Source organism: Papaver somniferum, chromosome 8, assembly GCF_003573695.1.
Source record: "Papaver somniferum cultivar HN1 chromosome 8, ASM357369v1, whole genome shotgun sequence".
Lineage (NCBI taxonomy): Eukaryota > Viridiplantae > Streptophyta > Magnoliopsida > Ranunculales > Papaveraceae > Papaver > Papaver somniferum.
In genome coordinates, this window is record NC_039365.1 from 128,764,566 (window position 1) to 128,836,654 (window position 72,089).

Here is a 72,089-nt window from a genome sequence, read left to right on the forward strand (position 1 = left end):
TTTAGTGCACAAACCTTGATCGACTGGGATCCAACTAGAATCGATTTATCTTTGATATATATGATTGATTAGTCGTGTGAGAACGACATTCTCTATATTTCTCTTTGAGATTTATATTGATTGAGTGCGATTCTATACTTACTTATTTTGGTAGTTATAGTTAGATTTATCTAACCATACAAAGGGATTTATTAGATTAAACATAAGAGACTTTGTCAACGACTCATCTATATCTTGTAGAAAGATTGATTAGAGTGGTTACCAAACAGATTCTTCCTTTGCTGTTTGGAATACGATCAAAAGACTTGTTATTCACGTGCGTGACTCTAAAAGTCGAAGGCGCAGGGATACCGAGGGAACTAAGTAGCTAGGGGTAGTCTTCTTGGTATCAACTATATGAAGTTGGTATTAAATTTTGTATAGCGTCTTAATTCTGAGAGTATTCAAAACTGGACCAGGTCCCGGGGGTTTTCTCCATTTTCAGTTTCCTCGTTAACAAAATCTTGTTGTTCCATTTACTTTACTTTTTCTAATTATAATTGTCTTATTATAATTGAAGTAAACTGTACTTTATGTTAACTCCGCAATACTTGATAGTGATCCTATAAAGTTTGGTTATTACCGAACCTATTATCAAGTACACACTTTGTTGTTGTATTGTCTCGATCTTGTATCTGTAATCAATCTCATAAGTTACTTGTTGTTGTATTGTGTCGATCTCGTATCCATAGACAATCACATGAAGTGCGAACCGAATTTACGTAATGTCTCGACTCTATCCATAGACGATCACATTCAGTATAGGACTTATAGGTTGATAAATAAAATATTGTGGTGTATTTGCATACCCTCGTCTTTTCAAGAAGGCACAAACTCGTTTTGACATTACCATTCACAAAGAGATCTCTTATAAAATAGTATCTTATGTCAGTGTGCTTTGTTCTAGAGTGCTCAACGGGATTCTCAGTTATTCGAATTGCACTTGAGTTATCACAAAATACTTTCATAGTTTCAGTGTCTATTCCATAATCTGTAAGCATTTGTTTCATCCATGATACTGAGTACAACACGAACCTGCAGCAATGTATTAGGCTTCATATGTTGAAAAGGATTGTGACTTTTGCTTCTTGCTACGGCAAGGCACAAGATTTAGACCCATGTGAAAAAATCCTTCTGATGCACTTTTTATGTCTTCTACATATGCTGCCCAATATGCATCAGAATATGCAGTAAGTTCAGCGTTAGTATCAAAAGTATAAGATAAACCATAGACAATAGTGTTTCTAACATATTATATTAGATGATACTTTTTACGGATGAAAGATGAGACTCTTTTGGATTTGTTTGAGATCTTGCACAACAACCAACACAAGACAAAATGTCAGGTCTTGTTGTTGTTAGATACAACAGACTCCCAATAATGGATCTACAGAGTTTTTGATCTACTTTGACACCATTCTTGTCACTTTGTAATTTCACAGTTGTATCCATGGGAGTGAACTTAGGAGTTGGTTTTTCAAGGCCAAACTTATGAACTAGTTCCTTGCCATATTTGTCTTGGAAAATACAAATTCCATCCTTATATTGTTGAATTTTCATCGCAAGAAAGTATTTTAATTTACCAACATTGCTCATTTCAAATTCCTTCCCCTGAGTGGTTTGGAATTCTTCAGAAAGTTTCCTGAATGTTTATCCATAGATAATATCATCTACATAGATCTGAGCTATTAAAACATCATTTCCATTATATTTGATAAAAAACATTTTGTCAGCTCTTCCTCTATCAAAATCTTTTCTAAGAAGAGAAGTAGTTATCTTTCCATACCATGCTCGTGGAGCTTGTTTTCATCCATATAATGCTTTATTTATCACAAAAACATAATCGGTATTTCTGGACTTTTAATTCCTTTAGGTTGAGCAACATAGACCTCTTCTGGACTTTCAATTCCTTAAGACACCCATTTAAGAATGTGGATTTAACATCCATTTGATATAACTTAATCTTGAGAAAACAAGTATGAGATAATAACAAACATATGGACTCAAGACTTGCAACAGGAGCAAAGTTTCGTCAAAGTCTATTCCTTGAATATATGAGTAACCTTGAGCGGCAAGTCTTGTTTTATATCGAACCACCGTTCTAAATTCATCTGACTTGTTCTTAAATATCCTTTTGGTACCTACAATATTCACATTGGAAGGACAAGGATTAAGATTCTAAACTATTTATCACTTGAATTGGTTTAGCACATCATACATAGCACTGTCCCAAGCAGGATCATTCAAAGTTGCATATATTTTGAAGATGACCTCGTGTCTTAGCAGTAGAGTCTATTCCCCCAATAATATTTTTGGTATCATGACCCTTTCGAACCCATAAGTTTTTAACAGGGGTACGTTCAATTTCCCCTTGTTAGGGATTTTCTCCTCGTCGCTAGAGTCATCATGGTCAGAAACCATTGGAACAACTTCCTCTGACATTGGTGCTTCTTTGACTTTCTCAGTCACCTCCATGGGAGGCAACTCAGCTGGAGAGTTATCGTGATGAAAGTTTTTCAAATCATAAATAACAGTGCTTGTTGATTCCATCATGACATTGGTTGATATTGTATACACGGAAACCACGACTATCAGAGGCATAGCCAAGGAAAATTCCTTCATCACTTTGTAAAATCAATTTCCTTTTTGTTCTCGATCCTTAAAAATATAACACTTACTTCCAAACACACGGAGATAACTCAAGTTAAGCTCTTAACATACCATAACTCGTAAGAAGTATTTATGGTTCATGACCGTAGATAAACACGGTTGATAAAATAGCATGCCGTAAAGACAACTTCTCCCAAAACTTTAAAAGTAAGTTTTTGTTATGGAGTATTGTCCGAGCCATTTCTTGGATATTCCTGTTCTTTCTTTATGTAACTCCATTAGCTTGTGGATTTATCAGTAGAGAATATTGTTGAAATACCCAGTGAGTCACAAAACTTAAATACCTTAGTATCTTTAAATTTTATTCCATAATTGATCCTAATTTTCTTTAGTTTGCGACCTTGTTCATTCTGGATTATATTTGCAATAATCTTAAATTCACTCAGGGTATCATTCTTACGAGTAAGGAATGTCACCCAAGTGAATCTGGTATAATCATCAACCATTACCAAGGCATATTTATTTCCTCAAACAGTAGATGTTGGATTGGACCAAAAAAATCCATATGAATTATATCAAGTGGACCTTTGGTGGCAATGTTTTGTGACAACTTGTGTGGAATTCGAGCTTGTTTACCATTTTGAAAAGCACCACAGACACCATCTACTTTGGTACTGATTTTGGGTACACCTATAACGAATTCTTTGTTAATGATTTTTCCAAGGAGGCGATAATTGATGTGACCAAAACGCACATTCCAAAGTTGCGTAGACTCCACCTTAGTCAAGTTACAACAAAGATTAAACTGAATATCAAGAAGATGACAATTATTCTTTCCGCGAGTGACATGAAAAATTATTTTTCTAGAGAGATAACTTGAATGGTACCAAATACCAATGTTCAAGTATCAATCAATTTCAATCAACAACCAAAGGTTGGATTTTCAATTGATTGATTCTAACGCACAACCTGTGATATTTCAATTATAAAGATAAACAATATAATGCGGAAATAAAAATAACACATACACCAGAATTTTGTTAATGAGGAAACCGCAAATGCAAAAAAAAACCTGGACCTAGTCCAGATTGAATACACACTGTATTAAGCCGCTACAGACACTAGCCTACTACAAACTAACTTCGGTCTGGACTGTAGTTGAACCCCAATCAATCTCAGACTGATCCAAGGTACAGTTGCGCTCCTTACGTCTCTGATCCCAGCAGGATACTACGCACTTGATTCCCTTAGCTGATCTCACCCACAACTAAGAGTTGCTACGACCCAAAGTCGAAGACTTTAATAAACAAATTTGTATCACATTGAAAAATCTACGGTAATAGATAAATCTATCTCCCACAGAAATACCTATGAGTTTTGTTTCGTCTTTTGATAAATCAAGGTGAACAGGAACCAATTGATAACCCGGACTTATATTCCCGAAGAACATCCTAGTATTATCAGTCACCTCACAATAATCTTAATCGATGCGGCGAAAGAAGATATTGTGGAATCAGAAACGATGAGACGAAGATGTTTGTGACTATTTTTATATCTTGCCTATCGGAGATATCAATCTCAAACCAATCTTTGCGATTGTACTCGTACGATAGAAACAACAAGATCAGATCACACAACTACGAGAAAATAGTATCGGTCTGGCTTTACAATCCCAATGAAGTCTTTAAGTCGTTAACCTGGTTTTAGAGAAGAAACCAAAGGTTAAAGGAGAATTGAATCTAGCTTACACAACTAGTATCACACGTAAGGTGTGGGGATTAGGTTTCCCAGTTGCTAGAGTTCTCCCTTATATAGTCTTTCAAATCAGGGTTTGCAATCAATGTTAGCTTGGTAACAAAGCATTCAATATTCACCGTTAGATGAAAAACCTGATTAGATTCAAGCTAATATCTTTCAACCGTTAGATCGAAAACCTAGCTTGTTACACACAAATGAAATGCACGTTTCTAGGTTTGTGTAACCGTACCCAAACATGTACATTTTTTGGTTCAACAATAGTTAACCAAATGGTTAGCCATATGAGCACTTTCATATCAACCATATTCTTCTTCACCATAACTAGTTCAAATGACTCAAATGAACTAGTTAGAGAGTTGTTCAATTTCAAGGAAATCTTATGTAACTACACAAGACACAATCGAAGCAAAAACGATTTGATTCACTCGAATCGGTTCATGAACTTTATAGCCACGGTTTGCAAGTAGCATTCCCTAGTTTATATAAAAATGAGTTCACAAACAATCGTCTTTAGATATAACCTAACTCAAGTTAGAGGACTTAAGTTACCGGAAGGAGTTCTCAAACTCCAGCAGATTTTCTTGGGTCGAGAACCTCCGCCAGTTCGCGGACTTAGTTCACGGCTCTTGTTCCGGTTCTCTTGATCAACAAAGTTTGCAAACTTTGTTTCAAGTAATAAGGACTTATACATATATGTGTTTCCACAACAATGCTTATATCCATCATTGGTTATATAATTTAAACTCTTATTTCAATCATTGAAACATTCTTAGAGGACGTTATATAGTTGTGATTCACAAACCATTTTTCGTCAAAGCGTTTTTCAAAGTGATTAAAACATAACATGACTTTCATCACTAGGTAAAGATGAACTTGGCCAAAGCGAAAGCTTACCAACACATATTTCGAGAAATAGATAGGCGAGTTAAACTCGGCTCGAAATAGCAAATGTGTATAATCAAAGTCTATATAGTAAAACGACTTTCTTCTCAAGATAGGAGATAGAGTAGATAGACTTTTGAGTGATATATAAGTTCAAGTCTCCACATACCTTTTTGTCGATGAAGTTCCACCAGTTCCTTGAGTAGTTCTTCGTCTTGTATGATGATCCTCCATGGAGTTCTTGAGCTCAACTACACTTTCTATCCTAGTCCGAGACTTAGCTATAGTAGACTAGAAATCAAGACTTATAGTTTTGATCACTAACATTGACAAACATGCTTGATATAGAAACGCATGCGACTTCGACCGAGCAATTCTCTAACAATTTGTCATGTGTCGGCTACACCCACTATCGAGACACCACTGAAAGGGTGAGGTTGATTTCAAAGCAAAGGCTCCCCTGGTGATATTACTTTTCCTTGGACTAGGATATCTTGTCGTAACTTTTGTAAGTCTTTCAATATTGAACAGAAGTGTTTCATCCTTTTTGTGCAGGACACTGGCAGCTTTTAACTTTTGTCTAAAGAGCTTGCAAGTATGTTGATCATGATTACAAGAACCACAAAATATACAGGAACCAACATAAGTGGTGGATGCATCATTAGGTCCTTTCGATGAAATCTGAGCCAGACCAGGTTTCACAAAGAAGAAACTCGCTTGTCTCCTGATTGACGACTCTTTAAACAAGAATCAAGAGAAGAATTACTTAGATTCTTTAAGGAGTTGGATATTTCTTTTTCAGATTTCAAATCCTCAATAAATTTTGTTAAAGTAGCCTTAAATTCATCTAACATAACAACAATATCCTTGTTAATACGAATTTGATCATCTTGTTCCTTTTGAAGAACCAATCTCTTTTAGATCCTTCTCGAAGATCAGAATACTTGATATACAGTTCACAATGAAGTCCATTGATGTTCCTTATCATACGTTTTTTTTCATGACAAATATTATTATCAATGACTTTATTTAAATTAATATTCAAATCAACATCGAGGGCTTCTAGAACACACTCTGAATTTGTTAATTGACTGCTCCTATCAAAGCAAGAGATCGTCATATCGGTTGTGATATAATTAGTACATGAGACTTCTCTGACACCAATTGAAAACACAAGGGTACCAAATACACCATAAAATTTACATTAGTTTGATAGGAGTATGAACCTGTGTGGTACTTTTAACAATCAAAGATGCGGAAAAGTAAAAAGCACAAACACATAAGAATTTTGTTAACGAAGAAACCGCAACTGCATAGAAACTCAGGACCTCGTCCATATTTGAACACCAAACTATATTAATTAGCTACAGGCACTAGCCTACTATCATACTTCGGACTGGAATGTAGTTGAAACTGAATCCACCCTCCAAGCAATTCAGTTACAGTCGCGCTCCTTACGTCTCTTGAACCTCGCAAGGCTCTATGCAATTGATTCCCTTAGCTGACGTCCTTTACAGCCTAAGAGTTGCTTCAACCTTAGTGAAGACTTTTGATACCAATCTTCCTCTAACAAGATAAGCCTATTTGATATCCCTTTAGATAAAATATCAAGGATTGAAATCTGTTTGCAGAAAAAAAAGCTAGCAAACCTGTTAATAATTTGATTGTTTGGATTGATTTTTTTTGAAATGAAGATGGGGAAGTATTTCCTCTATATCTCTTTGATTTTATTAATATAAAAGTTATTACATTCTCTTTCTTCACTTAGTCAATATATGACCCAAGAAAAGAGATACATGTAGACCTTTTTTGTCCATACATATTCTACACTAAAACAGATGCATTCATAAATGCATGATAAATATGTCTTGTACACAAGACTTGTTCACAAGGCCAAAGTAACATTCATTCAAAAATGCATGTGGAACATTAAATTAACTCTTAACAATCTCCTCCTTAATGTGATGTTCTCCAACTCCTAGTAGCTCACAGAAATTTTGAAATTTACCTTTGGAAAGTGCCTTGGTGAATATGTCCGCCAATTGATCTTCCGTATTGCAATATTTGAGTTCTATCTCACCATATTCAACCGCTTATCGAATGAAATGGTACTTGAGTTTAATGTGTCTTGCTCTACAATGCTCAACCGAATTTTTGGACATAGCAATTGTCGATTTTTTGTCACAAAAAATTGTGGTGCTTTCTTCTTGCTTCTCTTGAATGTCTTCCATAATTCTTATTAGCCATACAACATGAGATGTAGCTACTGATGCCGAGATGTACTCCGCTTCCTCCGTGGATTGAGCTACGGTTTCTTGCTTCTTCGATGCCCATGTGAACATACCCGAACCAAGAGAAAAAGCATAACCCGATATACTCTTCATGTCATCAATGCATCCTCCCAAGTCGCTATCACAATAACCAACTAATTTGACATCCAAATTTCTTGAATACATGATTCCAAAATTCATTGTTCCTTGAATATACCTTAACAACCTCTTTGCCGCGCCAAGATGTAAATGACTAGGTGAACTCATGAACCTAGAAATCATACTTGAAGCAAACATGATGTCGGGTCTTGTATGTGTAAGGTACAACAAGTTTCCAATAAGACCTCTATAGTAAGTCTCATCAACTTTTCTTCCTCCATCATCCTTCTTGAGTTTCTCATTCACTACAAGTGGTGTAGATGTGGGGTTACAACCAAGCATACCAAATTGCTTCAACACCTTTTCGGCATACTTGCTTTGAGAAATGAACACTCTATCTTAACTTTGATGAACTTCAATACCAAGTAAGTACTTGATCAAACCCATGTCACTTATCTCATATTTCATCATCATTTCTCTCTTGAATTGCTCAATCATATGAGCATTGTTACCCGTAAAGATAAGATCATAACATACAAGGCAACGATGAGAATAGATGTACCTTTTGTCTTCACATATAGTGTAGGATCACTCTCGCTTTTGTTGAAGTTTTGCCTTTTGAAGTATCTATCTATCTCACTATACCAAGCTCTTGGTGCTTGCTTTAGACCATACAAAGCTTTCTTCAACTTGTATACTTTGTCTTCTTCTCCTTCCACCATAAAACCTTGTGGTTATTCTACATAGACCTCTTCATGGAGTTCTCCATTCAAAAATGCCGATTTGACATCAAGTTGATAAAGTAACCAACCTCTTTAGGAAGCCATAGCAATCACGGCTCTAATGGTGTCAAGAAGAGCAACCAGTGAAAACGCTTCATTGTAGTCGATACCGGGTTGTTGTGAGTAGCCTTTTCCACCAACCTTGCTTTGTATCTTTGAACCGTTCCATCTGCATTGTGCTTCACCTTGTAAATCCACTTCGCACCAATAACTTCTTTGTCACTTGGCCTTGCTACCTTCTCCCATGTACTTCTTCTTCCATAGATTTTATCCAAACCGGTTCTTTTGATGCTTCTTCAAAATTTTCTGGTTCAACCACACAATAGTTGCATCTTTCATACACTTCACTCAACCTTCGCAACTTCTTTGGTGCCGAAGGTAGTGATGTTGATGCACTAGTACTTGGAGACATGCTTGAAGATGCTCCTTGTTTTGTATTTGGTGGTGTTTGAGGTAGTTCTTCCTCATCTTCTACACCTTCTTCAACTTCATTTGTTGCTGAATTTTCTTGCTCTTCATCAACAATAATGGTTCTCTTATCAATTTTACCTTCTTCCCAATTCCATGAAGCTCATTCATCAAATAACACATCACGGCTTGTAATCATTGTGTTGTTCTTCAAGCTATACAACCTATAACCTTTTGATTGGAGGCTATAGCCAAGAAATATACACTTCTCACTTGATTCATCAAGCTTTGTTATCTTCACCTTTGAAATTTGACTACCAAAAATTTTGAGATGTCTTACCGATGGCTTTCTCCCACTCCATGCTTCAAAAGGAGTTTTATCCCATATGGCATTTGTTGGAAACTTATTCATCAAGTAGACGGCGGTGTTGGCGGCTTCGGCCCAGGCATACCCTTGTCATGAAGCATGGACTTCGCCATCTCCATCACAGTTTGGTTCTTTCTCCGGAAACACCATTTTGTTGAGGAGTATAACCCACGGTTAGTTTCCTTTCCAAGACTTCATCTTCACAAAATTTATCAAACTCTTTGTTGTTGTACTCTTTTCCTCTATCACTTATCAAAAATTTGATGTAATGACCACTTTGCTTTTAAACAAGGCTCTTGAACTTCTTGAAGATGCTAAAAACTTCGGACTTTTGTCTCATGAAGTACACCCAATTCATACGACTAAGATCATCAATGAATAAGATAAAGTATCTATTACCTCCATGAGTTGGTATCTTTATTGGTCCACACACATCGGTATGCACCAAACCAAGAAGTTCTTTTGCTCTCCATGCTACACCTTTCGGGAATGGTTGGCGATGTTGCTTCCCAAGTGCACAACCTTCACATACTCCATATTTGTGGTTGATATGTTGTGGAAGTCCTTGCACCATGTTCTTGTTGGAAAGAACCTTGAGACTATTGAAATTAAAATGCCCAAGTCTTTTATGCCATAACCATGTTTCATCAATGGTTTCCATCCTCAATGCAACATTCTTCTCCTTTTCAAAAATAATTGGAAAGCTTCTATTTTTCTCCATCTTGACACTCTTCATGACTTGTCTCTTGTTGTTGTGCTTCTTGTCATAAATGGTGCAATATCCATCTTCAAAATGAACCGCATACCCAAGCTCCACAAGTTGCCCAACACTGAGCAAATTTTGTGCCAAATCCGGAACATATAACACATCTCTAATGTGTTTTGCTCCATTGATAGTTTGCACGCAAATTATACCTCTTTCGTTAGCTTGAACCATGTTTTCATCCCCCATCTTCACTAGAGAGTTTATGGATGTATCCATGTCAACAAACAAGCTCTTCACACCGGACATATAAGTTGTACAACCACTATCTACAAACCACACTTCACTCTTAGAAGTCTCCATAGCACTTTGACAAGCATAAAACAAATTTTGTTTTTCTTCTTTCTCTTCGGCTCTACCGGCATGTTCTTCATCTTCTTTGTATCTACAATCTTTCTCCAAATGTCCATACTTCTTACAATGATGACATTGGGGCTTTCCTTTGTTCCAACAATTCTTCTCCAAATGACCATTCTTCTTGCAAAAATTGCATCTTGGTACTTGAGAGGAATCACTCTTTGTGTAGTTGTTGGAATTTGCTCCTCCTTTCTTCCATTTTCCCTTTCCTTTGAAGTTAGATGAAGCATCACCCTTGTACTGATTTTTCTTCATTGCTGAATTTTTCGAGTTCAAGTTCAATTTTGATTGGAAAGTACTCTCAATTGACTTTTCAGAGTGTCTTGACAACCTTTGCTCATACAACTTCAAGGAAGCCCATAATTCTTGTGACTTTAATGTAGAGAAATCTTTAGTCTCTTCAAAAACCGCCACTACGGGTTCAAATTTCTCCGGCAAACAAATCAATATCTTCTCATAAATTCTTCTTTCTTCCATCTTCTCACCACACATCAACATATTATTAACAACTTCAACAACTCTTGAAGAAAACTCATTCAAACATTCATTCTCATTCATTTTTAGATTCTCAAAATCTCTTTTATATGAATGTAATTTTAATTCTCTTACCTTCTTATTACCTCCATACTCTTGTTGAAGAATATCCCAAGCATCTCTAGCTATAGGAAAATGGATTACTCTTGGTAGAATAGTGTCTCCAACTCCTTGTTGGATGTGCATGGATGCTTTAGCATTCTTCTTCCTACTCTCCTTGAGTGTATCCTTTTGGGATTGTTCTAGAGTTGATGTATCTTCAATTTCATCATACCCATTTTTTACAATCTCCCACACATCTTGTGACATGAACAAGGTCTTCATTTTGATGGCCCAAAAATCATAATTTTCTCCATGGAAAAATGTTATGGAAGGTTGTTGAATGTATAGACTTGAGTTACTACTACTTTCCATTGATTTGGTTGAAGGTTGATTGAAGAAATTGGGTTTTTTCTTTTCTAGATCTAGAATTTGAAAAGTTTATTTGTTGTTGATTTTTTGATTTAATGGGTAGAAATTATTTTTTTTTCACTTTCCAAGATCAGATTCACTTGATCTAGGCTCTGTTACCAATTGTTAATAATTTGATTGAATATATTTGGTTGTTTGAGTTGATTTTTGTTGAAATGGAGATGGGGAAAGTATTCTTGTTGAAATGGAGATGGGGAAAATATTTCCTCTCTATCTCTTTGATTTCATTAATATAAAAGTTATTACATTCCCTTTCTTCACTTGGTTAATATATGACACAAGGAAAGAGATACATGTGGACCTTCTTTGTCCATACATATTCTACACTAAAACAGATGCATTCATAAATGCATGATAAATATGTCTTGTACACAAGACTTGTTCACAAGACCAAAGTAACATGCATTCTAAAATGCATGTGGAACATTACATTAACTCTTAACAAAACCTCACAATCCAGAATACTTACACTCACTTAGATGAGAAGCCTGGATATTTTACCACCTCTCAAGAAAAATCTTTAAAAGATCCTTTAAGATCAATTTTCATATATCTATCTTGAGGAATCACAAATTATAAGAAGAACAGAACTTTGCATTTTCTATCTATCTTGCCTGAAAGAGATTACGAAAACCTCACTAACTGAAAAGAAAGATCTGGATACACGAACTATCAAGGTAAAGATAGTCGGACCTGGCTTCATGAATCCCCAGAGCAATGTCTTTTATTCGTAAACCTAATTATGTTTCTCATAGGTAACCTAGGTTCATAAAGGACGAACTCTAGCTATTAACTAGGACACAAGTGTCAGGGATTAAATTTCTCAGTTGAAAGAGCATCTCTATTTATAATTTTTCAAGAGTGGGGGTTGCTTAGAATTCAAGCTAAGATAACTTGGGAATCAAGGAAACACTTTCGGTCTTGAAAATACAACTAAAGAATATACACTGTGATCCGGTTACGAAACCGTGTATAATGAGTGTTCGGTTTGGCAAGTATGCATGTGAACAATAAACAATTTGATGTCCATTAAAACACTTAAGTATTTAATCATAATTCAGACACATAAGTTTTTAATCGATCAATGAAGTCTTACAAGTGTTTAAAAGAGTCACAACAATGTTATACATATTTTAAAAAATAAGTATTTGAGCATCTGCTAAATTCTATTGGGACGGTGAAACGGTTCTTGAACCGTAAGGCTAGTTCACGAGTCAGGTTGTTTTGGTTCGTGAACCGAGTTCGCCAACCCTACTCGTCTCGATAACTCAGATTACACTATTCGCGAACTGGGTTCGCAAACTGTACTTGGCTTGTGAACACAGATGGACACGGCTCGTGAACTGGGTTCGCCAACCTTAAGCCTTTTATGCCAACACCAAAAATCAGATTACCATGGTTCATGAACTGTTCCCAACTGTACTTGCGGTTTGCGAACTGGTTTGTAAATTGGTTTGCTAACCTACCCTAAGCAGAAATATCAAAAGTTCATGAATTTCTCTCTTATGATGTTTGAAACATTCCCAAATGATAAAATCACTTGTATGGGCGATTTTAAATTCATCCACAAATTAATACTCAAACAATAAATTGATTTGAACTAATATTATTAAGGACCTTTGAATATCTATGTTAGAATCATATTTCAAGATTTTTAAAAAGACAAGCTTGACTTGAAATTTCTTTTTTGTAAATCTACTAGAAGTCGTACGACATAGTCTCAACAGATAGAATGACAAGATTGTGAGTAAAATAGAATGATTCAGTCTTTACGTACCTGATACAGAAGTTCTTCATATATCTTCAGTCTTCAAGGGTGATGTCTGATACTCAACTACCAAATTCTAACCTTGTCTGAGACTTGACTTAGTAGGAAATTAAGAAATAGTTTTGATCATCTAACATTGATAACAAGCTTGAGACAGCAAAACATGTAGGTTCAACCTAGCATTGCTTTAACACCAAGACACACCTGTTTATGAGAGGACATCCAGGATATAATGGAGAATAGGGAGACATAGGAGGTGCTAACTTGGCCTTCGCCTAGGCATGAGAGCGACAACAAACCAATATGGAAATCCAAGCTGAAAACATGGAAACTCTAATTCATTTTGCTTTACCAAAATCCAATACAAGGAAGGTTTCACCTAAGCTATAAAGGAACAAAAGGGATTTTGAAAGAAGTTACTCAGCCAATTTCTTTTGTGCTTCTTAATCTAAAACTGTTCCTAGAGTAAACGATCTAGAAGCTTTTAATTTAGCCATGGTTTATAAAAACTATAACTCCAACTACATTCTTGGCTGGAATCAGGAAAACTCTGTTGACGCTATCACTACTAGCACGACATGAATTAGCTTGTATCACTCTAAGTTTTCGTTTAAAAAAAAATGTATGTATTTTGTAGCCGTGCAGTCACTTTTTAGCAGGAATCTTTGGAAATTTCAACAATTCAAAAACAGAGAAATTCCGATGTTTTTTCTTTCTCCTATTAAGTTATAATGAAGAACTGTAGAATGATAAAGTTTAAGAAAATATTTGAGTGGCATCTGAGAGTTCACGAGGCGAGAATGTTATCAAGAATCTAAACTGTTGTCAGTTTATACCTTGAAATTGAATATGTGAGTAATCAAAACACACCCATTTGAGTACATTTAGCATCATTACAATCCCAAGCGATGAACATTTACTTGGGGAGTAAAGGTCAAATAAAAAGAATAGGAGAAGATGCACAATAACCGAACTTCGAAGAAATAATAACTTAACAAAGGAACACGTCTGGTTGGCTTCATGAAAAGCATTTAAGCCAACCGATCAGTCTGCGCGTGCAGCTTCCTTCTTAAAACTCAGCAGCTCGAGTTGAGAGAATCTGGATTCTGCGGAAGGAAAACAACTTCCAAGACTACACCTTTCCGCAGGGCGTTAATCAAATTGTCAACTTTCTTTCCTTATCACCTTGAAGGACCAGTTCCCCTTTCACGAGCAAATCCTGGCTGAAGTACATAATTGACGACGTGTGGTCCCAACATTAGCACAAAGCAGAAACATGGATATGCAAGCTGCATCAGTTGTAGAGGAGAGAAAAAGACTCATGGATATACAGTAATGTATATAAACACATGCATTCTAGTGTAAGAGAGAAAGAGGCCAAGGAAGTTGTACTAAACAACCATGTTTTAAAGTGAGTGAAAGTAATAAACAAAAGAACTCTTTTCTGTATAAGGTTGAACAACATCAGGGATATAGCACATAAGAAATGCTCATGAATAAGGACTGGACACTTGAGCTTGGTTTTTCCTAGTTCAGAAAGCCACTGCATGATATTTAGGTCATTAAAAACATGCGCAATTCCCCCTGAACATATCCTAAAGGGAGCTGCACTGAGATTTGCGAGATGGGATCCACCTATCTATTCTACTTTCAAAACAGAAAATATTTGGAGGGTCCAAAGAGATCACTGTACCTGAAGCAGCATGGAAGGAGCCGGTGCGGGTTCAGAGGCAACATGGCTTCTTGTTTTTCTTCCATTTAATGTTGTAATTGATGGGCTATTAGCAGTTGTGATATCCCAAATGCTCCTCTTTTTAGCTGAAGGAGCTGGTGATAGAAAACGGTGATTGGGGCTCTTTAGTTCACCCCCTAGTGACTCCTTTGTTGCTCGTGTTAACCGACGATCAGGACTCTTCATTTCGCTCCTTGTTGAATCCTTCGGTCTTAAGCTTGCCCGTGTAACTATTCTCTTTGCTCCTTCAACTACTACAGGTTCAGATGGTCTATTATTGCATTTCCTGGAAAGTTCTCGAATGAAATCATTCTTCTGCTTTATCTGCAGTAAATGTTCCCTTTTCATCTTTTCCATCTCTGCTTCTAATGCTTTTACATTCTCCTTGAGCTCTCGTATAGTCTCATTAGTGTCTGCTTTTTTCTTCGACTCTGGTGTGTTGAAGCAATTTCTGGCAAATATGGATGACTTGGTTCTTTTTCTCTCATTTGGTTGGGTTGAAGGAGGTGGAGTCATGAGAGAGCTAACTGATGATGGTGCTGGAGAGGAATTTCCTGCCAAAGATTGAGCTTGAACAGTTAATAATTTTTGTTGCTGCCGTGCCAATTGAATTCGCAGTTCACGATTATCTTTCTGCAACTCGAGCAAAAGTTTTGCCTGGTCGGTCTCCGTTTCTGGAACTAGCATTATCTCTTCATCTGCCTGACATGCCTGCATTAACATATATAATTCATTAGACTGATTATGTTATCATTGAACACCACACAGAATTACTTGAAAGCAGGTATTACGATCAAGCCCCGTTAACTAGTGCAAGGGTCGGTATTTTTGAATCATGTTTCGTGCTGCTGAAACACTTGACTCGAAGCAATAACCGAAAAGATATAACATAAAGAGACAAAAAAATACTGCATGAATATACTTTGCCTGACAAATGGTAATAGCAAACCTTGGTACGAATCTCTTTGGCGCGATCAGCCCAGTGCAGAGTATTCTGGGTCTCACCAAAAGAGATATTGCTTGGGCTAATATTGGCAATCATGACAGTGTTGCAGACTCCTCCTAAGGAATCCTTGAGTAGTTGAGTAAGCTTGGAATTGCGGTAAGGGATATGTTTCTTGCCCTCTACAAGTGCATTGATGCAGCTACTTAGTGCGAGGAGAGACCGGTTAATGTTGGCACCTTCCAGAGATCTCAGTGTTCTCTGATCAGTAGCAAGAGCTCGCTCTGATCCCGCTAGATCAATCAGTGAGAGCTTTCCCACTCGATTGACGACATTCATTGAGGCGTCTCTAACTCTGTATTCTGCTACAACCTACAAAAATAATAAAATTGGAGGCGCAACAAATCCTTTAGGAAGAAAATAAGGAAATCTTAGGTTCATATTAAAGAAGCTTATTTTACAAACAGTTATTCTTGGTGCTGCGCATGACTTTTTCTCCACTGAGAAGATACATGTAGTAAACAGTGATACAAGTTCTATTAACTTCTGAAGAGCGAGGTTCAAATATCGGTAAACAAACCTGGAGAATTGCATGAGAACGGGAAGAGGTCTCATTGGCTCGAGTGGGTTCTGTAGTTCTATTTTTATTTCCTTGTTGAAGCAATGCCATGACCTGTACAACTCAAGCAAATGTTAGATATTTTGATTTAGCTGGCCCTTGTTTCATAAACCACAACAGTCAAATAAGAAGAATATATAATTACCTCATCAGTTGAATAAGCTCTATATTGAGTAAGGCCTGCGGCTACGATCCCCTGAAACAACAATTCAACTTTAGTTCAGTTTATGTGTTTTTAAGAATATAACGTCCCTATGAATCAGTCCATTTTGGATTACTTATGAAGCTAATTCATCCATGAAATAAGTATTGAACTATTACAGAATGGGTTGGTTTTATGCCTAACCAATTCTACATCTGAAAATAATGCCGGATGGAAATTGCATATAACAAGTAACAACTAGCAAGACAAAGCTAGAACAAGAGATAAGAAACTAGACCTGTTTATCTTCCCTCAGAACCAATGGCCTCCCAGGGGACAGCAGATCCCTAACCATTTCATTATAGACCTCAAGGTAGGAGAGATGAACTACATGATTACCATCACAGCTCCGCTGACGAATCTTTGCAAACAAGTCTTTAATTGCCAATACCATCACTCCCGGGTTATCCATTGTTCCCAACATTGTATAAGTCTTTCCAGCTCCGGTTGCGCCATAACAGAAGACTGACCCATTCTTTCCCTGCAGAACTCCTTCCACCAGTTCTGCTGTTCTGCAAATTCATTTATGTCTTACCCTATTAAAAAACTTCTTCCACAAATATTCACACACACACAGAAAAATAAATAAATTACACAAGTACATTCAGGAGCAATTTTACTATAGAAAATAGATTTGGGGGCTTCTCAGCTAAGACTACTAGCATGTCTGTAAAATCAAAGCCAACTAAAGCAGCTAAATGTGCAACGTATCAATTTCAATTCATTGTCAGAGATAAAATCACAATTGAAATCTTAGGAACTCACGTTGAGGAGTAAACATCTTGTTGTGGAGTTGGATCAGGAAAGGAAGCATCAAATGTGAAATGACGACCTCGAAGCCTCTTCAAACGTAGATAATCCTTCTCAGAAGCGAATTCAGTGAGATAAACCTCACGTCGATTAACGATCCGTACACAATTCCTGGATCCAGCTTCTTTCTCTTTCTTAGCCATAGGTCTAACCCTAACAAAAACAAGAATTCTACTACCCACTGTTGATGAATTCTCTGTAATAGTTTTTAACTCTTGACCAGATTTAATCCCACCACCCCCTATTAACCCTAATTTTGATTCCGATTGTGGAACTAAACCTCCCATTGAAAGTTTCCGTGCAACTGTGTTAGTCAATATTCCCCTCTTCGGAGGGCCAGAAAATCCCAAAATTTTATCTAACCCGATAATATTTTCTTTTGAATCTTCATCAGCAACACTAGTAGGTAGTACAACTACATTTGAATTTGAATTTGGTAATAAATTTTCTCTCATTACTGTCTCCAATTTTGTTTCTCGATCTTGTTTTTTACCAAAACCAAGTATCTTTGTTTCTTGATTTGAAACCCTTTGATCCTCTTTATTGTCTTCTTTTACTTTCATCACAGTTGGGATCTTAAAAGAAGATGAAGATCTTTTTTGTTGCTCATATAAGAGAGTTAAAGCTTTCATCTTTTCTTTTAATCCATGATGTGGGTTTCTTAATGGTGATGGATCTGCTTTTGGATCTTCTTGTACTTGATTTGAACGACTTCGTGTCCGTTGAATCGTATTTGATTCTTCTTGTACACCAAAAATCTGTGACCTTGTTGATACTGGCATTATAAGATTTCAAAGACAAAATAAAACGATGAAATCGAAAGAAATCACCCTGTTAGAGCATACTCTGAAAATTCTAAAATAAAAATTAAACCCAGATGAAAATACTCAATAGGACTTGGATTTGTTTTAAAATCTTGCTTCTAAACCCTTGATTTGTGGATATTGGTAGGAAATTTGAAAAACTGACTTCTAGGGAGGCGATGAAAGAAGGGCTGTAGTAATACTGTAGTTGAAGTTAGATGAGAACACAGGAGAGCAAGAAGAAATCGAGAAAAGAAGGAGTAGGGAAAGTAGTTGGTTTGAATGTGTGGGAGTGATCAAAGGGAGAGATTTCAGGGGATCTGAACCGTTGATTAGTTAAAAATGGTAATGATGATGAACAGTTTTTGAATTTTTGAAACGGTCTGATTTGTCAGACCTCAACGGTCAAATTTCTATACTATTTTATAAAAAGAAAGTCTTGGAAGCTAGGGTCTTGTTCCGGTCAATGTTCCAAAAGCTTTAATGTTTTTTCCTCTTAAAAAAAACGGTTATCAAAGCGGTGAAATTGAAAAATAACGCGCCTTCACCAATACGGCTCTCAATAACGCCTTAAATTGAATAATAACGGTGGGTTCGTTCTTTCTATGCTTGTTATAATCGTTTTTTAAACACTTGCACATAAACCATTATCCTTAAAAAAGATACGGGGATTCTTTTTGCACAAAAGAGTTACCGAGACCAGAAATTTACCAAGTAAAGTTAGCGTCTTCATCAAAAAAAGATAAAAGTACAGTCATCTTGTATAATTTTATAATCACATGCCCCACAAAGATATATCAATTAAGCATAAATTCAAGCCGAACTCTCCCCCATTATATGTCATTCCCAAAAGAATATAATGAACGACCTTTCTCTGACTATAAGAAAATAATTTTTTTGGACATTAACAAATGTAAATTTGTATCCCAAATATTTTTCTCTCTTCTAGCCAGTAAGAACAAAGAAACACCAACGATCTTAAACTAGAGGCAAAAGATACATTACTTTTGTGAGAAAAATAATTATCCACAAAAATTGTTCTCTAGGCCATTTACGAACAAAGAGTATAATTTTAGCAATATAACTCAACATAAGAATTATATCTTCTCTAGCTATGTACGGACGTAGAGATTAAAGTTCTCGATCTTATTCCTGTCGGTTATGGTTTCGGGAAGGAAATGCGACGACTAAGAACATCTTATGGAGTCCCAGCAATATATTCACAAAGTGTAATCATGGAAGATCAATATTGCAATTCTCAAAATAGTTTACTCCTCTTTTAGTGATGAACACAAAGAGCTAAGAGCTTAACCTATGAGATACCAGTTCTAATCACCAGAAATTTGATAACAAAAAACAAATCTCACAAAATAAGTTATACACATAATAATCGATAAGATTAGATATTGCAATCATCTCCAACATAAAATTTAACTAAATAAATTTACTGCTTGCAACATGATAGTATTTGGAATAGCTAATGTAAAACACATAAATAGGTTACTCCAAAAGCTTGTGTTCCTCCTTAAACAATGAGAATATAACTCCTACAAGGAGTTAACTAGTAACAAAAGAAAGAAAACATATACCCATTAGTTAATATAGACTTCACTCAAGGATTTTAGAGACGCGAGATTTTCCAAGGTCCTTCCTATTTCTGATTTCATAAGTTCGAGATCTCTTTTAGCAGTAGTCAACCGATCAAACACTACTTCAAAATCTCTCATAAGATTACCCACCAGGTCAAAGGACATCCGAACAGGCTTTACCATTTTGTGTTCATACACAAAGTAGCAAGATATGGTGAATGGTATTGATAAAACCTAATAACTTCATTGGTAGCAACAATTTCTTCTTTCGGTTTTCTTCATTTGTTTGTGCAATTGATGATACAGTGAGCATCCATGTCTTCTGAGGTTTCAAGAGACGATCTTGCACACACACTTGAATAAAAGAATACTTCAAGTGTATATCTATAGTATAAACAGGAAGTAGAGGATTCATTTCCTAAAAACAAGATCTTAACCCAACTAGGAAACTCAAAAGAATTGATTTGTCAGTTCCGGAACCTTCTAAGAGAGGTCCAGCTTTCTATAAAAGTAAAAGACTTGAAAAGATGCAAAAAGGCCCACTGCTCCGCACCAGTCCGTAATCAAAGTAGAAGGTACGTGAACACAAGAGTTGAGAAGAGCTAATTTTAAGATACTTTAGTCAGGTAGGATATTCTGAAGACTTCATAAGGTCTTTGCCCTTTTTGACATAACTAGGATATGACCCGTGTCGTAACGGCACGGAGATATGAGTTGTTTTTGTGTTGGTTAGATTTTTTTTTTATGAGACAACCAAGAGCTGAGCGTGGGAACATTGAGGGAACTATAATCTTTCTCAAACTGAATTCGAAGCTTTGATCGATACTATTAACATCAACCGGACCGGTTTCTTGTTAGGATATCCACATGGATGTACACATACATATATACAGCAAAAAGTATTTTTTTAGTGATTAAGATATCCAATATAAGTGTGTACACTGGGATCTGCACCCATTTTCATTTATGGTAATTGAAATGACCATCCATTCATAGTTGTTGCAAATAATACCAACAAACTTGAAAATCTAATGTCCCAAGAGGGAACACGTAGAAATTCCAGGTTTGAATAAAAGTAACTTGTCGATTGCATTCCAAATTACAAATGCAGTTCAGTCATCATTTAGATAGATTGTCATTTTGTGCTAAAAAAAATTAGTAATTTTTTTTTTTTGAGATTCAAAAAGTTGAATCTGAGTTGGGAATCCTTCTTTCATATCCTTAAAAAGTGTTATATCTACATTAATTTTTGGAACCTCTAACTGTTTTAAAATACGAATATTGACTTTGTGCTTGTATCAATGTATAATTGGCATGGTTACACATTATTAATACTTGAAATCATGGTAAAAAAAATTAATCTGTGGGTAAATATAATTTACGGCCAGTCATTTTACGTCCATTAAACGTCAGCATTCCCTACACTCTAGGTTTGAGAGACGTTATACTGTAATATGAAACCTCTTGATAAAGAATGATAACTATACATTTATGGTTTAAACTAACATATGAAAAACGCTCAGCTTACAACGTCACAAAAAAATAAAAAAATGTAAAACATTAAATCCTACAACATTCCCTTGGATATTAGTGATACGAAGCGTCCTTGAATCTTTCTTACCGGTGAAAAATGACGCGCATGATGATATTGCATATATCATGTGCCAAATATGATTTTCCTTGCAAATTAATAATACAATCTTATTGTCTTAACTTAGTAGTGAAAGACTCGTATTAAATAAAATTTCATATCCAAACAAAAGAAATTTCCCCCTCTAATATGATACATGTATAAGAGAGTTGCTCTTTATCAGCATATGCGTTTGATACCTAGAAGTAAATAAGAGACCCGGTCTAAGTACGAATGGTATGAAAACTTGGAAATGGAACTGATATTACACCTTAACCTAAGAGTACATAAGAGACCAAAAACATCCATAATTTTATAATTTGGTAGCATAAAATGAACATGAAAATACAATTGAATATTAAGATATTTTTTAAATCAACTTCTATAAAGTGTAAGATATTTGTACCGACTTTGGTTACTTGGTATCTTCAATGAAATAAAAGAAGCTTAAGTATTAGATGACATCCACATAGTAAAATATAGGTAATGGATCAAGTATTAGTCATGGTATCTTTAGATGAAAAATGTAGATGATTTCCTATGCACTAAGCTCTCTTAAACCAAGATAATCTTTAAAAAACTCGACAATTTAGTCATTGCAATCGCATATGTGCATATGAACCACATCTTCTAGCAAAAATTATACTTGTACCTTTCTGTAATACCAAAACTTCTTCATTTGCATCAATGATAAAATGCAAGCAATGAAAATTTGTGTAGTCCCGACACATATAGATATAGTGACGCATCACAGTGAAAAAAGTTGTATTATTGTATTGCTCCCTAAACCTCTTTCTTCATTGCTTAAAAATAATCTCTTGAGATCAGAAAATGAAAGATCATTATTTGACTATGCATGAAGAATTTAAGATAAAAAATTACTCATTTTGTAAACTATCAAAAGGTTATAAAGATGAAGAAATGTAATTTAAAGTTTCACATGATACAAAAAATTTGAAGAATAACACACACACATAATCAAGAAACTTTAATCCATTTGATACGAACATGCACACGACTCTAATCCAACAAAGAGTACGAACTCTCTAACAGCAGTAGCAATACAGTTAAAAAATTCTATTTACCGATCCAAGTTAAGTGCATAACAATGGAACCATCGTTTTCTTCGTCATTTATTTTCACTCCATGTAAATCCTATGATTTTGGCCCGAAGAAGTCAAAGTCTAATTGGACAATTTCCTGTCCAGGGAAAAATAAAAAATTTAGTGTAAAAAAATAGGAATTAAATGGTATGGTATTAAAAAGAACCTAACATAAAAATAAAAATGAATAGATAACAATCGTATCTGATCAGTATATTTTGACTATAAATGAAATAAAAATTCGAGATAACAAAATACAATATTAACGAAAATTAACAAAGAGAAATTAAATTGCATAAATGACATAAATATTAGGCCCTTAATCCATTGATGTTAAACAAAAAATAAGAGAAAAACTAACAAAAATTATCTCAATCAAGTAAAACAACAAAGAATCATACCTTGAGAATAGAGTTGTGCAAAGGGTGAAAATCTAACAAAAATTAAAGAGAAAAGCTAACAAAAATTATCTAGAGAAATTAAACTGCATAAATGACACAAATATTAGGCCCGAGGCACCATGATTCCATTGATGTTAAACAAAAAATTAAAGAGAAAAGCTAACAAAAATTATCTCAATCAAGCAAAACAACATAGAATCATACCTTGGAAATAGAGTTGTGCAAAGGATGAAAAGCTAACAAAAATTAACAAAAATTAAAGAGAAAAGCTAACAAAAATTATCTCAATCAACCAAAACAAAAAAGAATCATACCTTGAAAGTAGAGTTGTGCAAAGGATGAATAGAGTTGTTAATTTAGAATAAAAGAAACGGTATGACATTAAATGTGAGGTATAACTCCCAAATAAATGACATTAAAAATATATATTCATTTTCTTAAGTAAAATTAATATGTGAATTAATCTGAACCATTCTTTATATGCCTAAAATGTGGAAAACTAATATGTGAATTAATCTGGACCATTCTTTATATGCCTAAGATGTGGATTGAAAATCTTAAATATTTAGCTTAATCTGGACCATTCTTTATATGCCAGAAATATGGTTGAATAACTTAAAAACACCATTGTCCCTTACAGTATAGATAAATAAATAAGTTTAAATATCAAAAATGTGATTAGATAAAATTCTAAGAGCACAGCTTCTATATGAGCTTGTTAGGCATAAATTCCCATGGATCATGTTCTCGTCTCTTGCTTAGGAGACATATAGATAGGGATAACACTACATAATAACACAACATGAGTTGATACCCATATCGAGTTAATTACGTTTTGGACGGATTATTAATTAGTAATGTGGTATCACCAAGTTAGGGAGTAACTTACAATGAAAGATGCACATAAGAAAATAATGACAATCAGTTGTTTAGTCATTAGCCCATTTTACTCAAATACTAATGTAACCATTTGAGGGTGGATACATCTCTTTGGAGCAAAGGCTCAACATAGAGAGATGTTAATTTTTGTCTTCCTATGTCTGTCATGACAATGGATATACATATTCTTTTGATATTATCACCTAGATATAGACAAGAACTCATCATATCAACAAGGAAAATAATTATATCTTGCATTTATTGTGCTTTCCTCCCAATTGTTTAAGAAGGAAGAGGCACAAAACAACACAATCAGGTTGTGTTGTGATGAGCATCCTTTGGCTCATCATGGATTATAAAATCCTTTGCCTTAAATCTTAGTTTGAATTTAAATATCCTATCCTTAATCCTGTTTGACTCAGTGGAAGAACTACAGATAAGAGATGAAGTATATAGTTACCTGAATAACCACTTTTTCATCTTTTTGATGCCACGTCTCAACCTGTAGATAAGAGATTTATAATCAGAAATTATTTTATCAATTTAGTTTCACTAGAATTTTTGTTAAAATCTAAGATAATGCAATTGTGACGATGAATCATAGAAGAAGTATACTTCAAGGAACACGATTGTTTTTTTGAAGAAATCCTCCTTTGTCTCACTAGATTTGAGAATGGTAATATGATAGGCACATTTTTATGTCTTATTTGTTCTTAATTCTCTATATTGTTAGCATTAGATTTTGTGCTTATTTTGTTATTTTATGTATTTGTAGGTGTTTTCGAGAAATAAACATGTGAGGAAAAAATGGTTGGGAAAGGGTTAAAGGAACCCCCACATATAGTTATAAAGACACCCCCCCAAAAATTACTAAGGGCACCCACTTCCCTAAAGAGCCCAGGAGTTACTAGGGGTACCCCTTTTATTCTTCACGATTTTGGCGGGAAACTTTTTCCGGGATTGTAAACTTTTAGAAAGAATTTCAGCGAGATTTCATTGGAGCTTTTTACGGGATATGTTAGAATATGGGCGTCCAACTCAAAACCAATTGGAAATGAGTGGAGAGGCCCAATGGAACTATAAACCGAAGGATCTTAGATTTCCCAAACAATGTGGGATTAATAATCTCAACAGTATCGAATTTGGATTACCTATGGCACTAAAACAAGAATGACAATAGATTTTCTTTTGAAAATATACTTGTTTTTGAAAAATAAGGAAGTTTACATATGTATATATGTTGATTTACATGTAAAAGATATATTCTCGAGTTTCTAGTATTTCTAGAAGGTTCGTGAATATTTAGGGAAGAATATCTTCCCTGTGGGATTTGGTTATATCTTGGAGAGAGCTTGGAAAGTGTTTAACATACCAGAGATACGTACAGAGAGTTTAGGAGAAAAAATCCCGTAACTTGGGTGCAAAGAAAAACAGAAATAAACCGAAGATTTTTGGAGATATTAGTGAGTCTGTGTTAGTATATAAAAGGTGTTGGGACTTTATAAAAGCATTATCGGGAGTTGGTGGAAACTACACAGAGATTTGGGAGGCTACAAAGCCGAACAGAAGAAGTTGCAGAAAAGTTTTCTGCTGTGGCGAGGAAGATGAAGCTGACGAACATTGACTTGATGAAGTCAGTCGCTAATCCAGAAGCTGTCGCAAAGAATTGTCGTTTTCAGTAGTGCTTGCAACAATCTTTCAACAACTGATATCATCATTTTTCAACAGTTCGTTTGTAACAACCACTCTGTAATGCCCAATAAAGCGTTGCAGATTCGCAGTTTTTCTACTATTGTCTCTCTTTTCACCTTCGTAAACACTCTTTGAGCCATGAATAAATTTTTTGAAAGTGTACTAGACATGAGGATCTAAACCCCAACAATGGGATGATGGAGGAAGCAATATTTCATGCTTGTGGTGAATATAATTAATTCTTTTATGACTTCTTTGCATTTTTTATTAATCGATATATGGTTTCTATTGAATGATTATGATTTCAATTGATGAATACTTAGTTTAATACTTTGATGCTTCATGCTTACGATTTACAATCACCACTTTGAAAATCTACTTTTGGAAAAAAATCATAGTCAATATTTGAGCTGTAATTGTTAAAAATTAAGACATGAATCACATGAATAATTTGCATATGGTGGAATCGTGAATAATATATTTACCACTTTCAAAACTACATCATAATATATTTGAGAATCTGATGTAAAGATTTTTGTTAATCAGAAATTCTCTTACTCTCAGGCCGTGAAAAAAAATCCTTGGAAGAATTTTGTTTGTTCTGCAATAATGACAGTACCATTGCTGGATATATGAAAAGGAAGTTCCATATGTGAACGGTTCTTATTTGATTGTTTGTTGCACTATTCGAGGATGTGATCTTTCTTATCACATCGGGAGAAGGTCTTTTGAGATATAATGGGTTCAGTTTTGACCCTTTGAGTGGTGTCGAGACTTCTTTTAAAAGGTGTTGGATCTTTTTTTCAGAGGACTGAGAATTTTGAAGATTCATATTTTCTACGAGCTATATAGAAGAACATGAGCAAGAATCTTTTACTAGACCACAAAGTGGTTTTAGTGCAGATATATCTTTCTTTATCTCTTCAATCTTTGAAAGTGCCTGAATAAGACCTTCTCTTGATTCGTTAAGTTTCATCATCAAAAGTTTCTATATTTAATTACTTTCCTCTAGTCTTTTATTGAGAATATCATTACTTCGTTCGTTCAATTGAATCAATTGATCAAGAAGAATAATTCTGTATAGAAGAGTAAAATGGGTAAAAGATCCTTAATTACAATATGACACTACAATTTCACTCAGATTTTTCGCAATGGTTTCACCATGAGAGTTAATAATTCTGTATAGAAGAGTAAAATGGGTAAAAGATCCTACATCTGTTGTGTAACTGTCTTCTAAGAGTGTCTGGTGATATGCTCTGTCAGACACTTAAAAATTTGAACTTCCAGAGAGAGAAATCTCATTTCCAGAGGTGTTCTTAATTATGGGTACCATGTACAGTGAGTCTTTCCTTGGTAAATTAAAAACCAAGTAGTTTTTACTCATTGATAACAGATTTAGACCGTTTACAAACATATAGTTGTTGGGTCTAACAGTGTATGCCCGCTCTGATACTAGTTGAAAAGGAGAGGGTACCAAGTACACCACAAACTTTTTAGTTCGGCAACCTGTATGAACAAAACCTAATACAATTGAAAGCAGATCTAAATTAAAGATCCTTGAACAATATGTATATAGAGTTTTCTCTTATCTCTTCCACCATAAATATTTCTAGACTAAGAATTCTATGAACCTGATTGTTTAGAAGAGTTCCTGGACGATCACATAAATCAATATCCAAGATCAACCTAGTCGTATCCAAATCATGAGGATATGAATTCTGACAAGTATGCAACTTGTAATTTGTCTTTCAAGATACGAATTCAACAACAAAAAATCTCGTTAGTGATCACAATTAATAAGGACTTAAAATACTGACATCATTTACATACTACTTGTGTTATTCCTATTATAAAGATAAAAAAATATAATGCGGAAAACTGCACCTGCAAAAAAAAACCTAGGACCTCGTCCAACTTTAAGCACTGAATTGTATTAAGGAGATACATACACTAACCTACTATCAGATTTGGGATGGAATGTATTTGAGACCGTATTAACCCTCCAAGTAATTCAGTTGTAGTCATGCTCATCATGTCTCTTGAACCTTTCAAGGATCTACGCAATTGATTCTCTTAGATGACGTCCTTTACATCCTAAGAGTTGCTTCAACCTAAGTGAAGAATATTCATACCAATCTGCCTCTAATAGATAAACTTATTTTTATTTCCCTTTTGATCTAGGTTTGAAAATTTATTTGCAATAGACAAGTGTCCCAAACCTCATAATTACGAAACACTTACACTCAGTTAGCTGAGAAGCCTGAATTACAAACCACCTCTTAAGAAAAATCCAAACAAATCAATGAAGAACAAAACTTTGCGATTTCTATCTATATTGTTCCCGAGATAACAAGACCTCGAAGATAAATAAAAATAAGATCAAGATACACGAACTATCAGGTAAAATATAGTCGGACCTGGCTTCACGAAACCTAAGTGAAGTCTTCAAGTCATAACCTAATTATTGCTCGTATAACTTGACCTGGCTCCACGAATCCCTAAGTGAAGTCTTTAAGTCGTAATCTAATTATGTTTCTCAGAGGGAACCTGGGTTAATAAAGGACGACTCTGGCAAGAAACTAAGACACAGAAGTGTCGGAGATTATGAAGTCATGTTGCATGAGTTTCTCTATTTATAGATTTTCAAGGATCTAGGTAGCTTTGAATTCAAGCTAAGAGATATTGATATTCAAGCAAACACTTTCTCGGTTTAGATGAAATTCTTATTAGGAACTCATGTAAGCATGTGAGAAGTTCGTCCTGAAATACACATAAGAATACACACTATGGTCTAGGTGAAATTGCAGGGGTACCAAGTACACCACCAACTTTTTCATTCGGCAACCTGTATAAACAAAACTTAATACAATAGCAAGTAGACCACCTTAAATATTCTTGAAAATATGTATATATAGTTTATATCTCAACATATACTCGATCTGTATGTATATAAACTGAGAGTCCGTGAACCTGATTGTTAAGCAGAGTACTTGGACTATCCCAAAAATCAATATCCAAGATCGATCTAGTCGTATCCAAATAATCCAATCGGAATTATGCCAAGTAAATAAACTTTTTATCCATTTTTCAAGATATGAATTCTACAAGAACTATTCTCGTAATCGATTAAAATTAAGTGGACATATCTACTTAGATTGAATACCCCGAGACCTTGTTAAAATTAAGCGGACATATCTAGTCTCGTACAAACCTGTGTTAATCCAATTTTAAATATAAACAATATAATGCGGAAAAGGAAAAACACAAGACACTAGAAATTTTGTTTATGAGGAAACCGCAATAGCAGAAAATACCCCGAGACCTCGTCCAGATTGAACACCAAACAACATTAAGCCGCTATAGACACTATCCTACTATCAGACTTCGTGCAAGAATGTAGTTGATACCGAATCCACCCTCCAAGCGATTTAGTTATAGTCGCGCTCCTTACGTCTCTTGAACCTCGGAAGGCTCTACGTAATTGATTCCCTTAGCTGACGTCCTTTACAACCTAAGAGTTGCTTCAGCCGAAGTGAAGAATTTGGATACCAATCTTCCTCTAACAGATAAGCCTATTTGATTTTCATTTAGATCAAAGATTAAGGTGAAAAAAATATGTTTGCAATAGTCAAAGCTAACAAACCTAACAATCTTTAACAGTTACATTCACTTAGATGAGAAGCCTGGATCTTTTTACTACCTCTCAAGAACCAGGAGTCGCATAGAATTAATCCAATCTAGATAACTTGGGTATCAAGCAAACACTTTAGGTTTTAAAAATGCAACAGAAGAATATACACATAGGTTCGGTTGTGGAATCGTGTATAATGATTGTTCGGTTTGGCAAGTTATCCAAAGAACTGAAACAATTTTATGCTCATTTAAACACCTAAAAGTTTGATCATGATGTACACACATAAGTGTTTATTGGATCGATGAAGTCTTAGAAGTGTTTAAGAAATTTCTAGCAATGTTAATATGAAAGACGAGGGTACCCAAATACATCACAATCTTTTTGTTTCAACCTATAAGTCCTCTACCGAAAGTGATTGTCTATGGACAGAGTCTCGACAATACAACTAATCAGTTCACACTTTGTGTGATTGTCTATGAGTACGAGATTGAAACAATATAACAACAAGATAACTTGTGTGATTGACTATGGATACAAGATCAAGACAATACGACAACGAAGTATGTTACTTGATAATAGGTTCAGACTTAACCAAACTCTATAGGATTACTATCAAGTATAACAGAGTTAACGGGAAGTGCAATTTACTTTAAATTATATAACCAAATATAATTGCGGAAAATAAAAGTAAATGGCATACAAGACTTTTTTAACGAGGAAAATTGTAAGTGCAGAAAAACCCCAGGACCTAGTCCAGAATTGAATACTCTCAGAATTAAGCCGTTATACAAAATCTAAACCAACTTCGTATAGTTGAGACCAAGCAACTACCCCTAGTTCACTTAGTTTCCTCAGTATCCCTGCAATTCCGACTTCAATGAGTCACGCATTGGTACAATTCCTTTGGATCGTATTCCAAACAGCAAAGGAACAATGAATCTGTTTGGTAACAACTCTATTCATTCTTTTCAAGATAAAGATATCTCAAGTCATACACAAAGGCTATTATATTTAATCTAATAAACTCCTTAGCCTGATTAGATCAATATATCCAATAATTACCAAAGTAATTAAGCTTAGATTCGCAATCAATCAGTATAGATCTCAAAAATAAACTATAAGGCGATGCCGATCTCACGCAACTAATGAATCAAATAAATCTGATTCTAGTTGGATCCCAGCCGATCAAGGATTGTGCACACAATAAGATATGAAAACCAATAAGAAATCTTCTTCGTCTTCAAATAACCTGCACAACACCACTTGAATCTCTTGTGATGAATCACGCACAAAACGGAGTCTGTTAAGAATGGATTATCACAAGATGTCTTTAGAATTACAAACTGTTATAAAGATCTTGTCGATATTGCGGTCTAGTTTGAGTGAATCTTATATCAGAAGATAAGATTCTCAAGAATAAACAAACTAGGTGCAATCAAAGTTTCAACAATCGTTAGTCAATCAAATCAATCGAAAACTAATAGCACTGCAATTATCTAGTTTCCCACCAATGGTACTCGTAGAGCTTCTTTATCCCACAGAAGTCTTTAAACGAGCGTTCGTAGGAGATTTCACCTAATTAGGATACTTTCCTCTTCGAATAGACGGCTCCAACAGAAACAACAAGAATGAAGTTTGCCTGGCTCTTAGGATAGTTTTCTAGAAATGCAAACTTAACTAATTATAGACCAGGTATGTTTGGACACCAAGGAATTTACAAAACCGAAAATATTCTCAAGATACGCAATGAATAGAAAAATTCGGTTTTCCTAATTCCAATAAATGCTTGTCCAAAATTTCTGAAATCTCTCAGTAGAAAATCTCCAATTAGTAAATGCATATTACTAATTTTTATTCTCTAGAGATATGCATTTAATTGCTGGTAATTAAAGCATATAAAACCAAAAATCTTAATTAAAAGATTCTCAATTTATTTCGGTACAGGATCTCCTTGAGTACTAAGGAATATCTTTGAACAATAAATGATAAGAATTATTGTGTGTGTTCAAAGTATGTTGACATCTTTTCACTGTAAATCCTTATTCATATTTACATGGATTTAAATTCTTGGAATCGGTTATGCCATACTTCCAAACAAGTTTAGAATTGGTTGACCTGTATTCTAAGATAACTATGTGCTTGATAAAATATCAAAGAACATACATGGGTTCAATCGGTTCTACCAATCACTAGGACCAGTTATACCTCAATATATAAATACTTGTGATCAGTCACACAAGTTACTAGGACCGGTTACATCAATTACCAGGTTCGGTTACCATATTCCCATGGTATTGCTTGTGATCGATCACACTAGTTACCAGGATCGGTTACACCAATTACCAAGACAGGTGACCAATTACAAGGATCGATTACACAACACTTTGTGATCGGTCACACCAATTACTAGGATCGGTCACACCAATTACAAATATCGATCATACCATCTCTTGGTGATTACTTAGGATCAGTTACACCACTTAATAAAAACTAGTCATACCAAATCATAAGTCAGGCATTGTGATTAGTTATACCAAGATACATAAAAAATTTACGATCGGTTCTACTAAGTCACACATATTGGTAATCCAAAGATTTGCAATGAATAGCCGTACCAATAAGCCTAATGATTTCCCTTTCGATTAATAAACCAAGTTCATGAATGCTTCCTTTAAACAAATGTAAAACATTATTTCCTAGGATGAAATCTTCACCATATCCCATTCACATAATCATAATAGTATATACAATATTATGTTGATGTCATATCTACGAAGTTCAAAACATAAGCGTTATGATTCGTAATCTAATTCCCTAATACTATGATCATACAAATATGACCATGTCACATCACTAGAGTATTATATAATATGTACAGTATATACATCTTCGCAGTTATGTTTTCAATATAGCACGACTTAAAAGATATGTTAGGAATGAAACAGTTCAAGTCAATATTGCTAACCTCAAGAGGAAGGATGACGTTGTCGTTGTAATTCGCTTCTTCTTCACAATATTCATATCTTCGGAGTAATACTTGTATGTCTCAACATTCCTAGACTTTCTAGTCTAACCTAAATGAAGTTGACTCTAGTATACAATCAAACGACTTTAGATGAGTTTTGACACACTAAAATATGACAACCAAACTTGACATACCAAAGCTTGGTGAGTTCAACCGAGCTATGCTCTAACAATCTCCCCCTTTTTCAATTTTAGTGACAAAACTCTTGTTACATATGGATAAAAAAATTACATAAAAATTCATTTTACATACGCTTGATTCCAAGTTTCAACAGTAATAACCTACATATATTCAATTAATAAACATCAGTAACCTGCATATATTCAATTAATAAATGTCATTGTTGACATTTGAATAACAAAATATTTTACTCCCCCTAAAGGTGAGCTAGGTAAATATTCAATCTGAACATCTTTGTTATTCCCTTTTTTGTAGTAAGAATACGACAACAACAATTTCTCCCCCTTAGTCAATGTTTTACTATTTCGTTAGATATAACGTCTAGGCACAATTTGTCCTTTCATTAGTGATTGTAATTTACTTGTTTACTCCATATATTTCTCCCCCTTTTTTCCAAAAAATGACAAAGGTTCGAGCAAATAAAGGACAAACCAAAAGAATCTTACAAATCTAAAAGACTTGTAAATAACCTATAAGAGTTAAGCATGAAGGTTTCACATACCATTTTAGATAAAAAATATTAAAACCAAAACTACAAGTAATTTAGTTTTAATATATTATCAAGGAAACAATACCCCGAAGCAATTTTTCCTAATATTTGAGTAATTCGACTAAGAAACTTAATTCCCTTGTTAAACCGATTGCATATGTGTAATCGCTTATTTCGATATGATCAAAATAAAGATCAAAATTAACTTTATTTCTCTCATCAGGCTCTAATTATTCAGACCATAACTTAGACCTTTCCCTTTAGAAAAGACAAACACTAGGTTAGTGTTTGAGGGTGAAAACGGTTTCTGCTGATTTCGGTAATTTCGGTGTGTGGGTGAGAAACGAGTCTAAACCCTAAACAATGTACTGCAAGGGAATACTTTAGATTCAAGATATCAATATGTACAAATCCGGCCTAAACCAAGAAATGGCCGTTCCAGACTTGCTTCGGTCACAAAGAGGAGGAGAAGGGTTGGTTTTGGGGAGGGAAGCGAAGAGAGTGTTGAGACCAGAATAGTTGATCCTGGAAGAGTAGTTGTTTTGTGACTTGCATCAGAAAGTGGGAAGCTAACAGATGGGAAAGCTAGCAAACGTTTTCTGAGTGTTGTATGCTCCTGACCAGAACTTATTGTTCGGTGGAAATAGGTAAGACCTATTTATACAAGTCGAAGTGAAACGTACTCTGGTATCGTAAGAAATGGAAAACGAATGAGTAAATGGGAGGAGGTGGTAACTGGTAAAGCCTGGAATTGATGTTCCATAAAAGAAAGCGTTTTACCATTACTCCCTGTATTTACTAACCGCCTCATCCTTATGACACTGTCTTGTAACGGGCGTAGTATACGCCGCACGCTGTAAACCTCCAAACCAATACCCAACGAGCATCCCCCAGTTTGTGACATGTGTTGATGTCTCGAGTGTTTTCATGGAAAACATGTAGCATGTTGATGTTGTCTGGCAAGTTGAGCTTGGGAGACTTGCCGGCTCGGTGGTGACCTTCGACGGTCGAGATTTTGCATCTAATATGGAAGGGTGGCCGTTGATTGTCGCACGCCTTCGTTTTGGCATCCGTGAAGGGAAGGCCGGCATGGCATGGCTTAGGCGCGTCAAGGTGGCTAGCGCGGCATGCCATTGGCACATGTGGCATGGTCGGCATGCCTTGGCATGTTTTAGGCGCGGCCAAACTAGGGTTTTGGCATTGGGCCAAAGGTTACCATGCGTTGGTTGGTGACCTTGGACGGCTGAGATTTGCATCTAAGATGGAAGAGTGGCTGTTGATTGTCGCACGCCTTCGTTTTGGCAGCCGTGAAGGGAAGGCCGGCATGGCATGGCTTAGGCGCGGCAAGGTGGCTGGCGCGGCATGACATTGGCACATGTTGCATGGTCGGCATGCTTTGGCATGCGCGGCCAAACTAGGGTTTTAGCGTTGGGACAAAGGTTACCATGCGTTGGTTGGTGACATTGGACGGCTGAGATTTGCATCTAAGATAGAAGGGTGGCTGTTGATTGTCGCACGCCTTCGTTTTGGTAGCCGTGAAGGGAAGGCCGACATGGCATGGCTTAGGCGCGGCATGCCATTGGCACATGTGGCATAGTCGTCATGCCTTGGCATGTTTTAGGCGCGACCAAACTAGGGTTTTGGCATAGGGACAAAGGCTACCATGCGTTGGTTGGTGACCTTGTACGGTTGAGATTTGCATCTAATATGGAAGGGTGGCCGTTGATTGTCGCACGCCTTCGTTTTGGCATTCGTGAAGGGAATGCCATCATGGCATGGCTTAGGCGCGGCAAGGTGGCTGGCGCGGCATGCCATTGGCACATGTGGCATGGTCGGCATGCCTTGGCATGTTTTAGGCGCGGCTAAACTAGGGTTTTAGTGTTGGGCCAAAGGTTACTATGCGTTGGTTGGTGACCTTGGACGACTGAGATTTGCATCTAAGATGTAAGGGTGACCGTTGATCATCACACGCCTTTGTTTTGGCAGCCGTGAAGGGAAGGCCGGCATGGCATGGCTTAGGCGTGGCAAGGTGGCTGGCGCGGCATGCCATTGGCACATGTGGCATGGTCGGCATGCCTTGGCATGTTTTAGGCGCGGCCAAATTAGGGTTTTGGCGTTGGGCCAAAGGTTACCATGCGTTGGTTGGTGACCTTGGATGGCTGAGATTTGCATTTAAGATGGAAGGGTGGTCATTGATTGTCGCACGCCTTCATTTTGGCAGCCGTGAAGGGAAGGCCGACATGGCATGGCTTAGGCGCGGCAAGGTGGATGGCATGACATGCCATTGCACATGTGGTGCGGCTGGCATGGTTGGCATGCCTTGGCGCGGAGTCGTGGATGGCATGGCTTGCCATTGGCACGGTGGTGCAGCTGGCATAGTTGGCATGCCTTGGCGCGTAGACGTGGCTGGCAAGGTTTTCCATTGGCATGGTGGTGCGGCTGACATGGTTGGCATGCCTTGGCGCGGAGACGTGGCTGGAAAGGTTTGCCATTGGCACGATGGTGCAGCTGGCATGGTTGGCATTCCTTGGCGCGGAGACGTGGCTGGCAAGGTTTTCCATTGGCACGGTGATGCGGCTGGCATGGTTGGCATGCCTTGGCGCGAAGACGTGGCTGGCGTGGTTTGTCGTTGGCACGGTAGCATGAGAATTAGGGTTTGGCAGAGATGATGTTGGTCAATGTTAAGGGTTCTGCCATGGAAAAAGACACATAAAAAAAAGGTACCCTGGTAATTCTTACGTAGGCATGCTAATTGGTCTAATAAATGCGCTAATGGTCATAGTGACGTCATGTCAGATGTGCGGTTTTACGATTTTAACCCTTAGCTAAAAGTCACCATCAACATTAAGTCCCCTGCTTAGCTCGGAACAGGAGCATTGTTGCGAGGTAAGCATAAGATGGTGACATGCGAGGACAAAATCGAAATGAAAAGTCGTGAAATGATGGCCAAGAAGACCCGACTAACCTTTTTCGAGAGGTAAGGAGAGTTCGTGATTCTCGTGTTGGCGGCCTTGCATACATTCTACTTGTGGTGTTGCTGGATAGACCGTGAAGTGGTGAGATGTAGATTGTCGGCTTGGAATGGGAGCCTCAGGCGTTGGTCGGCTTGGAACGGGAGCCGCAGGCGTTGGTCGGCTTGGAATGGGAGCCGCAGGCGTTGGTCGGCTTGGAATGGAGGAAACTGGCTTTGGTCAGCGGAATGGTGGAAACTGTCTTCGGTCCGCAGAATGGTATGAACTGGTTTCAGAACTTCGGCTACCAAACGATGGTGATGACGCTGGAACTTCTCTTATCAAATTGTAGTGATGGCGCCTGACAACTTTGTCGAAATCAGGGTTTGGGATGCCGAAACCCTAATTAGCGCTCCTTACTAAAATCGTTGTAGAATTCTCATACGAACTCGGATTTTGACGGTCCGCACCTCCATCTGACCGGAAAAGAATTTCCTATCTCCATTCGCGGGAATATATAGGTTTTGAGCTCGTTTAGGAGGTGAAAACGGCTCGACGGTGAAACTCAAGAAGAATTCAGGAGGGATGTTGCGGGCCCAGAGTAGCATAGTCGCGCCGAGTCATTTGTTCCCGTTCATGGAGCAAGAAGGGAACTTTATTCTGTGCAAAACTCTAGAAACTTCGTCTGTATGAAAAGAGGTATTGACCGTCTTCTGTTTTTTGTTGCTCGTTTGTATCCGCGCTTTCGTCTGCAGTGTCTCTCTAGTGGATTCCAAAAGTTACCAAACTCCATTGCATTCTTGGGAAGGATGGATGGAATATATGCTCGGCAACGATCATGTCAGGGTTAATCTTGGAGATTGTGGTTGCGGTGTCGGTCTATCCTCGGCTTTAGGTTTTTCAGTGCCTGGACCTTCTGATCTTGATGATGATGTGTTGTGAATGCTTGTATGATAGAAAACTTCTGGCGCCCCCGGATGAAATAGGGAGACGTTCCGTTGCCGATGTGCTTCTATCAAGTCTTCCAGGACTTTGTTCCAAGCGACATCCTTCGAACCATCTTCTGAATCTTGGACTATCGTATGGAATGAGATGTGGTAAGAAGTCCCCAGTTATACTTCGGTTTGATCCGATGGCATGGATGAATATGTGAATGGATCTTTGTGGCGTGCTCTTGAAGTCTTCAGTGTACATGTACGGCTTCGTGTTGAGAAATTCCTGCGGCTCGTGAAACTTCGACAATGATGATGTTGAAATCAGAAATAACCTGGTTGAGGGGAGTGAAAGCGTCTCATGCTGGTAGTCCCCATGTATATCCTATTTTCATTGCATTACCTTGAATCCACGTCCACGTGATTTGATACAAGCTTATCATACTCTTCTGGATGTGACGCTGGGATGCTCAGGATATCGCATGGACGAAATATTCTGGATAGTGATGATGTAGGAATGAGAGATTTATGTTGTTTATCATGGCTCCCTCCGTTTCTTCAAGAAAATGTTTCAGCCGCGTATCTGGAGTTATCTCATGAGTCTTTGATGGTCGTCGATGGACCGCGAAGAGAAGACCCGAGTCGCATTTTTCTTCAGTTTGTGAAGTTGTTTTCCTCTAAGCAGGCTTGGGATCCTCCGCGGCCTCGTAAAGTGTTGAAGGCGTCTTCTAGACAGAGAGGTGATGATATTCTTGCGCTGCACCCTTGAAGAGTAGATGACCTTGTTGCGGATATGGCCTTTTAGTTGACAGTGTCTTATGAGCTTTGACAGTGAAGGGATTCCGTGTATATCCTCAGTACTCAAGTATGGTTTACATGTTTCCATCTTTGTAGTGGTTGATGCTGTGGTGAAGCTCTGTCTGGTATCAACAAATGAGCGGCAACAATTCTTGGTAGCAGATGTAATCAGAAGAGACTACATTGTCGTGGTAACAAAGTAGGTTGGCTGGAATTGTATGGGAATCCGTGGAAGTAAAAGGATTGGTTGGAGTTGTACGGGTATATGTGGAAGTAAAAGGATTGGCTGTATGCGTAAGCGAGCAAACTGTACATGACTACGAAGATTGGTTGGCTGTGATCATGATCCTTGACATGGGGAGCGTGGTGGTACGACCCTTTGCAGGAAGAAGCGTCGTTGAAGCAGCTTCGGCTCTTGGAGAATATGTTGAAACTTAAGAATCCGAACGCTGAAGCCTCGTCTTCGGATCCTGGAGAAGCTTATGGAGAGAACGCTGAAACGGAGCGACTGCTGTAGTGAGCGTTGAAGCGGAGCGGCTGTCGGAGTGATTGTTGAAGCGGAGTCGCTGCTAGGGGATGTTGAAGCGGAGCGGCTGCGTTAATCAGTGTGCTGTCAAACTGGACACCCTTCAAGCGAACAATGGTTAGGAGTCCCCAGTTCCATATGCTTTCCAGGAGATGTTGGGGTTTGGGAACAGCTTCTCTGGTTGGAAACAGCTGCTTCCCTGGTGCAGTGCGGTTGAGGGATGCAAATATGCCTTGACGTTGCACCTTGGGGAAATATAGAATCTCACATAAATGTTTCATCATAGACTGCACGATTTTGCGGGAGAAGTCCCCAGAAATCATGCATCTCCTGATAGGGAAAAGAGTCTTTGTGAACTCAGGGGGGGTTGCTGATTTTTCTTTGCTTCGATTTTGGAGAAGTCGTTCCTGATCTTTTCGTGTAATGAAATTAGATTAATGATTCCCTTCTACTGGGCGTTCAGAGCAATGCTGGAAGGATGCAAGCTGCTGGCGCAGGGAAGATGCAAGCTGCTGTAAAGATGCAAGCTGTTAGCGCTGGAAAGGATGCAAGCTACTGTAAAGATGCAAGATGTTAGCGGTGGAAGGATGCAAGCTGCTGGCGCTGGAAAGATGCAAGTTGTTAGCGCTGGAAAGGATGCAAGCTGCTGGCGCTGGAAAGATGCAAGTTGTTAGCGCTGGATCGGCTTGGAATGGGCGCTGGCTTGGCATGAACGTTGGCTTGGATTTGGTATAGCGCGGACTGTCGGCTGGGCATGGCGCGGACTGTTGGCTTGGCACGGCGCGGACTTGTTATTGCGGGCCCAGTTGCCTCTTTCCATACGTAGCTCAAATAGGAAATCATTTCCTTATTCAAATTCCAAAAGTGTTATGCGTATGAAAGGGGTTGGCTCTCCATTTTATCTTGTATCTTTGTTCTCACGTCCTGATGTTAGCGGTAGCGCGGTAGCAATAAAGTGGGCAAGCATATTCCAGCTATGTACTCCAGCGTTTTTCTTTCAATTTATTTTCTTGTATTCTTATGTTGGTGCAAACCCTAGCCATAGGTATGTGATAGACACATTTTTTTGTCCGATTTGTCTCGATTCTATATGTTTTTAGGGCTCATTTTTGTACTTATTATGGTGTTTTGTTTATTTGTAGGTATTTTTGGCCAATAAACATTTTTGGAAAAAATTGGCTCGAAAAGTTGTCGGAAAGCACCCGGAGGACATTTGCTATTCGGACTCTCACTTTGGATAAGGGGTAAACTAATTACTAAGGGCATCCCATTTCCAGGTAGTTTCTAATCGCACCCCTACTCTGGATAAGGGGAAACCATCTTCAACATTCAAAAATCAGGTTTTTGGCGGGAAAAAAGTGCAGTTAAAGAGCAGTTTTGGCAATCGTGATTTGAAGGAGTTTGAGGTCGATTAAACCTCTGATTTTCATAGGATAGACTCCTTATGAGTATAGGAATCTGATATGGGTGTTTAAATCAATTAGAATGGGCTCAATCGATGGATTTTTGTCACAACAAGAAAATATGGAAAGTCACGTGTGTGACCTGTTTTAGGGAATTTTAGAGAGATTAAAGCGCTGTAAACCTTCCCAAAGATTTGTATCTATCTAAGAAAGATTTTAGAATAAAAAGGAAAGATCAGAAACGCGTAGAAATCCTAAAACAAGAAATTGTCGCAACTTGGCCGTGAAGAGAAGGAAAGAGATTTTGGAAGATTTGGTAGAGATTTAATCGGTATTTTTGATATAAATAGATGTCTTGGGTCATATAGAAGAGGTGTTGAGAGTTTGGGAACCTAAGGAGAGCTAGAGAAGAAGAAATCAGAGCTTTACCAAACTCTGTTTCTGCTGTTGCTGCTGCTGCTAAAGAAGAAGAAGAACGCGAAGAACATTGACGCTCGGTAGACAGTCGCAAAAAAGTGTCGTTGTTTAACAGCTGAAGAACATTAACCTGTTCAGGGCAGTCTTATTCTAGGGTCTTAAAATCAGCGACAAAGCAACAGTTTTTCTGTAACAGTTCCATTGTAACAGCTGTTTTGAAACACCAATACACTGTTGCAAACAGTCCGTGTTATTACTTTTCACTCTTTTAATCATCTTTTGAGCAACAAACACACATTTTGAGATCATGATTAATATGAGGAGCTAAACCCCATTGCTGAGGCGATAGAGGAAGCAATTTTTCCAACAAAAAGTGGTATATTCTATTTTATCTTTTTATTTGCAATAATTACATGATTATTTTCCTTGAACTATTATTGAATATGATTTTTATTTGAGTGATTGTGATCTATTTTGATGGAGTATGCTTAGTTTTAAGACTTTTGATGCTTCATACTTGGTATTTACAATTGTTACTTTTGAAAATCTACTTGTTGCAATATTTTAGAATCAAATTAAACAAGAAAATTGCACAAATATAAGTATTGATTTAATCACTTTGAATTTGGAAAATAGTGGAATCTTAGCCTCAGTGTTTCTTTTAGTATGGATATCATCTTTGATTGAGTTTGCTATAATTTTTAGTGAGTTTTCTATTTTAGTATTAGAGTTGAAGTCTAATTAATATCCTTCACAAGTCTGAGAATCGAACCACTTTTACCACTATCTACAAATCACATCAATTTTTGGCGCCGCCGACGCGGACTTGTTTTTGGGTTTTAGATTTATTTATTTTTATTTTTTTTATTTTTGTCCTTTTTTATGTTTTTGGGTATTTATCTTGTGTCTACAGGTTCTGGATCATAAAGAAAATTGAGCCAAGGAGTTTGGTGATTTCATAAAGACTTTGAGCTAAAGATTAAAGCAAAAAGAACAGAAAAGAAGACAATTTTATTTTAGACAATTTTAGTTTAGGGTTTGTAATTTTTGTAATTTTTCTTTATTTTTTTGGACTTTGGGACATTATATTTTTTTTATTACCCTACGGAAGGGTACTTTAAATATAAACTGTTTGCAGAGAAGGAGGACAATTACGATATTGTCTCTGCACCTTAGGTTCGTACACTAGACATCGGAGTCAGTGGCCCGAGTCGACTACAACCGATTCATCCCCCGTCTGGAACGGGAGGTAAGATTCTAAACACTCGCGAATCCCCTGTCAGCGAGTTACTGGACTCCTTCGTATGCATATATGTTGAGGACAGAATAAGGACATTTATTTTTCTAGTAAAGGGCAAGGCCTGGACATACAAGATAAGGGTTCGGATTTCATCACCGTTCTCTTCTTGCACGCTTTAGGAACACGTAACCTACGCGAACCTAAGCCTAAAATTTTGACTAGAACGAGACGATAGGGTAACGAGCTTAACAGGAAAGTCATTCGAAAAATATTGGTTACTCTTTTAAGCATACTTCGAAGTTCTTGACGGTTTCTGTAAGTTGAATGCGTGACTGCGCCGCCTTGTAATACCGGTGAGGCCTTGGGTATAAAAGCTCCACCGAGCTTTCCTCGCCTCTATTCAACTTACGTTAACTCGGATTGATTCCAGAGGAGTTTGCTTAAATTGTAACGAATTCCCGTTCGAAGGATTAGAAGATGGTCTAGAAACAATCTAAGTGGAGCCATCATGCTTTTTGTTTGCTAGAAATCAATAGGTTTGATTTGGTTGAATCGGCCTTGATCTGTGTTTGCTTACCCTTCCAATTTAGAAAATTCTATTGTATGCCTGAACGTAAAAGAGACGCACTAGGTAGATTTGTTAAAGAGAAACCTGGTAGTTCGAAGCGTCTCGATTACCTTAATCTAGAAAGTCCGGCTTTTGAAGAGTTTGTTTTTGAATGTTCTTTGACTGAGGAGAGAATCCATGTTGCTCCGATAGCGCCAGAAATGGCAACTTTGAAAGCTTTGTTGAATCCAACTGGACTACCCGTCCTTCGTGTATTAAGTTAGCTGAAACGGAGGCACCCTATGAACTGAAACCTGGGACCTTACAGATGCTCCCAATCTTTTTAGGGAAAGAAAATGAAAACCCTTATTACCATGTTAGGGATTTTGAGGAAATTTGTAGTACTCTAAGAATTAGAGGCTTAGATGATGATGCTTTGAAACTTAGGTTATTCCCATTTTCCCTGAAAGATAAGGCCAAGTCGTGGCTGTATAGTTTGGACTCCGAGTCAATTGAGACATATGAACAACTTACATCTGCCTTTTTCAATAAGTTTTTCCCTAGGCACAAAACATCGTCTATTAGGACGCAAATATGCACATTTTCACAACAAGAGGGAGAATCTTTATATAGGTATTTGGAAAGGTTCAATGATTTATTATCCCAGTGTCCTCATCATGGTTTAGAAAAGGTTAGGCTAGTTCAGATCCTTTATGAGGGTTTAGATTATTCCACAACGACCATGGTTGAGTCTCTATGCACTGGTGGATTTGAAAACCAAACTGTTGATGCGGCGATGGAATTTTTTAATGAAATCGCCGAAAAAACCCAGCAATGGGAAAATAGTAGGGCACCCCAGAAAACAATTCTTTTAAGTAGAGGAAACGTTAATAGGGTAGAAGGAGGCTATGAATCAGATGCCAAAATTGCTGCTATAGCAAAAAGGTTAGAAGCCTTAGAAGTGGGCCAGACTAGTGGTAGAGTGGAGCCTTTTTGGGAAGGCCAGAATATTGAAGAGCAGGCCAATGCTCTTTATAATAACACTAGATTTGATAACCGTCAAAAGATTGACCCATATTCAGAAACCTATAATCCTGGTTGGAGAAACCATCCGAACCTTTCGTGGTCTAAGGGCCAAAGTCAAGGTCAGTTTAGTAATTCTAATGCTCCCCCAGGTTTTGGCTATACTAAGAATCCTTCAGGACTAGCTCAGTTTCAGAATCAGTCAGATAAGAAAATCCTAAGTTTAGAGGAATCTCTCGCCTTGTTAACTCAGCAAACTGCAAAATTCCAGTTATCCGTAGAACAGAGTCTACAAGCTAGTAACAGGATAGGACAAGAAAATAGTCAGGCTATTTCCGAGTTAAAAACCCAGGTTGGTCTGATAAGTGATTCTTTGAGAGAAAAAGGTAAGTTTCCTAGTCAAACACAACCCAACCCTAGAGGAGTTCATGAATTAGGTGCAAAACCATCGAATCAATTGAATGTTGTTAGAACCCTTAGAAGTGGTAGAGTTGTAGACAATAAGGTAACCATGCCCGATAGTGAACATACTGTAGTTCACCCCTCAGGATCTCACCTCTCAGGACCAGTAGCTGAAGAGACTGATAAAGTTTCTGATGATGTGAATTCGGTTCCTGAAAGGTCTGATTTTAGGCCTAGAGCCCCATTTCCTCAGCTATTAGTACCAACAAAGAAGGAATCGAACTTTAATGACATAGTGGAGGTTTTTAAGCAAGTTACCATAAACCTTCCCTTATTAGATGCAATTAGGCAAATTCCTGCTTATGCCAAGTTCCTTAAGGATATGTGTACGCGAAAGCGAAAACTTAGCGTCCATAAGAAAGCCTTTTTAGCTAGTCACGTAAGTTCAATCATTCAGAACACCACAACTCCAAAGTACAAAGACCCAGGTTCTCCTACCATTGCTTGCACAATAGGTAACTTCCGGGTAGAAAAAGCTTTACTTGACTTAGGAGCCAGTGTGAACTTACTGCCATTCCATGTATACTTACAGCTAGGACTTGGTGAAATGAAACCTACTCAGATGACACTGCAGTTAGCTGATAGGTCTGTTAAAATCCCTCGAGGTGTTATCGAGGATGTTCTTATTGAGGTCGACAAGTTTATTTATCCAGTGGATTTCGTGGTCCTAGATACCCAACCTGTCCCTGACCCAGAGAACCAGATACCTGTGATTTTAGGTCGCCCATTTTTAGCTACGTCTAATGCGATCATTAACTGTCGAAATGGTGTGATGAGTTTATCTTTTGGTAATATGACTATGGAGATGAACATTTTTAATGTCAGTAAGCAACCTCATGAGCTAGATGACACATGTGTTGAGGAGGTGAACATGATAGAAGCCTTAGTTCAGGAGTCATTACCAAACATCTTGTCTGAAGACCCATTAGAAAGTTGTCTATCCCATTTTGGTTTAGATTTTGACGACGATAGCACTATTGAACAGGTGAATGCTCTATTAGATTCTACCCCTGTGTTAGACACTGATAGATGGAAAGCTAGGTTCGAACCGTTACCAGTTTCTGAGACTACCCTAATTCCTTCTTTAGAAGAGCCCCCAAAGTTGGACCTTAAACCACTACCCGATACTCTAAAGTATGTGTTTTTAGGCCCATCTGAGACTTTACCTGTGATTGTAGCTTCCAATTTGGATAGTGATCAGGAAAGTAGGCTAGTAAATGTACTTCAAGACAATAAGGAAGCTTTAGGGTGGACTATAGCAGACATTAAGGGTATAAGTCCTACTGTGTGTATGCATCAGATTCATTTAGAGGAAGACTCCAAACCTTCTAGGGAGATGCAACGTCGACTGAACCCTAACATGAAAGAGGTAGTTCGAAAAGAGGTGCTTAAGTTGTTAGATGCGGGTATTATTTACCCAATTTCAGACAGTAAGTGGGTCAGCCCTGTTCAGGTTGTCCCCAAGAAATCAGGTATCACTGTAGTCCAGAATGATAATAATGAATTAATCCCAACCCGAGTGACCACGGGATGGCGTGTGTGTATTGACTATAGGAAATTGAACAAGGTCACAAGGAAGGATCACTTTCCCCTTCCTTTTATCGACCAAATGCTAGAGCGATTAGCTGGACATAGTCACTATTGCTTCTTAGATGGCTACTCCGGTTATAATCAGATCGTTATTGCCCCAGAAGACCAAGAGAAAACCACTTTTACCTGTCCCTTTGGTACCTTTGCGTATAGACGCATGCCTTTCGGGCTATGTAATGCCCCTGCAACTTTTCAGCGTTGTATGATGAGCATATTTTCTGATATGGTGGTTAGAACGGTTCTTAGAGGTCTTTATGGATGATTTTTCAGTGTTTGGTTCATCTTTCGATGAGTGCTTGCATCATTTGACATTAGTGTTGACTAGGTGTAAGGAAAAAAATTTAGTGCTTAATTGGGAAAAATGCCATTTCATGGTTAAATCAGGAATTGTATTAGGGCACATCGTCTCTTCAAAGGGTATAGAGGTAGACAAAGCCAAAGTTGACCTTATTAAGACTTTACAGGTCCCAAAAACCGTAAAAGATATTAGGTCATTCCTAGGGCATGCAGGTTTTTACCGTCGATTCATTAAGGATTTTAGCTTGATTTCTAGACCTCTTTGCAATTTGCTTGCAAAAGATGTTAAGTTTGTCTTTGATGATGCTTGTTTAGAGGCTTTTGAGAAGCTTAAAACTTTACTCACTACTGCCCCGATAGTCCAGGCACCTAACTGGAACCTACCCTTTGAGATTATGTGTGATTCTTCAGATTATGCTATAGGCGTCGTTTTAGGACAACGAGAAAACAAATTACTTCATGTGATTTATTATGCTAGCAAAACTCTGAATGATGCCCAAATGAACTACACAACTACCGAGAAGGAACTTTTAGCCATCGTGTTTGCCTTGGATAAGTTTAGGTCTACCTATTAGGTTCTAAGATCATAATCTATACAGATCATGCTGCTTTGAAATACCTTTTATCTAAAAGGATACCAAACCTAGATTGATTAGATGGATCCTATTGTTACAGGAATTTTCCCCAGACATTAGAGAAAAAAGGGTGCAGAAAATGTAGTAGCAGATCACTTGTCTAGGCTAGTTGTTAGTTCCCCTAGTGATTCCCTTCCTATAAGGGATAGCTTTCCTGATGAACAATTGTTCTGTTTCCCAATCACCTTGGTATGCAAATATAGTGAATTATCTTGTTACTGGTCGAACCCCTCAACATTGGGGTAAGCAAGATCGTTCTAGGTTTTTAGCCGAGGTTAAGCATTTCTTTTGGGACGATCCTTATCTGTTTAAGTATTGTCCGGACCAGATTATTAGGAGATGTGTATCTGAGAGTGACCAGTCTAGTATTATCTCCTTTTGTCATGAACATGCATGTGGGGGTCATTTTAGTGCTAAGAAGACTGCTGCTAAGATTTTGCAGTGTGGATTTTACTGGCCTTCGTTGTTTAAAGATTCCCATAGTCATTGTGTTTCTTGTGAGCGTTGCCAGAAGTTAGGAACCATTTCCCGTAGAAATATGATGCCTTTGAACCCTATTTTAGTGATTGAGGTCTTTGATGTGTGGGGCATTGATTTTATGGGTCCATTTCCTATTTCGTTTGGTTATCTTTACATACTTGTCGCTGTAGACTATGTGTCTAAGTGGGTTGAGGCGGTTCCGTGTAAACGAATGACCACAGGGTCGTAGTCCAGTTTTTGAAAGAGAATATACTTACACGTTTTGGTACGCCGCGAGCTATAATTAGTGATGGAGGTTCACACTTTTGTAATAGACCGTTTCTCTTTTAATGAAACAATACGGTATTACCCATAAAGTAGCAACCCCATATCACCCTCAGACTAGTGGTCAGGTAGAGGTTTCCAATAGGGAAATTAAACGTATTCTAGAGAAAACAGTTAATCCAAATAGTAAAGACTGGTCTTCGAGGCTTACTGATGTCGTATGGGCTTACCGTACTGCGTTTAAGACACCCATTGGAATGTCACCTTATCGTTTAGTGTTTGGAAAGGCATGTCACATGCCTGTTGAGTTAGAGCATCGAGCCTATTGGGCTATTAAGAACTTAAACTTTTCACTTGACAAGGCAGGAGCTCAAAGAAAGCTCCAGCTCAATGAGTTGGACGAGATTCGTAGAGATGCATACGATAGTGCTAAGGAGTACAAGAACAAAATGAAACTTGTGCATGATAGGAATATTTTGCGAAAGTCATTTTCTTCAGGTCAAAAAGTTCTTCTGTATGACACTCGTTTGCATCTATTCCCCGGGAAGTTGCGCTCTCGGTGGACCGGTCCTTTTGTGGTCCGTACTGTTTTTCCTCATGGCGCTGTTGAGATTGAGACACCAGATGGTAGTAGTTTTTCGAAGGTTAACGGTCAGCGACTGAAGCCCTTTTTAAAGCCTTTTCCTACAGGTGATGTTGAGGAGGTCCCTCTGGAGGACCCTGTTTACCTTGATTGACCATCGAGGCGATTTTGTATGTTGTATAATATTTTTGTAGTTTTTGGTTACACTTCACCCAGGTACTATCTTTCCGACTTCTCTCTTTACTATTTCCTCTTGTTACTTATATTTTTGGTATTGTTCTTTGATTAGAAACATTGAGGACAATGTTAGATTTAAGTTTGGGGGTGGGGTAGAACTTTTTGTTACCTTTTCGTTGCAATAAATAAACTCCAGAGCCTAGAAATTTATCCCTATTAAGGATGGCACTAACCAATCTAAGTGTATGGAAGCATTTTGGTTGTAGGATTTGAGGAACCAATCTGACTAGATGGCAACATCTAAAGAGTCTATTCATAAAAGCACAGAGCTCAGGTGTTAGAAATAACATGATAGTTTCACCATATCTCGTTGAGTCCTTTTCACTTCTGTTTTTATTTTGTTTTGTTTTTAAACTATGTTTCTCTAAGTGATTAGGTGGGGCTAACGATTCAAGTTGTTACCAATGCTAGAGTGAATTAGAGTGATTGAGATACAAAAAAAAAAAAGACCAGACCATTAGACCAACTGGAATAAATTCAATAAAGTCGGCCACTGTAACCCTTGTATATGCCAGTTGTGTTGACCTAGAGTTAGGATTATGAATCATTGGTTCCCTTGTATATGCCAGTGTGTTGATATTAGTTAGACTAGTATCTCAGTCCATTAGGATAGGTTCATTTTGGCGGAGGCCTTTCAGACAGATATGAGAAACACCGTTCACCTAGTAAACATCAAAACCATCTATGTTTTTCTATATCCATCTTCTTGATCTATACATGTGATTAGTTTTGACTCCGAATATTGATGTCCATAGTGCGACTATCTGAGTAGAGCTTTGTCACTTCATATGAATTTTAGTATGCTTGAGTGCAAACTCGTGTACAACAATTGGAATTTCGCATCAGGGTACTTCCTCCTGTAGTCAATAAGTATGCCAACCAAGGAGATTCTTTAGTGCCTTCCAAGGTTCTGTGTAGATAGCTAGGGTCTGGAGTAAAAAGGTTTTGTGGGTATACCTCTGGTAAGCCCTCCGGAGACAACACTCCGCCACTAGGTACACCTAGGGGTTTAAAGGCTTATTGCATACGCTAAATGCAATCGACGATGCCTGCGACAGTGAGTTAGGATTTTATTTCTATTTTATTTTTGCTGGAGGACTAGAAAATAATAGGTTTGGGGGTATTTGATAGACACATTTTTGTGTCCGATTAGTCTCGATTCTATATGTTGTTAGGGCTCATTATTGTACTTATTATGGTGTTTTATTTATTTGTAGGTATTTTTGGCCAATAAACATTTTTGGAAAAAATTGGCTCGAAAAGTTGTCGGAAAGCACCCGGAGGACATTTGCTATTCAGACTCTCACTTTGGGTAAGGGGTAACCTAATTACTAAGGGCATCCCATTTCCAAGCAGTTGCTAATCGCACCCCTACTCTGGATAAGGGGAAACCATCTTCAACATTCAAAAATCAGGTTTTTGGCGGGAAAAAAGTGCAGTTAAAGAGCAGTTTTGGAAATCGTGATTTGAAGGAATTTGAGGTCGACTAAACCTCTGATTTTCATAGGATAGACTCCTTATGGGTCTAGGAATCTGATATGGGTGTTTAAATAGATTAGAATGGGCTCAGTCGACGGATTTTTCTCACAACAAAAAAATATGGAAAGTCACGTGTGTGACCTGTTTTAGGGAATTTTAGAGAGATTAAAGCGCTGTAAACCTTCCCAAAGATTTGTATCTATCTAAGGAAGAGTTTAGAATAAAAAGGAAAGCTCCGAAACGCATAGAAATCATAAAACAAGAAATTGTCGCAACTTGGCCGTGAAGAGAAGGAAAGAGATTTTGGAAGATTTGAGAGAGATTTAATCGGTATTTTTGATATAAATAGATGTCTTGGGTCATATATAAGAGGTGTTGAGAGTTTGGGAACCTAAGGAGAGCTAGAGAAGAAGAAATCAGAGCTTTACCAAACTCTGTTTCTGCTGCTGCTGCTGCTGCTGAAGAAGAAGAACGCGAAGAACATTGACGCTCAGTAGACAGTCGCAGAAAAGTGTCGTTGTTTAACAGCTGAAGAACATTAAGCTGTTCAGGGCAGTCTTATTCTAGGGTCTTAAAATCAGCGACAAAGCAACAGTTTTTCTGTAACAGTTCAATTGTAACAGCTGTTTTGCAACACCAATACACTGTTGCAAACAGTCTGTGTTATTACTTTTCACTCTTTTAATCATCTTTTGAGCAACAAACACACATTTTGAGATCATGATTAATATGAGGAGCTAAACCCCATTGCTGAGGCGATAGAGGAAGCAATTTTTCCAACAAAAAGTGGTATATTCTATTTTATCTTTTTATTTGCAATAATTACATGATTATTTTCCTTGAACTATTATTGAATATGATTTTTATTTGAGTGATTGTGATCTATTTTGATGGAGTATGCTTAGTTTTAAGACTTTTGATGCTTCATACTTGGTATTTACAGTTGTTACTTTTGAAAATCTACTTGTTGCAATATTTTAGAATCAAACTAAACAAGAAAATTGCACAAATATAAGTATTGATTTAATCACTTTGAATTTGGAAAATAGTGGAATCTTAGCCTCAATGTTTCTTTTAGTATGGATATCATCTTTGATTGAGTTTGCTATAATTTTTAGTGAGTTTTCTATTTTAGTATTAGAGTTGAAGTCTAATTAATATCCTTCACAAGTCTGAGAATCGAACCACTTTTACCACTATCTACAAATCACATCAATTTTTGGCGCCGCCGACGCGGACTTGTTTTTCTGTTTTAGATTTATTTATTTTTATTTTTTTTATTTTTGTCCTTTTTTATGTTTTTGGGTATTTATCTTGTGTCTACAGGTTCTGGATCATAAAGAAAATTGAGCCAAGGAGTTTGGTGATTTCATAAAGACTTTGAGCTAAAGATTAAAGCAAAAAGAACAGAAAAGAAGACAATTTTATTTTAGACAATTTTAGTTTAGGGTTTGTTTATTTTATTTAAAAAAACTGTATTAGGGTTTCATAAACTTGTAGAAACACTTCGTCATAAACAATTCCTCTTCGAATATCACCGTAGTAACGTCGGCTACCTCATGAATAGTGACGGCTAATCATTATTATGCAAAGTAGGCACGTACGGGTAGGTGATTGTTTTTTTTTTTGAAAGGCAAACAAAGCGCTTGGTTTATGGTTTTGATTTTCTGGATTTTTGGGTTGATAGAAAAGTATTACCCCTGAGGGTCTTGGATTATTATTTGGAATGAAATGTTTTAGAATATTGATTTTTTTGGCTATTAATATAAGTGGCATGAGTACCCAAGGGAAGTCATAGAATTGTGAATGTTGTGCGATAGTAGAAAGCATGAAATACGGGAAAAATATGGCTATCGGTTTTTTATTTCGCCTGTGAAGATTTGAAGTAGTAGACCATGTATTTTGTCTAGCAAGACTTACTCGGTTTTTTGGATCTCCTGATGAAAAGGAATCTCCCGGGTGTAAGACCGAGTTTTGTGGGAAACACCGCCGTGACTGTGGAAAGTCCCCAGTCATCCCTTGTCGTGTCATGACTGGTAACCGGGCCGTCTGGTAACTGAGACGTCGATCCCTGGGCGGGTCGTTTGGATTCTACCGTCCTGACGTCTGGGTCGAAATATGAGATCGAGGATTGAAAGTTGACATTGTAACCGAAAGATCAATCTCCCACTGTGGTCGCCAATTGTTTGAGGGTGAAAACGGTTTCTGCTGATTTCGGTAATTTCGGGTGTGTGGGTGAGAAACGAGTCTAAACCCTAAAAAATCTACTGCAAGGGAGTACTTTAGATTCAACAGATCAATCTGTACAAATCCGGCCTAAAAAAGGAAATGGCTGTTCCATACTTGCTTCGGTCACAAAGAGGAGGAGAAGGGTTGGTTTTGGGGAGGGAAGCGAAGAGAGTGTTGAGACCAGAATAGTTGATCCTGGAAGAGTAATTGTTTTGTGACTTGCATCAGAAAGTGGGAAGCTAACAGATGGGAAAGCTAGCAAATATTTTCTTAGTGTTGTATGATCCTGACCAGAACTTGTTGTTCGGTGGAAATAGGTAAGACCTATTTATACAAGTCGAAATGATACGTACTCTGGTCTCGTAAAAAATGGAAAACGGATGAGTAAATGGGAGGAGGTGGTAACTGGTAACGCTTGGAATTTATGTTCCATAAAAGAAAGCGTTTTACCATTACTCCATGTATTTAATAACCGCCTCATCCTTATGACATTGTCTTGTAACAGACGTAATGTACGCCGCACGCTGTAAACCGCCAAACCAATACCCAATGATCATCCTCCAGTATGTGACATGTGTTGATGTCTCGAGTGTTTTCATGGAAAACATGTAGCATGTTGTTGTTGTCTGGCAAGTTGAGCTTGAGAGACTTGCCAGATCGGTGGTGACCTTCTACGGTCGATATTTTGCATCTAAGATGGAAGGGTGGCCGTTGATTGTCGCACACCTTCGTTTTGGCAGCCGTGAATGGAAAGCCGACATGGCATGGCTTAGGCGCGACAGGTGGCTGTCGCGGCATGCCATTGGCACATGTGGCATGGTCAGCATGCCTTGGCATGTTTTAGGCGCGGCCAAACTAGGGTTTTGGCGTTGGGCCAAAGGTTACCATGCGTTGTGTGGTGACCTTGGACGGCTGAGATTTGCATCTAAGATGGAAGGGTGGATGTTGATTGTCGCATGCCTTCGTTTTTGCAGCCGTGAAGGGAAGGCCGGCATGGCATGGCTGAGGCGCGGCAAGGGGGATGGTGCGGCATGCCATTAGCACATGTGGCATGGTCGGTATTCCTTGGCATGTTTTAGGCGCGACCAAACCAGGATTTTGGCGTTGGGCCAAAGGTTACCATGCGTTGGTTAGTGACCTTGGACGACTGAGATTTACATCTAAGATGGAAGGGTGGATGTTGATTATCGCACGCCTTCGTTTTGGCAGCCGTGAAGGGAATGGAGGCATGGCATAGCTTAGGCGCGGCATGCCATTAGCATATGTGGCATGGTCGGCATGCCTTGGCATGTTTTAGGCGCGACCAAACTAGGGTTTTGGCATTGGGATAAAGAATACCATGCGTTGGTTGGTGACCTTGGACGGCTGAGATTTGTATCTAAAATGGAAGGGTGGCCGTTGATTGTCGCACGCCTTCGTTTTGGCAGCCATGAAGGGAAGGCCGACATGGCATGTCTTAGGCGCGGCAAGGTGGATGGCGCGACATGCCATTGGAAATGTGGCATGGTCGGCATGCCTTGGCATGTTTTAGGAGCGGCCAAACTAGGGTTTTGGTGTTGGGCCAAAGGTTACCATGCGTTGGTTGGTGACCTTGGACGGCTGAGATTTGCATCTAAGATGGATGGGTGGTTGTTGATTGTCTCACGCCTTCGTTTTTGCAGCGGTGAAGGGAAGGCCAGCATGGCATGGCTTAGGCGCGGCAAGGTGGCTAGCGCGGCATGCCATTGGCATATGTGGCATGGTCGGCATGCCTTGACATGTTTTAGGCGCGGCCAAACAAGGGTTTTAGCATTGGGCCAAAGGTTACCATGCGTTGGTTGGTGACCTTGGATGGCTGAGATTTGCATCTAAGATGGAAGGGTGGTCGTTGATTGTCGCACGCCTTCGTTTTGGCAGCCATGAAGGGAAGGCCGGCATGGCATGGCTTAGGCGCGGCAAGATGGCTGGCGCGGCATGCCATTGGCACATGTGGTGCGGCTGGCATGGTTGGCATGCCTTGGCGCGGAGACGTGGCTGGCATGGCTTTCCATTGGCACGGTGGTGCGGCTGGCATGGTTGGCATGCCTTGGCTCGGAGACGTGGCTGGCAAGGTTTTCCATTGGCACGGTGGTGCGGCTGGCATGGTTGGCATGCCTTGGCGCGGAGACGTGGATGGCAAGGTGGTGCGGCTGGCATGGTTTTCCATTGGCATGGTGATGCGGCTGGCATGGTTGGCATGCCTTGGCGCGGAGACGTGGCTTGCGTGGTTTGTTGTTGGCACGGTAGCATGAGAATTAGGGTTTGGCATAGATGATGTCGGTCAATGTTAAGGGTTTTGCCGTGGAACATGACACATAGAAAAAAGGTACCCTAGTAATTCTTACATAGGCATGCTGATTGGTCTAATAAATGCGTTAATGGTCATAGTGACGTCATGTCAGATGTGCGGTTTTACGATTTAAACCCTAAGCTAAAAACCACCATTAATAGTTAGTTAACTAGTTTTTCTTGTCAAGACGTTCGATTAAACTTGAATAACTGTATCATTCAATTTTATAAGTCTAACTAATATCAAAATTAATTTAGTTTCTCTTATCCGGAATCGATTTGGACTAAATAAATGATCCCGTATTTTGTTAAGCCATAAACAATACATACAAACCAAAATAAATTGACTTGCACAATTATTTTCTTAACCGGAAGCAATTGAAACAAACGTAGACATTACAGCACCGCAATTGCACCGAATTTCGTTAAGCAAAAACACTTGATACCCAACAATAAAGAAGATACCAAACAATAAGCTAAATAAATAGACACAGTATTTCTTAACCAGAAATAATTGAATCAGACACACACACATCCATACACAATAATGGAACATATCAATTCTACCGAAATTTTGTTAAGCAAAAGAAAAATATATACAATATAAACAGGCTTTTCTTAAACATGAAAATGATTAACTAACAAATTCGTTACCTCAGATTCCACAGCCTCTTCTCCCCAGAACGATATATCATTAAGCGCAAGTTCAAATAAGAACTCTCCCCCAGTGTGTTGTCATCCTCTCTCAAAACAAAAGAACAACAACAAGAGCAACCTTTACCAGAGAAAGGTTGAAACAACTTTAACTAATGCATGCCAATAACAAAAGTTGAAAACCCGAAACACATAAGTTATGCTAAATACAACTCAAATATAAACATAAATTGATTCAACATATTGTGACTTTTCACATATGAGTTTCAATTGGAACACCTTATGATCATTTGATAAAGCCTACCAACATGGGCTACAACTTAATCCCGCTAAATCAAAAAGCCACACAAACCATAAGGGTCACATCATATGAGATCGAATATCAAGGTTAATGAAAACCGAAATCAGACATCCCATAAACCGAATACACATAGCAAAAATATAAACATTCATTCACAGGCTATGTAATCGGTAACTATCACAAGAAAAATTATAAAGAAATAATTTTATTCATTAATAATGATAGTTTTATTCAAAAATAGACCTTATACAATATTAAAGCAAATCAAAACATTGATGTTTATTTTTCCTTTAAATAAGAGTCTTCAACTCTCTTAGGTTTCTTGGTTTGCTTTGGAGTCATATCAGGAGATCTCTTAGGAATCCCTTTCCATGTTCCTTACTTCACACAAAATTAGATATAATTTTAGTGAAATATTCTTGAGAAGATTATCATTAAGGAAGGAAATCTCTTCATTAGGAACATCTTGATGAAGTTCTCGAGTTGAGTCTGAATCACCATCCGAATATTCAAGACGAAGTTTCTTGTTAGGAAACAATATAGTCCAGACCTTTTTAACTTTGTGAGAGTTGCATCTAGAGGTAGACATTATGTCAGATATCTATAAAATGAAATGTAAAACCCATCCTCTTATAAATAAGAGAAGTTTTTCTCACGATCTTTGAGAATATTATTTTATTTATTTACCTTAACCGAAAATCTATTTAGAAATATTTATATTAAAATATTTACATATATCCTTACTGTTTATTTTTGAAGATAAACAATAAGGATTCTTGTTTATAATAACCAAGTTAGGTTATCAATTTTCGGTTGTTGAATTTTCTTCCCTTAGAAATTTCAACATTCTTACAGGTTTGAGAGTCTTATACTTTTGAACTGTTAAGTTCTTTTCTCAAATCTGAGACAAGATCTTGATATCTATAAATCACATTATTCAATTTCCCAAGTTGATTCTCTAAGGTGATTTTTGATTTGGACTTAAATCTTGATTTTTTGGATTGACAGAGTTTCTGTCTCTGTGAGATACTAGGGAATTGTTTTTGATAGTCCCCCAATTGTCTGCATCGGAAACAAGGTCCAGAAGTATTTCGATTACAACCCTTAGGTTTGATAGGTTTATTCAACCTTTTATTGTTATCATTTTTTGATATATTCAAATCAAGAGTTGATTTACAAGAACAAACAAGTTTATTCCTCAATTTCGAATTCTCTACTTTTAGCTTTCTGATTTCATCTTGACAACAATTGATGTCATGGATAAGTTTAGATACTTGTTCTTTCTCGGAACATGGAGAGAGTTCGATTTTCACAAGACGCTTGTTAAGTTTTTATTTATCATTCAGATAACTTAGTCTGATTTGATCAAGCGATGATTTTCTTCCTTTGATTTCAGATTCAAGAGTCTGAATGCTTTTATCTTCACAAAGAAATTCTTGTTGAAAAATCTTAGAAGTGAACTCTTCTTGAGTATCTATTGTTGAAAGTATTGCTGAATCAGACTTCTGCAGTGGTTGCAACATGGTCTATCATACAGTCTTGATTATCCTCGTCAGGGGAATAATTAAGAGTAGCAGGTATGCATTTCTCTTCCATCGAATATCCTTAGTTGGACAGTCTGGAGAAATAGGACCAAATCCTTGACATTTGTAGCATTGAGGAATAATATCATCGTCATCCCATATATCTTCAGTCTTTGGGGTAGAAATATGATTTCTTCTTGATACAGTGAGATCTCTTTTTCGATGTATCAACAATTTATTGAGTTATTGAGTGATAAGAGACAAATGATGATTTAATTCAGCTTCATCTTCATCATCTAGAGCTTCATGATCTTGCGAGCTTTCCGGACTCTGAGTTGGCGGATTTTTAATGGCTTTGTAGGCTAAGTTTTTGTCTTCCCTTTTTGACAAGCATTCCTGATCAAATATCTTTAGTTTTCCTACAAGAGAACTTCTTGATAAGGAAGAAAGATCGTTAGCTTCAATGATACCATGTTTCTTAGATTCGTATCTAGATAGCAATGACCTAACAATTTGACACACTATGTACTTTTCAGAATGAAAATACGAGGGTACCCAAATATACCTCAATATAAAACTTTTCCACCCGTATGTCATTTCTCCGAAAGTGATTGTCTATGGACTGAGTCGAGACAGTACAACTAATCGGTTCACACTTCATGTGATCGTCTATGGATACGAGATCGAGACAATACAACAAAAAGATAACTTGTGTGATTGACTATCAAGTAAATATGAATTAACGTTTGTGTATTTTATTTCTAATTATAATAAATCAATTATAATTGCGAAAATAGAAAAATAAAAGACACATCAAGATTTTGTTACGAGGAAATCGCAAATGCATAAAAACCTCGGGACCTTGTTCATAATTGAATACTCTCAGAATTAAGCCGCTATACAAAATCTAAACCAACTTCGTATAATTGGGACCAAGCAACTAAACCTATAGTTTACCTAATTCCCTCAGTATCCATGCGCCTCCAACTTGCAATAAGTCGCGCACTTGGAACAATTCCTTTGGTTCAGATTCCAAACAGTAAAGGAACAATAAATCTGTTCGGTAACAACTCTTTTCAAACAAAGTGATACGAGTTTGACAAAAGTCTCTTCCATTTATCCCAATAAACTCCTTTGTCAGGTTCTTAGATCAATCTATCCAACAACTACCAAAGTAATTGTCTAGACTATGCAATCAATATTATTAATCACAAAGAAATGTATTGATGCCAATATACTCAACTAATCAATCAAGGTTATCACAAAGATAAACGATTATAGTTGGATCCCCAGCCGATCAAGTTTTCTGCACACCAAAGATTATGAACTCAAATAAGAAATCTTCTTCGTCTTCAAATCATTCTTAGATCTTCAATAAACACCTGCACACAAACAACTTGAATATCTTGTGATCAATCACACACAGAACGGAGTCTGTTAACGATGAATTATCACAAGACGTCTTTAGATCTACAAACAGTTCTAAAGATCCCTGTCGATACTTCGATCTAGTTTGAGTGAATCTTATATCAGAAGAGAAGATTCTCAAGCATAAACAAATTAGGTGCAATTAAATTTCAACAACCGTTAGTCAATCAAATCAATCGAAAACTAATAATAAACTGAAATTATCTAGTTTCCCACCAACGGTACTCGTAGAGCTTACCATCCCAAAGAAGTCTTTAAAACGAGCGGTCGTAAGAGGTTTCGCCTAATTAGGGTACTTTCCTCTCCGAATAGACGGCTCCACCAGTAACAACACAACTAGGTAGTTTTGCTGGATCTGAGGATTAGTTTGCTTGAAATGCAAACTTAAATATTTATAGACCAAGGAAGTTTGGACACCAAGGAATTTCCAAAACCGAATATTCTCAAAGATATGCAATAAAGCCAAAAAAAGTTTTCATAATTCCTAGAAATGCACTGTCCAAATATTGACCGAAATCTCAGTAGAAAATCTCCAATTAGTAAATACACATTACCAATTTTTATTTTCTAAAGATATGCATTTAATTGCTGGAAATTAAAATCATATAAAAACTAAAAACCTTAATTAAAAGATTCTCAATTTATTTCGATCCGGGATTCTTCTTTAGTTATTAAGGAATATCTTTAAACAATAAAAGATAAGAATTACTGCACATGTTCAAAGTATGTCGACATATTTACTTTGTAAATACTTTTTCATATTTAAAATCTTGGAATTGATTTTCCACACTTCCAAACGAGTTTAGAATTGGTTCATCTGACTTCCAAGAACTATGTGATTGATTATCCTATCAAATCACCATTAATGGGTTTCACGGTGTACCAAAACACAAAGCTTCAGTTCTGCCTCCATGTGGGTACTAGGATCGGTCACACTAGCTTTCCAAAAATTGGTTGACTAGGTACTAGGATCGGTTACCACATAATTATGGTATTTTACTTGTGATCGGTTGCACAAGTCATAGGATCGGTTACCAATTACTAAGCCTTGTTGTACCTCTTACAAGGATCGATTCCACATACTTGTGATTGGTTGCACCTATTACTAGGATCAGTTCATGTTGATAGGGTAAAAGTGGGAAAGAGAAGCAAGTCCAAGCCACAACAAGCCCATCCCCTTAGAGGTGAAGAGAGAGAATAGATCAACCAAGAATGTCTTTCTAAATATCCTTTCTTTCCTTTTATAATAATCTCTCCTCCTCCTCTTATGAAGAAGCACTCATAAGACTAATATATTACAAAACTACCATTTCCTTTCCTTTAAGTTATTAGTAAACCCTAAGAGGCTTTCCTTCTTCCTTGGATTAATGCCCAACTAAACCAACATGCTCTCTTATGAGCAAGGTATTATTAGCATAATATGTGATAAAGGTGCGGGTGATAGAGAAGGTATTGACATTTTATAATGCGTCCCCGATTGCCACAACAAACAGATTCTGAATCATATATGGCGGGTAAATTATGCTTTACGCACTTGCATATGTATCTATTCCAAATGAGACGCAACTAAACCAACATGCTCTCTTATGGGCTAGAGCTATCCCAACCTTGTGGGTTAGGTCTAGTCCCTAGGTATCTCTATCCTAAAAGGAATCTTTAATAGGTTAAGGGGACTCCTTTTCTAAGGATAATTATTTTCATGTATCAACATTAGTCCCCTGACTGTTGACTGGTCGTAGGCCAGGTCAACAGTCACATGTTGATTTATCAATTAGCGGATGCAACTGATGGAATTTTTAGACGAACACATCTGCACCTGTTGAACCCTCACGTATTCCCCCCATCCTCATCTGATGGTTGGTTTATCTGTCCTCAGGCGGATGTGTCCCCGGTAACCGCCTTAGAGGAGGTATCTCGCCTAGCAGCTCACAGGGAAACTATGTTTTTCGACAATCGCACTTTGCTCGTCCGCTGAATCTTTACCCGCTTGGGAATCTTGGGTGGATTACCTATACTCCAACCCCGATCATGAGGGAAATGATTCGTCATTGGGGCATACATGACGCCATAGCATCCTCTCGGTATAGAGTTGTCCGCCGAGATCATGACAGTTTGGTGCGTTTATTTGCTCATTGGATGATTGATCCTTACATGTTTTATTTGCTTGGGTGGGGAGGCGACTTCATTGCTGGAAGACGTGGTCGCGCTTAATGGTTTTCCCATTCATGGCAACACATGCTATTCTGAGTCTTTTATCTTCAAAGCTATGAATAAAAGTGATAAGGATCTTCGAGATCATTTGGTTTTATCCAAGGATAAGTCGATAAACTTCCAAATTTTAGACGAAGTTAAAGTCGAGGCTCCGGAAGAAAGGGAGGATAAGGAGGAGCTAAGAGCTTCTTCCTGATGACGAACCTCATCAGAAGGTTATTAGACTTTGCCTCCCTTTTTCGGATCAAAGAAAATGAAGCGTCTTTCTGTGCTGAAGCAGTTGGCATCCTCTATGCAAGTTGGTAAAGTACGATGTATAATTTATATCCACGATTCCGAGTCCCCAGGACTATCATTCAGATCAATGTTTGTCGTGTTCCAATAATAATCCAATAAGGTTATTATATGTCAGTAATGGGTTTCTCATTTGCATCCTAGTATGAGCAAGGTATTATTAGCATAATATGTGATAAAGGTGCGGGTGATAGAGAAGCTATTGACATTTTATAATGCGTCCCCGATTGCCACAACAAACAGATTCTGAATCATATATGGCGGGTAAATTATGCTTTACGCACTTGCATATGTATCTATTCCAAATGAGACGCAAGTATATGAGATTCACGATGTATGAAAAGGTGGATTACATATAGTGGTTTTAGTTACAACATCTAAGTGGTTACATATCGATCGACTAGCTTAAGCGGATATATATTCTTACAGAGAATAGGTGCGCGTAAATGTAAGTGCTTCATTGTTTCATGAAAATGGTAAGTTGTTCGTTTAGTAGGCATGTTTGTGATTAGTTATCTTTCACATGACCAATAGACTTGTAGATCAGTGTATATATCGACTCCTACTCTTTAGGATATGCTAAGGCGGATGAATCCTCTCTTTGGGTAAGTGTTGAAGTTTCATTAATTTGTCGCTTTCACGCTCTTTCTCTCTTTTGAAAACTGTAGGGTGGATGAATGCTCATTATGAGAGTTTTATTTAAGTGTTCAAGTGGAATGGCGGATGAGTGCAGCCTGTGAGCCTCCTATAATACATGTTCAAGTGAAGGGCGGATGAGTGCAACCTGCGGGCCTCCTATAATAAGTGTTCAAGTGAACGGCGGATGAGTGTAAACTACCCGCCTCTTAAGCATATGATTCTGAAATTTTATTTAAGTATTCAAGTGGAAGGAATATGAGTGCAGCCTGCGCGCCTCCTAGAATAAGTGTGCAAGTGAAGGGCTTCTTGAAGCAATTATGTCCAGATGTATCCGCTTCGTAGGAATTTGAGGATTCATTCTAAACAGGCCAAGTGTTGTATTTGCAGGGTATGAATCTGTGTGCGAATGTTTTAGGCACTCAACATTCTCCCTTATCAAGCGAGAGAAATGACATTTGCGCGCAGATATTGAAATCATTTATCAACGATCTAGATGAGATAGACTATTATAAGCGTGAACTAGCATATGTGTATGTACGTTTAAGTTCCTCCTTAGTTTATGTTGGCGGTCGTCGTGGCCTTATCTAAACATATATGATGTATTTTGAAGTTGTCAAAGTCGCATTGAGGGCCTTGCGCTCAATGTACTTTGAAATGTGTTAAATGGAAGTAGTATTACATGGTATATTCCGGACCACTCTTTTGTTTCCCACTCTTCTGGATTTAGTGGATGTGTCGTGTATGTCTTGCCCGCTTTCCTTTTAGTGTTTTGCAATGAAATAAGGCGCATTGGTAGCTTAGTGCTAGCCATGTTCCTGGCATTTCTCATGCCATCCTTCTGTTATGCTTGTAGCCTAGTCATACTCAAGGCGATCTCTCAAATCTATTTTTGCCTACAGTCTAGCCATCCATCTCAAATCTTTTTTTTTCCAGTCTAGCCATCCATCTCAAATCCTTTTTTTTCAGTCTAGCCATCCATGCTTTATTATATAATGAGCATACTCCGTCTCGCATGTGATCATTTTGATAGTGAAAACTCGCTTTGACATTCCCGATTGATAGACGTCGATCGGCTTATGATGGAAGTTTACAGGAGCGGAGTGCTACCTTCTCCTTTGTTTCTTAAGCGACGCTATTATTATTGAGAGCAGTGGATACTTATATTTTTTACCATTCGATCATATGTAGGAGGAAGAGTGCTTGGTGTTCTACCTATATGCACCAGTCTGTATAGTCGCTTGGTTGGCTGGTATGGGGGATTACTAATACGCGCCTAAGTTGGTGAAGTTGGCGGACGAGTGTATGGTATTTAACTTGCTCGCCTCCCGTGCAGGGATTCAAGGAGTAATGATAGATTTCTGGAAGTAAGTCCCCTCATATTTTATTTATTTCTTTCTTTCATATTATTTGTCTCTTTAAATACGCTCGAGACGTGGTAGATAACTATGAGCATGAATTAGCGCTTGCGTATTTGGAGTCGAGTATGACATGCCCTACTTTAGTTTCTTTCAGTCAGCGCCACTATGATTTTCGACTATTGTGGAAGCCTATGCAATTATCATTTCGAGGTTTAAGTTTGTCACATAGTTAACGTTTGTCACATAGCAGGGATTATCTCATAGCCATTACTCATGACCGTATTGTGTCATCGCTTAGCGTCGGTACGACTTAACTCATGGCACATTCGAGCTATCTATCTATTTTTAATATTCCATTTCTCATGGTACATTCCGGACCATTCTTTTGTTCCCGCGCCGCATTCAAGGCCGCCTTTTTCATTTCTCGTCACTCAGCCGTACTCTTGGCTCTTTTCGGTTCATGGTGCATTCAAGGCCATCATTCAAGAGTCATCTTATCTCATTGCTCGACTATTCTCATTATATCTCATCGCTCGCCTTCTTTGATTTTATGGGTCGTACCCGCAGCCTAGTCATACTCAGGGGTTTATTCATTTTATGGGCTGTACTCATAGCCTTTTCCGGAGCCTATCCCTTTCTTGGACTATTAGTGCGCTTCAGTAAGCCACGCACGGAGCCTAGCCCTTTCTTGGACTATTGGTGCGCTTCAGTTAAAGCCACGCACAGAGCCTCGCCCTTTTTTGGACTATTGGTGCGTTTCAGTTAAAGCCACACACAAAGCCTAGCCCTTTCTTGGACTATTGGTGCGCTTCAGTTAAAGCCACGCACAGAGCCTAGCCCTTTCTTGGACTATTGGTGCGCTTCAGTTAAAACCACGCACGGACCCTAGCCCTTTCTTGGACTATTGGTGCGCTTTAGGTAAAGCCACGCACGAAGCCTAGCCCTTTCTTGGACTATTAATGCGCTTCAGTTAAAGCCACGCACGGAGCCTAACCCTTTCTTGGACTATTAGTGCGCTTCAGTTAAATCCACGCACGGAGCCTAGCCCTTTCTTGGACTATTAGTGCGCTTCAGTTAAAGCCACGCACGGATCCTATCCCTTTCTTGGACTATTAGTGTACTTCATTGGCCATGCACGGAGCCTAGCCATACTCTGAGCTATTTTTCATTTCATGGGTTGTACTCGTAGCCTTTTCATTTATCACGGTGCATTCGAGACCACCTTTTCTCATTTCTCATTGTGCATTCTCATGGCTATTCTCAATTCGTAGTGTGACCATATTTAAAATTTCTAAAGTTCAATATAATATGACAAGGATATTCTATATATATAGTTCAAGCATGCGATTGCATAATATATGTGCGTTTATTTTTTTTTGGAACTCAAATATAATATACAAATACGCGTTATCTCAAATATCAATACACAAGTATCAATACGCTAAATATATGAGATGGGACAAGGTCTCCCATAAATACTTTTCATGCTAAACAAACATGCATCCGGACAGGATGGCCAAAGTCAATGTGGTACAAATGATTCAAGCGCTCATACATATACATAACTTTAAAAGTGAATTTTCATGTGTAAATGCTCAACGGTTCGAGGAAGGGTATACATTCACACGGGTGTTAAGCAGTTATCCGCTTATCATAAGCTAACCGGTATGACATTTTAGATGATATTAGCTACTACTAGATAACAAAATGAGATCATCTTAGAATCATCAACTCTTTAATAGCAACCTATTTTACTAGTGACTGGTAGAAGCTAACAATGATGAATCATCTTAAATTACTGCAGGCAACAGTCAACAAGTTTAGCGGATGTACAAGGAAATTATGCTACTGACTAAAATGCTAAAGGTACGTACACGCGATGGTGTAAAGAAATATATGCATTGATGTAATGAAAACTTAGAACTATACCAGAATTATGGGTTTAAGTGACAGTTCTAACGGTTATGTGTCTAAGTAATCTCAAAATGCACAGGTTTGTATTCTAAAATAACCAAGGATCATAAGATAAATGCTAACTGAGAATAAGCAAAGACAGTAGGTACTTATCTTTTCGAAGCGGTTTGAAGCTTTTCATATTCTCGGAGCATGGGTATCGGTTGTGCGGCTATGCATTAAGTCACGCGTCGATCCCTTTATGACGCCAGTGCATGAAGGATCTTGATGATGGCTTTGTTATTTTAGGAAGTTTCTGAATATATTGTACCATATAATCATTACTAACTTCTCTTCGTCATTGCTTGGGACTAACCTGAGGGGAAATTGGTGTTATGCGTCGCTGGTATAGCCAAGTGGTATTGAAGCAATCGAGTGGTGCAGTCATAGAAATACGCAAGCGGAAAAGATGGAGGCGCTGATGCAGCGAAGCAGTGCTGCCTGCAGCTCTCAAAGTCGGATTGGTAGTTTCATAGAGAGGACAAGCGCTGGTGGTGCTCTCACGAGTTGAGTTGGTCGCAGCTATGGATAGAAGGTGCCGATGCTGTTGTTAGTAGCGGAGATGGTGGCGGAAGGATCATGCGTTAAGGGTCTGAGAAGAGAAACGACGCTGGTGATATCACGTGTTGTGTTACTGTGGTGTTTGATAACACTAATCCCGATGGTGACGACGGTATCCATAGACATCCAGCCAACACATCTTGAGTGCCGACCTCCTCTAGTGTGACTCTTTCCCTGATTGAAATCATCAGTAGCAACAAGCAATAGAACAAGCTAGTGGTGTCGATGATCATAAGCGACAGAGTATGTAGTATACATTAAATAAAGCCTACAACAACTCGACTGCTCTCGATAACCGCCTAAATATGTAAAGGCATTCATGGCTTCAAGACCACAAAATATAATAAGGTATATATTTTGAAGAGATGCTCATTCACAGGGATATGGCATAGTTAACTAGAGCCGTAGCAAAGTTCCTTAAGAAAATGGAATATAGAACGCGGATACATCTAAGCATCCTCGCTACTGACTAATATCGTAACTAGTAGTTCCAAGAGATAAACCATGTGCAAGTTATCATTTGAGAAATGAAGTGAGTTAAACAAGATAACACTTAGCTTTTTATGAGATGAGGCGGGCGTCTTGAGGGATTTGCCGTGGCATTTTCTGCTGGAGGTATGCTACGTCAAGGGTTTGTGGGAGGAAGATAGGTGGCGACGATGCAGTCAAGTAGCGCTAATGGGATTAAGTCTTGCATTGCTACTTCCATGTGGCTTTCTTCTATCAGAGCCGGAGTGGTAGTTCCATGGAGAGGAGAAGTACTGGTGGCATTGTCACAAGTCGAGTTTCTTATATTTATGCATAACAAATCAACCACTGCCCCTAGATTTTCATGATATGTAGGAAGGCAGCGACAGAGGTTCCTATACTGCTGCAGAATTTCTTTATTAGAGGCTGGAGTTCCATTCACGGATGGCTATGAGGTTGTGTGGTGTTCTTTGAGAGTTCAGCTCATACTCGTTGCGAATTGAAAATGTTTAGTCTGTATTGCGTCAGAGAACTGGCTTTTCCATGATTCCCTTTGAGCTTTTACTGCTACAGTTGGGGCTAGAGCTCGCCTATTTGCATTAATCCCTCGATCTTACAAATTCGAAGTTGCCTGGACTGTCTCAATAGGTTCATACTTTGCGGATTCTTCACCAGTTGAATCTGTTCACATCATAATGCTCCACACAAAGGCACAATCCTATTCACCCAGATATGTCGTTTAAGCAGTAGGAGTTCCCTCTTAAGCGGTAGAGTTCAGACTAGGTTCATTCAAGAGACCTTTGTTATAGATTCTGGAAACAGGGGGTAAGATTTCTTAGTTAGTTATCACAATTCAAAGATTTAATACCATATTATCTTATTTTAGCCAAGAACTGAAGTAATTTTTAATTGAGATTATCAGAACAATTAGTATAGGCACAAGTGCAAATCAAGTGAAGGATCAAAAGTAAATCAAATGCAATATAATGAATCAAAGGGTGATAAAGATTATAATAAATCAGTTGTAAACCCAATATATTTCTGATGATTTCTCTCTGAAAATTATATGAAGTTTTGCACTGAAACGAAAATAAGGGAAAGATAAACGCGAATTTGAATTAAATCAATAAGGAGTCTGTTTAGAAATCAAAATCTTCAGTGTTTTAACTACAAAATCACCTAATATAATCAAATTAGAAGATTAATAAAAGAGAATACTTATCTTCTTAGACGTTCTCCATTTACTAATTTCATCTTTGACGCGTTCTTGTCGCTTAGATGAAGGCACGTTGATATACTTTTGGATAAATGGAAAATTGGGATGGATCGGAGCTGGTATAGTGAAGCGTTGACATTCGATTCCTCTCTGGATCAGATTGGTACTTAACTTACAATAGTATGCAAGCGATGAAGAGGGAGGCGATGTATCTCAATGCAATCGGAGGGGATGAAGTGAGCGGAGAGAACGAAGCTTCTCGGAAGATTAGAAGATCACCCGGGTTGATCTTGGTGTAGATTCTCCGGATTCAAGGCGGTAATAGTTGTGACTGCTCCTGTATCTTTCTATTGATGATGGGTGACAATGATTTTTTTCTAAGATTTGGTCGTGTTGGCGGAGCTGTGAAGATTATTGGTGTAGATTCTCTGGATTCAAGGAGGTAATGGTTGTGACTGCTCCTGTAGCTTTCTATTGATGATGGGTGACGATGATTTGTTACTAAGATTTGGTCGTGTTGGCGGAGATGTGAATATTATTGCAGATGGCTGCGGATGAGAGAAGAATCAAGAAACTCCGGATGGTGTAGTCTCGAGATGTACTGGTACTACGGATGATACACATAGGTGCAATTGTCGACTAGGAGGGATGAAGCGGCTTGTGGAGAATAAAAAAAAGAAACATATCGTGAGAATTGAGCGGACGGGTCTTGCTGTGCGAGAAACTCAACTTCTCCCACTGTGGTCGCAATGTTGATAGGATAAAAGTGGGAAAGAGAAGCAAGTCCAAGCCACAGCAAGCCCATCCCCTTGGAGGTGAAGATAGAGAATAGATCAACCAAGAATGTCTTTCTAAATATCATTTCTTTCCTTTTATAATAATCTCTCCTCCTCCTCTTATGAATAAGCACTCATAAGATCAATATATTACAAAACTACCAATTCATTTCCTTTAAGTTATTAGTAAATCCTAAGAGGCTTTCCTTCTTCCTTGGATTAAGGTCCAATTAAACCAACATGCTCTTTTATGGGCTAGAGCTATCCCAACCTTATGTGTTAGGTCTAGTCCCCAGGTCTCTCTATCCTAAAAGGAATCTTTAATAGGTTAAGGGGACTCCTTTTCTAAGGATAATTATTTTCATGTATCAAAATTTCCCAAATGTCTAAAGTTGGTCATATCAATTACAATATATCGATCATACCATCTCAGGTGATTACTTAAGATTGGTTTCACTAATAAAAGTCATACCAATACAAAAGTCAGGCATTATGAATATTTTTACCAAGATACATAAACAAGTTATGAGCGGTGATACCAAACACACATATTGGTAACCCAAAGATTTGCAATGAATAACAATACCAATAAGCCTAGCGATTTCCCTTTCGATTCACAAAACAAGTTTATGAATTGTACTTCCTTTAAACGAATGTAAACATTGTTTCCTAGGATGAAATCATCACCCATACCCATACATAATTACAATAACATTCATATGATTATGTCGATGTCTTATATATGAAGTTCAAATGATAGACGTTATACTTCATATTGTAATTCCTTAATACTATGTCTAACTAGAGTATAATCATTTACAGCTTCGCAATTATGTTTTCAATATGCACGACTTGAAAGATATGTTAGGAATGAAATAGTTCAAGTCAAATATTACTAACCTCAAGAGGAAGGATGATGTCGTCGATGTAGCTCTTTACTTCTTTACATTCTTCAAGTCTTCGAGTAATACTTGTAAGTCTCATATCCTAGTAACTTTCTAGCTAACCTATACTTAAGCGACTCTTTAAATGAGTTTTGATTCAATAAAATATGACAACAAACTTGACATACCAACGCTTGGTGGGTTCAACCGAACAATTCTCTAACAATCTCCCCCTTTGTCAATTTTAGTGACAAAACTCTTGCATCATATGGATAAACAAATTACAAGAATTCATTACGCATACGCTTGATTCCAAAGTTTCAATAGCACAATAACCTGTATACATTCAATCCATAAATGCCGTTGTTGATATTATAATAACAAAGCTAATACTCCCCCTAAAGGTAAGATAGGTAGATTTTCAATCCGCACGTCTTTGTTATTCCCTTTGTAGTTAAGATAACCACAAGTATCAATATAATATGTTACTCCCCCTTAGTTTATGCCTTACTCTTTCATTAGATATAATGTTTAAGCACCATTGTCCTTTTCTTAGTGATACCAGATCACTTGTTTACTCCATATATTTCTCCCCCCTTTTGTCACAAAATGACAAAGGTATGAGCAAATAAATGACAAACCGAAAGGATCTTACAAATCTTAAAAGACTTGCAAAACCTATAATAGTTAAGCACGAGGGTTCCACACACCATTTTAGATAACCAATATCAAAACCGAAACTACTAGGTAATTTTGTTCTGATATGTTACCAAAGAAACAATTTCCCGAAGCAATTTTCCCTAATAGTTTAGCAAATTAAAAATTGACTAATCATCTTAGTTCTTTTGCTAAACCGATTGTACAAATACAATCAGTTGTTCGATAAGATCAGAATTAACTTTATTTTTCTCATCATGTTCTAATTATTCAAATAATAACTTAGACCTTTCACTTTTAAACAAGACAAGTACTAGGTTATTAACTATCATTTCTTGTTAAAGCATTCGATTAGACTTGAATAGCTAAAACCTCCACTTTGATAAGTCTAACTAAGATCAGAATTAAATTAGTTTCTCTTATCCGGAATCGAATTGGACTAAACAATTGATCCCGAAAACCTTTTTGTTAAGCCATAAACAATTCATACAAACCTGTTGATGGTGGATTTTCGACAAAGGTCAAAATCGTAAAATCATGATACTGCGTGTTTCTGACCCGGATTCAAGAACGCAGGCGACGATTCATATTTTCCGATCCGTGAACCCTTTCACGATCTCTGACTGAGTAAGCGTTCCTCTCAGAGCCATGATGAACATGTTTCTCGAAAGGCCTCCCCGGATGAGCGTTCGATGCTGCACATTTCATCATGCCCTCTATGTAGAATAACATGATTGGGCGGTCCTCTGGACATAATTTTTTGTCAGAGGGCTTAACTCCTTCAGGACGTCGGCGATACTCGTTGTTCCCTGAATACATAGAGATACCAACCTCTACATAGAATAATGATTGGGCGGTACTCTAGACATAATTGTTTGTTAAAAGGCTTAACGCCTTCAGGACGTCGGCGATACTCGTTGTTCCCTGACTATGTAGAGAGACCGTGTATAGATTCAGGCGGCTCTCTAGACATAATTGTTTGCTGGAGGGCTAAACGCCTTCAGGATATCGACGTTGCACGTTTTTTCTTGACTATGCACTCTTCAGAACGAGTATGACGCTTCAACTATCTCATATCTCTTCTGCAATAGATTAATTTTACCGTGACATTCAGCAACTGAATTCCTAGAAAATAATCTATTTTTATCTCATTACTCCATTCCATGGCTATCCCCGGCTGATTCCATGGATTAGTAATACATAACCATATTATCTCATTACTTCGTTCCCTGAATCCTCCGACTGGATTCATGGATTAGTAATAGATAATCAATTCATTTTATTACTCCATTTCATGAATCATTCTCTGATGAATTCATGAATTAGTAATAATTACTCAATAATCGAGCATCTGGACTATCGCTAGTAAGCCCCAAGAAAATGGTGCAAGTGTACTCAACAATGATGCACGAACGAGCATTTGAAAGTATGGACAAACGAGGAATCCTACACAAAATAGGAGAGAGAAAATAATAAAAAAATATATAAAAAAGGCGCCTAGGGACCGGGCCCATCGGCCGGCCAGTCATGCCGCCGTGGCCAGTCCCCCATGCCTTTTCCTTTATTTTTTATTATTTTTTTATTTCATGAACTCATGAAGACTCCTTCATTCTAGCAACTTTCCTTGTTTGAGCAAAACTCACGGTTTCTCCATATTTTCACGGTTTTATTAAAAATAATAAAAATAGGGAAGGTGTCGTGGGATCGGGCTATCTAGACGGTCTGCCATGCCCTAATTGTGGCCGGTCCCATACCTTGCAATCCCTTGTTATCATAATTATTATTTCCCTCATCTAATGAAACTCCTCCGTTTGAGCGAAAATCATGGTTTCTTCATATTTTCTCAAATATTGCTCAAACCATGAAAAAACCAAAAAAATAAAACAGTCACACGACCGACTAGGCTATTCATGAAATATTAAAATATTATTATGATTTTAATATTCTCAAAATACTGATCAAACGAGCAAGGTTCTACTTGCTCATTCGAGCAAAATCAAGAATTTCAGTCAAAGATCAAACTCTTCTGAAAATCCAAAAAATTGCTCAAACGCACACCAGAAAATACCGAAACTCTCAGGACTGAGACATGAACATTATGGTGGCACGTGCATGCCTCCTTGACCGACCAAGATCGGCCCTAAGGCTTGCAAGGAGCCGGTCCCACACATCTTTATAATTCTAACTTAATTTGCTCAATTTCTCATATTGGGTCCAAACTCTTTCCAATCAACTTGGAATTTTCTCAATCGACCGTCATCTGGTCCCACACCACCAAGGGCCGGTTATATGCTCCCTTGGTCGGTCCCTCACTTCTCCATAATTAGGTTTTATCACCAACCGAGCATTATTCTAATAAGTGATTAAACCAGCATTTAATCATCCTTTCACCAACCAGTTAACAAAGGACTCTGGTGCATGCTCATTCGAGTACTTGGGCACCACATGGTCGTCTATCATCCCATGTGGTTGGTTCCTCCTTCACTTAGTGACCTATTTTCAGTAATTCATCAATTACAAATAATTAATAAAAAATTAGGGTTTCGAACAAACGCTCCACAAATCATAATTCCGAGCAAGTTCAAACACTAATAACTTTTTTGTTGATCCATCAATCAACATCTAGATTAATTATCAATATTCGGTCCAGCTACCAATATTTTAATTAATATTTTATTTGGTTATGCTACCAATAATTCATCGAATGAGCAATACTTGTTCAGTTGCTCGAATATTGATCCAACTATCAATATTCAGTAATTTGTGAGCAATACTTGCTCAGTTGTTCGAATATTGATCCAACTATCAATTTAGTAATTCATTGAATTGAGCAATACTTCCTCAGTTGCTCGAATATTGATCCAATTGTCAATATTCAGTAATGCATCGAATTGAGAAATACTTGCTTAGTTGCTTGAATATTGATCCAACTATCAATATTCCGCCAATATTGATTCACTCAATATTCAACAATTCATCGAATTTACAATATTTGCTCAGACGAGAAATATCAGCACAAGAACTATACATCTGACATGTTTAATCCATGAATCACTGAGAATTCGTTACTCATGCTCAATTCAACAAAACTTAGACTCACTGTCTAATCAAGTCAACGACTGACTTATCAAATACACGTCTGCTTTGCAGACTCCATGTTCGTGAGACTCAATCACGTCACATGGGGGGATATTAATTAGGGTTTTGGTTTGGAGGTCTACGGCACGTGTGTTCATCCACGATGAGAAATGTGAGTAAGTCGTGCAAACAGTCAAGGAGTTAGCAAAGTAGTGGGTGGACGATTGATCAAGTCTCCGCACGACATGGAACTTACTTTACCACGATCTCCCACTTCCCCATTTCTTTCACTCAAGAAACCATTACACTTACTGGGATCAATGTGTTTACTATTATGACAATATAAAAAGTTCTAAAATTGATGACTGAGAACGACATCTGTCTACAGAACAGTTCTCTTGATCGAAACTTATTCACAGAACTCAGCACTCAGCAGTTCATCAATTTGCAGAAACCCACAATACATCCATAATCCTGGATCATCATTGATCCCACATAATTCTCAGCTTCCCTCCTACAGATCAACCCATCCCCCTCTCTGTGACCGAATTGACTCTGGAACGGCCATTGACTTGGTTTAGGCCGGAGTCCTACAGATTGATCTCTCGAACTCAAAGCACTCCCGTGCAGTACATCTGTTTGAGGTTAAGTAGTTTTCTCGGTTGAGGAGTCTCGTCCGCACAGTCGTCTCTTCACTTTCCTAAAAAACCAGCAAATCGTTTTCCCCATGTACAGATTGGCAACCAAAGTGGGAGATTAATCTCTCTGTTGCAATATCAAATTTTCACAAAATGGTTGATCTTAGGTCAGGTTCAGTTACGAATCCTAATACAAACAACGCTAGCACT

At 37.8% G+C, this 72,089-nt stretch overlaps 1 protein-coding gene and 1 pseudogene across 1 annotated transcript; both read right to left on the reverse strand.

The window, feature by feature from the left end:
- Window positions 1–13,964: 13,964 nt before the first annotated feature.
- On the reverse strand, window positions 13,965–18,506 carry LOC113303015 (kinesin-like protein KIN-8A). Its single transcript, XM_026552000.1, has 7 exons — window positions 17,370–18,506; window positions 16,843–17,116; window positions 16,548–16,598; window positions 16,364–16,456; window positions 15,790–16,155; window positions 14,802–15,551; window positions 13,965–14,331 (listed from the first exon to the last, which is right to left on the reverse strand). Exons 1-7 carry the CDS (start codon window positions 18,194–18,196, stop codon window positions 14,290–14,292), a joined length of 2,403 nt encoding a protein of 800 aa, XP_026407785.1. The 5' UTR covers window positions 18,197–18,506; the 3' UTR covers window positions 13,965–14,289.
- Window positions 18,507–42,238: 23,732 nt separating this feature from the next.
- LOC113307207 lies at window positions 42,239–42,338 on the reverse strand (annotated as a pseudogene).
- Window positions 42,339–72,089: the final 29,751 nt, after the last annotated feature.

Excerpts from the sequence above, each read along its gene's own strand:
- LOC113303015 (XM_026552000.1), bottom strand. The coding sequence starts at position 18,196 with ATGCCAGTATCAACAAGGTCACAGATTTTTGGTGTACAAGAAGAATCA. Across the intron at positions 17,117-17,369 it reads CAAGATGTTTACTCCTCAAC|AACAGCAGAACTGGTGGAAG; the intron begins GTGAGTTCCTAA and ends ATGAATTTGCAG. Across the intron at positions 16,599-16,842 it reads TTCTGAGGGAAGATAAACAG|GGGATCGTAGCCGCAGGCCT; the intron begins GTCTAGTTTCTT and ends TTGTTGTTTCAG.